Source organism: Sceloporus occidentalis, unplaced genomic scaffold (assembly GCF_023333645.1).
Source record: "Sceloporus occidentalis isolate IW3139 unplaced genomic scaffold, rSceOcc1.0.p SCAF_121, whole genome shotgun sequence".
Classification (NCBI taxonomy): domain Eukaryota; kingdom Metazoa; phylum Chordata; class Lepidosauria; order Squamata; family Phrynosomatidae; genus Sceloporus; species Sceloporus occidentalis.
Genome location: NW_028317101.1, coordinates 995,100 through 1,067,188, shown reverse-complemented (window position 1 = coordinate 1,067,188; position 72,089 = coordinate 995,100). Strand labels below are relative to the sequence as shown.

General features: G+C 39.8%; 2 protein-coding genes across 5 annotated transcripts; both read right to left on the bottom strand.

The window, feature by feature from the left end:
• Positions 1-22,839: 22,839 nt before the first annotated feature.
• LOC149282196 (uncharacterized) lies at positions 22,840-30,035 on the bottom strand. Its single transcript, XM_089498522.1, has 3 exons — positions 29,999-30,035; positions 25,205-26,932; positions 22,840-22,877 (listed from the first exon to the last, which is right to left on the bottom strand). Exons 1-3 carry the CDS (start codon positions 30,033-30,035, stop codon positions 22,840-22,842), a joined length of 1,803 nt encoding a protein of 600 aa, XP_089354648.1.
• Positions 30,036-36,796: 6,761 nt separating this feature from the next.
• On the bottom strand, positions 36,797-68,250 carry ATP13A3 (ATPase 13A3). Of its 4 annotated transcripts, XM_089498471.1 has the most exons (33): positions 68,203-68,250; positions 65,901-66,074; positions 63,978-64,163; positions 60,089-60,159; positions 59,132-59,212; positions 57,981-58,050; positions 57,575-57,709; positions 56,951-57,023; positions 56,473-56,604; positions 55,788-55,967; positions 55,307-55,464; positions 54,204-54,392; positions 53,912-53,973; positions 52,335-52,485; positions 50,504-50,620; positions 49,123-49,140; positions 47,870-48,023; positions 47,229-47,349; positions 46,840-46,964; positions 46,572-46,744; positions 45,762-45,884; positions 45,603-45,682; positions 45,128-45,170; positions 44,819-44,928; positions 43,645-43,741; positions 43,428-43,500; positions 42,654-42,831; positions 41,815-41,987; positions 40,507-40,595; positions 39,687-39,767; positions 37,952-38,055; positions 37,806-37,821; positions 36,797-36,994 (listed from the first exon to the last, which is right to left on the bottom strand). In XM_089498471.1, the coding sequence occupies exons 1-33, from the start codon at positions 68,245-68,247 to the stop codon at positions 36,797-36,799; spliced, it is 3,780 nt and encodes a 1,259-aa protein (XP_089354597.1). In that variant the 5' UTR covers positions 68,248-68,250. The 4 variants fall into 4 exon arrangements, with proteins under 4 accessions (XP_089354597.1, XP_089354598.1, XP_089354600.1 ...); XM_089498472.1 differs by lacking the exon at positions 37,806-37,821 and having other exon boundaries at positions 37,966-38,055; XM_089498474.1 differs by lacking the exons at positions 37,806-37,821; positions 37,952-38,055 and having other exon boundaries at positions 68,203-68,247.
• Positions 68,251-72,089: the final 3,839 nt, after the last annotated feature.

The following is a 72,089-nucleotide window of genomic DNA, read 5'->3' as shown; positions in this document are numbered from 1 at the left end:
CGTTGTAGACTTCTAGAGGCACTTATAACGCATCGAGTGTTTCAGGTTAGCTAATGCCATGGAAATGCTTTATTTGGAAATCCTAAATTCTTAATACTATAAGTCCTTGGCAAAGGCATCTGTACTCCGAAAGCAGAATGAGCTGCATTGTAACAACTCAGGGCTAAGCATTTACAGGGGTATTTGCCCGACTAGCCAGACCATATTAAACATTTTAGACAAGGGTCAAACAAAAACATTGAGAGACATTGGACAACACTTTCCAAAAGTTATATTCTAATTTTGTCTTTGTTGCATGTTCTGTTCACGTTAACATTTGATGGTGAACAAGGGGCGATTAGCCTTTGTCTATAATTCTGGGCAGGCCTGGACTGGCAAACAGAAACACGCGGTGGCCAGTAGGGCTGGATCTTTACCCATACTACCACTGCCGCGGCAGATTGGGAATTATAGTGGCTGGCCATGCTGCCAGGGTTTATAAGCGTAACATGTCACCATATTTAGGTCATTTGCTGGCCACCAACTTTGAAGTACCAGGGCTACTTAGCCATATTGAGTCCAGACCTAATTATGGGTATTTTTGTTTGTATTATTACCGTACAAATCTCAATTACTCATGTGTTCCCTCCTATATAGCACGGATTTGTCCCTTTTCCCAACCAAGATTAGTCTGAGACATTCCAGTATTCTGGCAGGAAAACCACACATTAAAAGGACTGAGACGAAGCAGAATAACTTGTGAACATTTCTTTCCCATTCTAAATAAGAGCTGTACCTAGATTAGCTGCTCCTGCTTGAAAACGTATAAATATCTCCTTATATACAAAGTACATTACGCACACATACAGCGACGTGGGTTGTACGCAGGAAACATGCTATACAAAGACGGCTGTGTTTAACTGTATGTAAATAACGTATAGAAGTGATGACTAGTATCCAACAAGTAAATGATTATGTAAACTCCATAATCTGTATGGAGGAGCAGAAGGTAGATTAGATACTGATGTTAAATATACACAGAAAAAAAGTAAAAGTAATCCAATGAAAAACTATCAGTCATCAAAATGGGCATCCATAGCCATTAAATAGTGTCCTGCACTTTTACTATGTAAATATGTCTACATGTCTATAATTTTTTTTTAAATTGTTTCCGTACAATGCTGTTGCAGTTTGCTCTGCTACTAACTGTAGCAATAGTTCCTATTTATTTACTGCAAATACCTAATCCTAAAATTTTAAAGGGTTAATTTTACTTGTTGAATTGAAAATAGTTGCTGATAATAGTTAATATATAATATAATATATATAGTAATAGCAGGGCCCTCCTCACCTGTTGTTTCTGTAAGTCAGATTGTTATGTTACATACTACTTGGTATGTTCTGTCTACCCATTGTACAACACTACAGAATACGATGGCGCTATTCTGAATAAAACAAGTAATAATAAGGAAATACAAAACAAAAGCTTGGCTGCATTTTAATAAACAAAGCACAATTTTCATGCCCCACCTATGTACAGATGTGATATGTCTTAAGAGTAGCCAAGACTCTACTTGTAGAAGGATTTCCTGCTTTAAACATGTTTCCAACATTGTTCTTTTTTTGTAGTCCTTCCAACAATAACGTCATCCAACAAATGGCCTTTAATTTATCTGAAATCGCTGCACTTACACATACATTTGGCTTATGGAATGTTTTTGGCTTGTAATTGGTGCGCAAACAATCCTTCGGGATGTGTTACATTACAGTGTCACAACTGAATTTATTTTTTTCCCCATTTTAAAGTAATTCAAACAAAATATAACTCGGTCACCAGCAGACGTGATGGGCAAAGATAAAATCAAAAGTCTAGTGCTGCTACACAACAGTATGGGGACACAATAATGGAACTACTGTAGGACTTGCAGGTCAAAGCTCAGTATTAAAGATTTTGTTCCACTTAGACAATTTTACACTCATATATGTTAAGCAAACAAAGCACATCTTTAATTTTTTCCTTTCCTATTTAGGTTTCATAGTGTAAAATTGTGTGCATCACGTGACAATCAAGCATTTCCAGCCAGGATGGGTTAGGAATTAATTTGCTTATACCGCACTTAGTTACAAAAGTTTTATAGGAACAATACATTTAAAGCTAAACTTGGGAGGAAAAACATGTAATCTATTGGGTGCTTATCATTATAGGATAGTTTGGAAACAGCTACATTTACAGCTATGTAACAAATGGTAAAAGAGAGAATATAAGAGGTGATTATGAGAAGATTATGAAAAAAATGATGAATGTAATGTAAGGTAGTATCAAGGGGAGTCAGAGAGAGAGACAGAATGAAATAATTTGAGATGCAGGATGAAGAATGAATGAAAGAAAAAAAAAATACTGAAGTTTCCCAATCTGATCTACTCTAACAATAGAGGACGAATCAATGCCCCAAGAGTCCTCATAGAACAATACAGAAATACAGTCTCAATAGAGTTACACTAAATGGTAAAGGATGGTTGTACAGCTTTCAAAAGTCAAATGTAGTTGTTAGAGAATGAACTCTCTAATAGAAATCAATCACAGTTTCTTATTTTTGTTATTTTATACACACCTTAACTGTACAATTCAGAAGAAATTGTGGGGAATGAAATACAGATGTTACCTACCCTGGTTGTGTTCACAGTCCTGCACAGATGCTGATGTGATCCTGTGTCCAGCTTTCACTAATCTGGGAAGGGATTGCTGCCCTCCCACTTTTTAAACCATGTAGATCAATGAATCAGCAAAGGGGGATGTGTCAATATGTGTAGGTTTCATAGCTTTTCACTGAAGTTCAGCCATTCAGACTGCTGACTTAAGTCTCTGCTGCTGGGGAACACAACTCACATCACTCCTTACTGGTGGTTGCTGTGCTAACCTCTTTACTTAAGTAAAGATGCTGGTGTGAGTCAGCTGAGGAGAAGAAGATAGCAATCTACTAAAAAAAAAAAAAAAAAAAAAAAAAAAAGAAAGAAAAAACTTCTGCTTCTTCCTGCCATCAATCCTGTGAAAACTGTTAATATTTATACAAATGTGTCTCTGACCATAAATGGGGCAGATTAGTTAACAAATCCTAGTTAGGAGGCAGCCTGATTCCTGTATGAGAGTCTGTGCTAGGGTTATGGCAAATAACTATTACTGGACCCACCCTTCTCCTTTGCTGTGGGTAAATATGTAGGGGAGGGGAAGTGGTGATGACTTATAGCCAACCATCTTTAGAGGGTCACAATTAACCCCTTCCTTACTAAGGGTGTTTTGTGCCCAAAAACCTGAGACTTTCTCAGCATTAATACACTGTTTCCTTAATTTTGGGGGACTCACACAAATGATATATTGTATTTTTAAGGATAGATACAGCTTTCTTTTGATACCATTTTTAGATGCATAATTCATCATTATGAATTTAATTATGAATTAAAATAATGTACATTATTTAAAATGACCTAACAAGCTCAATTCCACAAAGTATATAAATGTGAGTGTCTTCAATTTGCATAAGGTTTTTTTTTTTTTTTTTAATGAGTTTTGGAAGTTATAGCGCACAAAATGCAACATGCCTGTTCCCTTTTCCAAACTTGACATTTTCAAATTTAATTCTGTGAAGCCTGTGTCTCAAAATAACCCTTCAAAAGATTTTTGGAGAGAAGACAACCCAGGTTGTTTCACAACTTATCATGCAACCAGTTGGTCACCAATCCCTGGCAAAGGGAGCCGTAATGTTAAATTTCATTGCATTTTTAACCAAACTTTTCATGTTTTTTTGCACACAGGGCACACTACAAGACACGCAACAGCACAGGTAAGCATGGTAAACACACAGAAAATAAAGGGTTAAATGATAATACACTGTGCAAACACAATTCCGGTAACAAAAGGTACATTTTCACAAGTAAGCCAGCTATTTTATGTTTCCTGTGCACACACTTTTATAGGCCACAACTTGGCTTGGCTGAGGGTTATAGGAGTAGTAATCCACAAAAACCTGTGCACAAGAAAAGCAAAAGGCATCTACCGCTGGATAACTTTTCTTATTATTTTATTGTCTGATGCCATCACAATTGGTTTTTGGCCCACTTTTTTTTCATCAAGGCATGGAACACCGTGAAGGTTTTAAGAGTAATATGTCAACAAATAAAATAGTAAGAGCTTACACAGGAGAAAACAATCTAAGCCGGGTGTAAAATATTTACGTCACTGTTGCAGCGCAGGATTACACAAAAAAAAATCTGAATTCAGTAATTTAAAACAGTTTGCATGATACACAACCATTTGTGAAAAGAATGATGTTGGAGACCAATTTAGGTAGAAAATCAAAGGAATGCCCTTGGTAACCACTCAACATTAAGTTATTTGCACCATAATTGCTGTTTGTATACATCTCCCAAATAGCTTGCCCTACGGCAGAGATCCTCTGGCTGATTTCTCATGCAGATTTCCCTTTGTTGCCCAGCTATGCCATTAGGAGTATCTACAAAACCAGTGTCATAGTGGGATAGGGGGAATCTACTTTTCTATTTAAATTGCTATCCTTGGTTATTTTTATTAATCATGAAGTTAAAGGGCTAATTAATTCAGCATTAATTGCGTTACCTTGGGGACATTAAATTGCTGTATAACCTTTATCTGGTTCACATACCACTCTCAGAACTCAATAAATTCTCCCACGTTAGACTAATAACCTCTTGTCGGATCAAGTATACTAATAAGTATTCTAATGTTCTTCTTTCTTCACTTATGTGTACACTATGCCTTTATTTTAATCCTTTGACCATTTCACAAAATGTTTCAACTTTGAAAGTTCGCATCAGAATCAACCCTTCTAGAAAGAAGAAATACTGTGTACTTAGGAACTGTTGAAGAATGTAGTGGTAGAGTGCAACATATGTTTACAAGACTATATATACCGGTATATAATACACTTGTCAAATAGATGTCATATGAAGCAAGAGATTACTAAATATTACTAAATAGGAGGGAACTCACTGTGGAAGAAACTGATAAACATCTTAAGAGGAAATACAGAGAACAGACAGCAATTGCTCTAGAATTGAAAACTGGAGCAGCCAAGCAAAATGAAGGTTACTACAAAAAGAAAATATACGCTAAAGATGTAAGAAATTATAGTGATATCATGATGTATGGACTCGAATAATGTGTGGAATGCGTAAGCGAGATCAGAATTTAAGGATAGAATCCCTCCAAGTTCTTTAGTAAGCAAAAGCATAACTTTTCTTAAAATTTTGAAGGCAGGAGAATACAGGGTATAAAATATCATATAGCGAGTAAAAAATAAGGGAAAAAATAAGGGAGTGAGACAGAATAAGAGGGTATGGAGAATCAATGGAGGGGTGGCACAGGAGCATCAAATGAGGAGCGATGAGATAAGAAAGTTGTCCTTGTAAAGGTGTTTAGAAGTGGTGAATGGGTGGCAGTCAGTAGTTAGTTGCAATAGTCCTGATGGGATATCACAAGGAAATATATTAGTTTTATAGTAGTCTCTTGTGTGAGGGAAAAAAAGAAGTGCAAGTGAAGGTATTTCAGAAAATATTTGGTGAGTATAATATGAGGGGTAAAGGAAAGGTCACTCCATGGCAGCAAATTGAAGATTGTTCAGGAACGGCATTGAAGAGGGGATAACCAGAGGCGCAGTCTTGGAGATGCGGAGCTTCAATTTCATGAAGATGGTGAGACGAGGGAGAGAGGGGATAGCGAACGATAGCAAAGACAACATCAAAAACATCAAGGAGCAGCAGGTAGAGAGACAGGTGCAGATAGGAATAGGGGAACCAGGGTTGGGTTTAATGTCCTCTGAGCATAGGAGGAGGAGGAAGAACAATAAGGGATAGTATTGGGTTTTGAGGAGAATGTGATATGTGCATTGGAGTCATTATGGGGAAAGGGAAAAGCAATATATGTAAGGAGAAACAAACATCGATAGTGAGTGAGATAGTAAATAAGCAGAATATCGGGGGGATACAGAGGGAGATGGTACTGCAATTAACTGTGTTTTCTGTCCGGCTGAATTCCATTGTAACTTGTACCTGTCCACATGTGAGATGAGTTCACCTCTGTGTTCCTGTCATCTATCCTCTTGTGATTAGTGCGACTACATTGCTGTTCTAAGCAAGGCATAAGAAATTATAGGACTGTCTCATAACAGAAAATTAACCCCTTGAATTCAGCAGGTAAGAGAGACAAACAAGATATTAGACATATCAAGCAAAATAATGAAATCAAATAATGAGGGGTTCAATACAAGATGATAGTTGTGATTTTGGACACTTTGATTTTGGATACTTAAAGGAAGACATGGCAGGGGTCAATGTAGGCAGAAGAGAACAAAGATTCCTAGGTTGTTTTTTTTAAATTGATGGAATATGGATATCTAGGGATGGATGACTAAAAATATTACAGTGTAATATATTTGTTACACTATAGCAAAACATAGCATAATACACCTTTCAATACACAACTCATTCTACAACAAATAAAAATGAAGGTTATACAAATGTCATACATAGCTCTTGGTGAAGTACCAAGGGGAGTACTGCTATTTGTAGATGAATGTGAGGAATGTTTTACTTGTTTAATTAATTTATATGGTCTACATTTCCCCACAATGCCAGGAATCTCTTCTTGGACAGTGATCTGTAGAGCAGGATTGAGATAGGGAGGATGATACATGCAAGCTTGTGACCCCTATATAATGCTCCTATATAATGTCACTGTGCTGTGGAAAAGATACGCTACTCATATCTATTCCAACGGGAATGTACTGCAGGGCAATGCATTAATTCATATCTCTGTTACTAAGAGCTAAAGGGAGAAGTCAAAGCATAGAGGACTTTTAGCTGGACAGACATCTTAAATCAATATTTACGCCAATATTTTACCAGATTAATGCATGTAAACATTTTTTTTATATTAAAATATTAAATCATATGATATAGCCTATAATTCTGTTTTCATAGTAATCAGCAAACAATCAATACAAAGTGCCCAAGGCCATGTCGAAAACGGCAAAGCATCAGAAGATAAACATGTATTTTTATGTAAAAGATTAAACATAGCAGATCTCTTAGGAAGTAAATATATTTCATTAGCTTGAATGCAGAACTTTCATTTTGGAAGTGACTTCTCTGTATCACAGTCTGTTTCAGATGGGGAAAAAATACATGATTAATAAAGAGTGATTTGTATCAAAAAGTGTTTCATGTTACAGCCAGTGATTGTCGTCAATGCATCCAAAAATCACCTTATCAGCTTCCAGGAAGTAGTTGTAGTTTGCCGTCTGATGAAGGTGCGAGGAGTAATCTTTAGTCAGTGGAAAAAAACATCACCTTGTGGAGAGATGATTCACTGTTTAGTTCAATGCAACGCATTCTTTGCAAATCACAGTTTTTACTTTTAATTGGAAAACAGAACTTCATATTGAGCGATCATTGAGAAAACCACATGAATAAACAATGTGAAAAGTGAGGGAATAGGGTAAATCAAGCTGGGAGTGCAGAAAACCTACAGAAGAAAATAATGTGACTTTCTGATTGAAAACTAGAAGGAGGGGATACAGTTGTAAGTCTTCCTCTTAAATTGTAATGGGTGGCTGTAAGCATGAATTTTTCTTACAAATCGAAATCCAGAACAGAAAAAGGCTGTGTCTCTCTAGTACGTAATCTGGAACAAATAAGCACACATCTGGATTATTAAAAGTATTATAAATAGCACAAGTAAAAGTGCATACACTGCAAAAGAATGAAAAGCAATAACTACATCCAGGACTCGCTGTACTGTAAAGATCTGGATGAAATTATTGTTCGCCAAACTTTAGAGATTTAACTGCAAATTCAGAAAAAGACAGGGTTCTAAGAGTGACGGAAACTTTGATTCCTATTGTGCAAACAGAACAATTAAGAAAATTAACAGATCATAGCTCTGTCCAATCCATTCCTTTTGTAATGAAGAGTGTGGAGAAAAAAACCACTGACCTTTAACATATTTTAATAATATTTCACACAATTTTAAATAGGGGATAACAATGTACATTCATGTATGGAGCACGAAACGTCTATACGACATACCTACTGTATACATACATGGATATTGTCGAAAACAATATTTTAATCACCTATTGCTTATTAATTCTTTATGAGCATTTCAAGCTTACTGAACTACTTGAAATTCTGTGTCATTGTCATTACTGCCATCACTCAGAGGCATACACAGCAGAAGTTCTTCACCCTGAAACACCTAGCAAGGGGTTAAGCCCCAAGATAAGAGGACAGGGGCTTAGATGATCCCAGCAGTGTGGAAGTTCAGGTAGACGTAGGTATCGTAGGCACTGAGTGTAGGTGGCAAAGAACTGTAGGAATAGCCGGATACTTCTACAGGTAAAAACCCAGGGCAGGTATCATCGGATGCCAAGTAGAACACAGAACGGATAGCCAGCCAAGCTGGATATTTATTTTAATTAAGGAAGGTTTACTTTACTAAGAGAGTGGTGGCTATGTAGAACAGGCCCACAGCAGAAGAAGCTTGAGGTCCACCGAACCCCTGAGATTTGTACTTTCATTTAATGTAATAAAGCATCACTCAATGTAAGGAAGATTTACTTTACTGAGGAGGTGGTTGAAATGTGAAACAGCCTTCCAGCAGAAGCTTATGGTCCACAGAACCCCTGAGATTTGTACTTTTATTTAATGTAATAAAGCATCACTCAATGTAAGGAAGATTTACTTTACAGGGACAGTGGTGGTACATATGTGGAACAACCTCCATCAGAATAAGTTTCAGGTCCTTAGAACTACCGAGATGTGTGCTTTTATTTAATGTAATAAAGATTTACTTTACTGGGGCAGTGGTGGTACCAGGCCCGGACTGGGATAAAAAATAGGCCCGGGCATTTAAGCCCGAGCAGCCCATATTTATTTATTTATTTATTTATTGTTAAAGCCCACCCTTCATGTACCATCTTTGCATTTACTCATTCACACAAATCATTAACATATTCATTAATGCAGTCTCACAAATCATTCAAGCAATTCATCCACACATGAATTCATTAATTGTCATACGCATTCACACAATTCATCCACACATTTATTCATTCATTCTCATACGCATTCACACTACCCACTCTCCCCATCTTATCTGCCCCTTCTCACTATGTTCCCCCTTTTCACTATGTACCCCCTCTCACTATCTATCCCCTCTCCCCATTTCTCACTATCTAACCCCCCCTTTGCCCCTTCTCACTGCACCCCCCTCCCTCACCCTACTTACCTTGTTGCCGGAGCAAGCAGTTACTGCGGCCGGGCCCGCGGCAGGACCGGACTAACTGGGCCTATGCGGCCTCTACGGCCACATTAACGCAGGGCATAAGGGGCACCTGCCCCTTAAGCCTGCCGCAACTGCGACCGGGTCCGCCACTCTAAGGGGACGGGAAGCCCCCACCAGGGCCGGCCTTAGGGGTCTGCGGCCGCACAGGGCTTACATTAAAACACTGGGTTGTTTTTTTTAACTTTATTTAACATCCTCCATGTTAAATAAAGTTAACAAAAACTTTATTTAACATGGAGGATGTTAAATAAAGTAAAAAAAAAAACAAAAAAACCCCCCAATGTTTTAATTTAAACCCTGTGCGGCCGAACACCCGTAAGGCCAGCCCTGGTGGGGGCTTGCCGACCCCTTAGAGTGGCGGACCCGGTCGCAGTTGCGGCGGGCTTAAGGGGCAGGTAGTAGAGGCCGCATAGGCCCAGTCAGTTCGGTCCTGACTGGGCCTATTTTAAGGTAGGGGCCTGGAGCTGCAGCTCCATCAGCCCCTAAGTCAATCCGGCCCGGCCCGGCCCACCAGTCCGGGCCTGGGTGGTACATATGTGGAACAGCTTTCCAGCAGAATAAGAGTGAGGTCCTTAGAACCCTTAAGATTTGTGCTTTTATTTAATGTAATAAAGTCTTACTTAAGGTAAGGAAGATTTACTTTACTGAGGGGGTGGTGGATATGAGGAGCAGCAATGCCTTGCATTTCAGTGGTTAACTATAGTCTTTTTTTTCTTTTGCTGTGTGTAACCTTTTGCGCCTATGCGAATCATAGCTTGTTTAAGCCTGCCTGACCGTCTTCTTTGGGAGACAAAACTTTGGCGGTTGTGCCATTCATTTTTGTTTGTTTCATAGAGTCCCTCCCAGCTATCGAGTTTGTACGAGTCCAAATGCACAAGTCTAATGGACACATCATTTTGCAGTATCTTGGGTTGCCCCCAAGTAAGCCTGAAATATGCTGCCCATCCCCACGGCCAGGATGACAAAAAAAAAATTAGAGCTTTGCTTATCAATGCACAACACTTGTGCAGTGATCTCTGCCTTCCTAGCAGTTTGTGGAGAAGGCAAAAATGGCAGTTCTCCTCTCTGCAAGTAGACTTGACTTCAGGTAGGACCTGTGGTTTTTATTTGGTACCCCTTTTATGTACGGACCTAAAGGTCATCATTGCATGGGTCATGTGATATTTTGGTGACATTCCGCCACAACCCTGTTAATTCTTTGTGGCAATGCTAATGAAGTTCTGTTTATCTAATGAAGTCCTTTCGTCCGTAGACTTTTAATCATCATTGGATCCCTGGGAAGAATTTAGTGTATTTGGTAGACTGTGTGGTGATAACGAACATATAGTAACACATACCTATACCAAGTATGGCATAAACAGTTTATTAAATGCTAATTATGATTGTTTTGGAAGAGCACAAAGTTTTAGGTGATTCTTAAAAAAAAGTAGTATAATAAAAATAGAAACAATGCTTTAGAAAAAGAGTTGGGTATTTTAAGACTCGCCCATGAAAGAGAGACTAGAAAGGGATGTTTTTATTTATATTTTACCAGAATATAATATTACTAAGTCTGTCCATGCCAAGCTTTTATTGGACCGAAATATAGTGTTTAGGTTTATAAATGAAGGGTTTTCAGAGCAGCTGCTTATAGCAGCTAAATAAACAGGAAAGATGGTGTTTATAAGATAGGGCACTACTTGAGACGAAATACAAGGTAAACAAAAACAAGATTAATAATTTGTTTAGAAGTACAATATAGAGAGAGTCATTAAAAAATGTGTGACTCAAACGAAAGCTGATATTTGAGCCGTTTAAACATTTTTTTTTGTTCTCATGAGACTTGAGAAGATTTTTTGTAATATACAATCCCAATAGTGTAAGCAGTTTGGTCGAGAATCTGTTAAACTTTGTGCTCATTGCGAACCGGTCTTTAGCAATGTCTTAGCCTTTGAGAAACATTCATCAATACCAATAGCTTAAAATGCAATTAAGAGACCCGAAGAGAGATTACTTTGATCAAGAAACAGTTTACAAATTACATATTTGGATTCATATGAGGTTCAGCCAGACAAACTGTGGTTCAACCAGATGAAAAATGTAGCCTAGGGCACCTGGAGTTCAGGATGTGGCCTTTACCTGGTTGTGAGGATTCCGTTACTCATTTCCATTAACACGCGGAACACAGTCTAACAGTATTGCGGAAGATTAGTCTTGCAAAACAGTGCTGGGTGTGGAACGCACACGCTGGATGAGTGCTATATTCCCATATATGATGAAGCTGAAAGCAGCCGGCTGATTTAACCTTTAGAATTGAGTAACTTTAAAGTGATTTAGTAGGCCATCTTTATGATGGGGCAACTTGCTAAATGCTGACTGCTCACCATGGAAACAAATGGAATTGCTCTAAATAAAGCTGACCCTGTGTTTGCGCACAAGGTCATATTTAATCAGAAATATCCCTTAATATCCCATATCCTTCCTATGGCTAGATTTACAAAATGCTGCTTTTACATTCCAACTTTAACTTTGTTTATTCCGGTACAGAATTTAAAACTAAAGCCATAACCAAAGAGCAGCTAATGTTTTCATGCATTCTTTTTTAAAATGTAGATATTTATTGTAAAGCCACAAGAATGCTAATGCTGATTTGCCGAATCATAAGTGTCACATGGTTCCTTTTTATTGAAGAATAGTGGAAAAAGCAGGAAAGGTAAAAATAAACACTCAGTCAACCAGAGAAACTGTGTGGTGCTTGTAGAGAGGGCAGTTGCTACAAGATTTGGTACAATTACCCTGGGCCTTGTTTAGTATGTTTTACTTGCAATTCCGTATGTAACCACCAGGGTAACAAGGTATAGTAAGAAGAACTTTAGGCTGCATTTGCCAAGCATTTTCTCTCTCATTAGCATGCATTGAGTGTTTTGTCTGTCTAATGTTTTTTGGTGTGCCATAATATAGGATTGGTATATGATAAATAATGACTTATTATTATATTATTGTTATTTGTACTAATACATAGCATTGTCTCCATTTTAATACTTTTTCAGATGGAAAAACAGCATATACAGTAAAAATTTTAAAAAGACATAGACATGGCATTTTTCTACGACTATTATATTGATATGATATTAAAATATTATATATTGTAAATTCAATATATACTATATAAAAATCTCGTCTGTTAGCTTCACATATTAATATTTTAGAAATCGAACAAGATTTGGAACAATTACCTTACATAATATCAGAAATGTTATATTTGGATTTCAAAATGCTCATCGTCTTTTTTTGCTGATCAAATGCTTAACCCTTATATTATTTTAGAAGGTTCTAATTAATAGATAATTTGCAATGTAATTGCATAACAAATACAATAGAAATCTAAACAAAGTTCATAGAAACAGAAATTCTATAAGCGCCATAATTAGTCTTACCACATTTATAGTAATACTACAATGATAAAATGGAGGCCTCAAATAATGTTCACATAAGGACATTTATATGGTAATCCCTACGTTTATTAAACAAGAACAACATTTGGTTACTCATAAAGCTTCAGATTTTGAGAGATTAACACACAAACATCTGTTTAAACTTGCTACTCTGCCAAACCTTGACATGTGTAATATCAATGTGGTCATGAAATTATATTATAATAAAAACACAGACAGAGGAATGGAGATAAAAGACCATAGTATTCGTTTAACACTGTGACAATTTATTTGAAGGATAACATATGCAGAAATGTCTCAAACGTGTTAGCTTGAACTTGCTAACTGATGAGATCTTAATGACCGGATGGTGTCCCTAAGAGTACTGATATGGGCTCATTCTTCAACATAATGCCCCTTGCATGGTAGACACACTGCTTGCTGCTCAAAAGGACCAAACCCACTTGTGCGAATATCATCCGAGTTAGCTGTGCCACCATACCTGGGAAGGCACCTGGAAGGGAATTGGGCTGGGAGCAGGGGAAAGTCATCGGGAAGAGGTGAATGTGGGTAGAAAAATGCCAACACTCATCTGTCCCCAGATAGAAGAAGCAGGCCCAGAGACTCTAGGTCATACCCAGTGAATTGCCAACAATATGTACCTTAGCTAAGTTCCACCTCAGGGACTTGTGCCAGTGTTGATCATCTAAACCTGAAAGAAGGAAGTAAAAAACGAGAGAAGGACATATTTTCCTTGTAGCAGATTCATTCACCCTTCATTGTATAGCCTTCCTCTGATCCCTGCTTACAAGTCACACAGTCTCTTCAGTAATGCTAAATCATAGGTTGCTATTTCAGCTCCACCTTCATGTAAATTATAGTATTATGGTCGCCTTAGTTTTTGTGTTTTTTTATGTTGCTATCTGCAAATGCATTGCGGAATTCTGAAGTATCCCCCATCATTAGACCCTTCTCTTGCCTCTCAGCTTTTTTTGGGTGCCGGATATGTATTCAGTAGACGTGCAAATAGGCCACAAATGATTTCTTCGGTTCGTTTTGGCCCATTACATTCCCTGCCCATTTCGTTCGGATGAAAATCGGGCCATTTTTAATTTGGGAAAAAATAAGTAACCCGTCACCCACAATCACTCTCACTCACACTCTAATTCGTGTTCACTCTCATACTTTCTAAATGTTTTCCTACCTTCTCTTCCAACCACTTCTGCTTCTTCTTGTTCTTCATCTGCTCTCTATCTTCTATGTCATCTTCTCTCTTTATCTGGCATGAACTTCCTCCAAAATGACTGCACTTCCTGTGATGTCCTCCAGTCCTACTGGAGGATCGTGGGAGAGAAGTCTCCAGCGGCGCAGAATTTTTGCACCAGGTTGTGTCTGCTGAGATATGGATGAAGATAGAAGTTGAAAGATAAAAGATATAAAATAGAAGAGAGAAGATGAAAGAGAGAAGGCAGAAGGTGAGTTTACACATTTCAGTCTGTTGAAGTCAGCCCTAGATCACCTCCTCCCACAAGAAGAGTTGAGATGACCCTGATATTATAACTGAATGCCAGCTAACTGATTTATCCATTATGCAGTCTGAGCTTACCAGGGTAGGTCTTGCATAATGTAAGGCTGCTGAAACGCTTCACCTCGCCTGTTAACATAAGGTTCTGGAAATTAATCCCTTCAGGGGACTATTTTAAGATACTTTAATTCTAACTCTTAGACTGCCTCTTAGGAATAGATTTGGGATGAAAATTGACCGTTGGACGTTAAGGCCAACAGCCAAAAACCGGCTGCGCGCTTAATCACAAGCGAGAATAACGGTTTGTGGGAAGTGCCGTCGTTAAGCATTATCGGGTGTCGGATGGCTGTTTTATAGCTATAACATTTTCTAGCTATTGTTTAGTGTCATTCTAGTATAATTACCAATTAAGTCACTCATTATCTTTAAGGAGCCAAAATTACAGGAAAGATGTTTTCGTTTTAAGAAAGAAATATGCATGCCATTGCATACATCTGTGAAGAAATTGATGGCCCATTTTTGCTCACACCAGGTGCCTTTCTCACACCAAGTATCAGTCACTCAATCTAATATTAAACCCTCAAGGGTACTACTACTCTGTTTTCTAGTAATGACAAACAGCTGCTCTAACACAGGGGCCTTAACAGCGGAGACTTTTGTAATCTCTCTGAGCCAGAATGGTCTGCGAATCCCAAAAAAATGCCAAAAACAAAGGAGTCGCTGGAGACTCGCTATTCTCTAGTTTAATCCTACTTTCCCTACGACATATCGGTTAGTCTTATATAAAATGCTTGTTTTCTTTACAATTGCATACTAGCTATTTGGCCCACTGGGCAAATGCCATGTAGGCAGATGACCAACAGGAGACAATTACCTCAATAAGGTATTAAAGGTGACATTCCACTAAGATATTAAGTTATCTCTAGTATGTTAAGCAAATAAATGTATTTAGATCTGTTTTCTCTTTCCGCTAAAATTGTCACATAACAATTAAGTGTTCTATTAAAACAAATAAGGCAACTTTTCTAGATTAAATGATTTCTAGAAAGAATTTGGATACTCAATAGCACGGTTTCTAATACTGCATATGCTAACAAAAATCTTATATTCAGTAGAGACGAAAGCCTCTTTAAGGGTTGGTAAAGCCCGACACAAACATTAAGAAACAAGTGCAAAATACTTAATTTATAATTGTTGTTGTTCCAAAAATGTGTCTTCTTATACTTAACCATATCTAACACATTGCTTTAATCAAATGAAAGGAGCCACATGGTTACCTTTCTTCCTTAAGCAGCGGGATGTTTATTAAGCTTCAACTCCTTATAGATAACTAGGGAAAGAATGCACTTTCATTTCCCAAACCTTACACACACTGTTTTATATAGATCTCTCTTTAAACAGAAACTATGGCAGGAATTTGCCCTGTTACTGACTTGGTGAAAAAAAAAGAACAACAAAGATTATTGGCACATTTCCAATGACTTCTGGTCAGCCACGGGATAAACAAATTGATACAGGGAACGTGCAAAACCTGTTGAAACTGATATTGTGATGTTGTAGTTAACATGGAAATTAGTAATGAAGGTAATGTCCAGACTGAGTAATCTGATTAACTGAGTAATACTTCCCAATGTTCAGAATTCCACAGACGTAGAATTCCCGACATGGAGGATGTCCCGCTATCTGCATTGATGAAACAAGGCATGATTTTTACACAAAACAGAAAATCTGGCGAAAATCCAGTTAGGTTTTAACTTTAAGTTGAATGACAAACCCCAGCCTAACATTGTTAGGAGAGACATCAACAGCCTAATTCGGCAGACATCGTAAATCCTATGATGAGTGACTCAGATACTGTTTTTGGAATATACGGTATTATCATGTTTGAGCAATTGAGCCTGATCAAAACTGTACTTTTCCCTATATAAGTCTTTTTTATCAAAGAGTGCTTTTTCTTAATGTCTTGCTCTGGGGGTCTGTTCTTGAGACTCACTGATAGGTAAAATGCACTCTTCCTTCTCAGGCAAACACTAAACTAAGGAGGGATAGAAAGACTATTTGAACCTATTACAGTTTGCTTAATATATAAAGTGGTGGATATTTACAAAGAAATAAGCTGTGGCTACGGTAAGAAACGATGTAGTTCCAGTTAGATTGTAACCCTGTCAGATGTCCATAACTGGGAAATTCCTAGAGCCAGTCACATGGAGCTCTCCATAAAGGAGGCATGAAGACAGCTGTCAGGGTCCACTCTCTTCTGCCTGAACCATGGCTGAATTATACTTCAGGCTAATACTTCAGTTACCACTAGTGGCCACCCTCCTCCCTCTGGAGTGATCTGAACCTGATTATCAGGTACAGCTGCGCCTCATGAATTGAGTGAAGCCCTGCCTTTAAAAGACCGGCCCTGCCCTTCAGTCAGGGCCTTGGCATTGTAGTTGTAGGACTGCCTTTGCTCTGAGCCGCTACCTGTACCTGAGCTTGCGCCTGAACCCGTGCCTGAGCCGGTACTCGTGCATGATCAAGTACCCGAGCGTAAGTCCGTACCCGTGCATGAACCTGTACACGTGCCTGGCCCGGTAGTACTCCGTTCCCGTCCGCCCTGCCAGTGGGCCTCCGTTCCCATCCGCCCTGCCAGTGGGCCTCCGTTCCCGTCCGCCCTGCCAGTGGGCCTCCGTTCCCGTCCCCCCTGCCAGTGGGCCTCGCCTGTGCCTGAACCTGTACCTGAACCTGCCTGTGGGCTTACCTGCCAGTGGGCCCGCACCCGAGCCTGTACCTGTACCTGCACCTGCACCCGAGCCTGTACCTGTGCCTGAACCTGCCTGTGGGCCCGCACCCGAGCCTGTACCTGTGCCTGAACCTGCCTGTGGGCCCGCACCCAAGCCTGTACCTGTGCCTGAACCTGCCTGTGGGCTTACCTGCCAGTGGGCCCGCATCCGAGCCTGTGCCTGCACCTGCACCCGAGCCTGTGCCTGCACCTGATCCTGTACCTGCCTCAGCTCCCGTCTCTCTGCACCTGCTCCCGAGCCTGTACTTTCCTCTGCTCCCGTCTCTCTGCCTCAGCTCCCGTCCTTTCCAGTTCTGCTACTCTGTCTGTACCTATCTCTCTGTCACCATGCATAAAGGAGTACAGACAGAGTCCCCCGTATCCCCTGCACATGGACTCCTACCAGACCTGCTCGTCCGGGTCCTGACAGAATGCCAAGGCCATGCCAAGGAGTCCGTGGGGATGACTGCAGTTCTGGAGGTACTGGCGGAGTGTCTTCTGCAGCTGTGCAAATCTGTAAGGTCTGTGTTGGAATGCGATAGCACTAAACAAAAGCCTATGACCAAGACCAAGGGCAAGAAAGCTCCACAGAAGAGCTTTAAGCGTGAGCCTCTCACCAAAGAAGAGAAACAAAAACGGCGAGAGGACAACTTGTGTTATTATTGCGGTGAGACCGGTCATAGGATAACATATTGTCCGTGGAAACCTGCTAAGCCACCCGCAACCCACACTGACCAACCCCGTGCCCAGGAACCAGTATATGACACCAGCAACCTGTCACAGCTGGAGCACACCCCGTCTCCTCAGCCCGGTGAACCAGAGGTTTCTCATGTCACGGCACCAGGTGAACCTACGCCTTCTGAAGCCATGTCAGAGGAACCCCAGACCATGTCTGACGACCCTGACTGGTCTGACATGGACGATGCTTCTTCAGAGGATGATATGGCATACACACCCGAGCTCCAACATACCACGGGTGTTTGTGCGGTTGGAACTACCACTCCCATCACTCCTAGGAACCAGAACAAGGAACCCCAGACCGCTAGACACTCCCTTGGGGCCCCCGGTAACATGCTGGCGTCTGATGGGACAATCGTGCATAGGAAAGACCTCAACCGCTACGAGCAACAGCTGCGTGAGCGGAAGTCTGGTAAGCCTGGCACGTCGGCCCGAACCGGTCCAGTTCCTGCACAGCCCAATCCCGTTCTTCGGAGCCCTATGTACTCGGCACCTTCGTAACCCCGGGTTTTGGGAGTGCCCAGACCCGCACACCCAAGGCCATGTCACCAGAGTGTGTGATGGCGTCTAATGGGACTATTGTACGTCGGGGTGACCTGCACGTTTTTGAAAATGCTCTACGGGCAAGAAGAGCATTCAGCACCATCGGATACTGCCACACCACTGCCGTCCTAGGAACGCCCGGAGGCCGCTCCTTGAGGGGGGGGGTACTGTCAGGGTCCACTCTCTGCTGCCTGAACCATGGCTGAATTATACTTCAGGCTAATACTTCAGTTACCACTAGTGGCCACCCTCCTCCCTCTGGAGTGATCTGAACCTTTAAAAGACCGGCCCTGCCCTTCAGTCAGGGCCTTGGCATTGTAGTTGTAGGACTGCCTTTGCTCTGAGCCACTACCTGAACCCGTGCCTGAGCCTGTACTCGTGCATGATCCAGTACCTGAGCATAAGTCCGTACCCGTGCATGAACCTGTACACGTGCCTGGCCCGGTAGTACTCCGTTCCCGTCCGCCCTGCCAGTGGGCCTCCGTTCCCGTCCGCCCTGCCAGTGGGCCTCCGTTCCCGTCCGCCCTGCCAGTGGGCCTCCGTTCCCGTCCGCCCTGCCAGTGGGCCTCCGTTCCCGTCCGCCCTGCCAGTGGGCCTCGCCTGTGCCTGAACCTGTACCTGTACCTGAACCTGAACCTGCCTGTGGGCTTACCTACCAGTGGGCCCGCACCCGAGCCTGTACCTGTGCCTGTGCCTGAACCTGCCTGTGGGCCCGCACCCGAGCCTGCACCTGAGCCTGTGCCTGCACCCGCACCCGAGCCTGTGCCTGCACCTGTGCCTGCACCCGAGCCTGCACCCGCCTCAGCTCCCATCTCTCTGCACCTGCTCCTGAGCCTGTACCTTCCTCTGCTCCCGTCCTTTCCAGTTCTGCTACTCTGTCTGTACCTATCTCTCCGTCACCATGCATAAAGGAGTACAGACAGAGTCCCCCGTATCCCCTGCACATGGACTCCTACCAGACCTGCTCGCCCGGGTCCTGACAACAGCATTGTCAGGATTATCTATTTTACGGCACTATTTCTCTGCCTGGAGATTTAAGAAACTCACTTGGAGTCCTGGAGTGCCTTACCTAGAAATTCCATGTCAAACCCAGCAAGCCACCAGTTATGGTAATTAAGATTTGGATGATCTCAAGGTAAAATCTATGTATGCTTACGTCTTAAACAGATTCCATGACTGATATTTTTGTTAAGACTACCTGCGTTTTTTTTGTACAAGGCCTCTTGAAACATTTAAGTTCCTCAAATCAATCCAGTGGATTAGTAGTAGTTTGGCATGCTAGTGATGTACATGTACATACCCAAAGCAACATACTCAATCTGCCACCATTACTACTTTAAAACCTTAGTATTACCACAGAGAAGAATATAAAGTTATTAAGTTGAGAACAAGACTGCTCATTAAATGTGGATGCATTATCTGATCACCTTTTCCACCTTGTCAATTGCACCCCAACTAAATGTGGAATGGTTGCTCAGTCACACAAGGATTCAGAAACTACTTGGTTTGTCCAGAAGCTGGATATGAGTAATTGTATCACCCATTAGACAGTCACAAGACTTTAATGAATTACATTTTTTTTATATATATTAGTTACTTGTTATCTGAATTCCACCAATGAGGTCCCTGGCCATATAGGAGATATCAATAGCCTGACATTGGGTTATACCCTGCCTATTAAGGGCACTAGACACACACCAACATTATCAACCCAGGAATCTGAGTTTGCAGATTCTGACAAAACCTTAGGGCAGGGGTTCTCAAACTGCGGCCCTCCAGCTGCTGCAGGACTACATCTCCCATAATGCTCCTTCAGCTAAGGGGCTGGCGGAGGAGTATGGGAGATGTAGTCCTGCAGCAGCTGGAGGGCCGCAGTTTGAGAACCCCTGCCTTAGGGTTATGCAGCCCCACCTGCCACACAGGTGCCTCATTAATGGCATCCAGAAAAGGCTTTCAAATGCACAGCAGTCCCACTATTTATGCTTTAGACAAGTGTTTTTGGGGGGGTTTTTTGGGGAAGAGTGTTCGCTGGGTATGCACTGAATTCTTGCTTTGGTTTTATAGACACCAGGGTTAAGCCAAAAGATAAGGTCATTTTAAACATACTAGCACTGGAAGAGTGATATTTATTTATACAAATATTTCAACTGAGGCTAGAGGTAGAACATACGTGAGGGATCTGTTGACCGAGTTTGGAACTAATCATTTATAGCATAGCACAAAGTAGGAAGCTAGCTTTTTCTAAGGTTTATTAAAGAAAGATGGGATTCTAATGCTGAATTATTGGGAGAATCGTATCAGACAGATATCACACTGTAGAGGACCGTAACTAAAAGGTGTATCAGAAGAGGCCTGTATGGTGGCCATAGTAAAAGGAATGTGCATACTAGAATATAGACTTTAAAAAGGCAAAGCAGTAGCATTATTTGCAACACTGAGAAAAAACTCAATGTTTTGCTTTTAACACTACAGTCCTGATGCTGTCAATTTCCTGTTCAGTTGTTTCCAGTGTTACCACATTCAACCGCCATGCCACATGAGTCACCACTTTACTTCTTATTTACCACAGTAGCACATTAAATATAGCAATGTATCTTTGGATTAGAATTTAAAACAATCAACATTATATAGAAAACAGGATGCACATACAGAGAATGAAGTATTCAATTGACAGGACTGACATATAAAACTCACAAAAGAAAACTAGGAAATAGATCTATTGGATACATTACCAATAAGCCTACAAAGCCAAATAAATATAGTTTATGTTAAACTATGTTTCCAACACTTGCACTGCTGAAAGTTATGGATATTATAGCCCACTCAATTCTACAGGTAGTGGTTTGTTCAGATGGAACTTAAGCCGTGCTGCCATGTTCTTTTTAGAGAGAAGACGCTTTCTCCTGACAACCCTTCCAAGCAAACCATACTTGTTCAGTCTTTTTGTAATGGTACTGTCATGAACTTTAACATGTAACATATTAACTGGCCATTAGAGTCTGAGATATAACTCAGTTTTTTTGCAATTTGTCTGAACACGGAGCTTGGGGTGAATTTGCTGGGACGTCCAGCCCTGGGTAGACTGGAAACTGTCTTGAATGTTTTTCACTTTTCAATAATCTTTCTCACTGTTGCATGATAGACCTTAAATTTTTGGAAATGGCCTTATTACCTTCCCAGATTCATGGGCAGCAACAATTGCTACCCTAAAATCATTGCTGATCACGTTCTCTAAATATCTCCCTACTTTATCTGCCGTCCACTTTTGCATCTTCTTGTTCTTCATCTACCTTCCATCTTTCATCCTCTCTCCTTCTGACAAAATAGTGGCACATCCTCTCATCCGATCGAGAGAGTGAATGTCACCAAAAGCACCGCAATTTTGCCCTAAGGTGAACTCTCACCATAATAACTGTGCTTGTGTTAAAGTCCTTCCACCAATTTAAAATGCCCCCGACGTTAGTCCAAACCAAATAGGCAGAAAATGAATAGGCCAAAAACGAACCGAAATAGTTTTTGGCCCATTTGCACAGGTCTATTAAAAAATTCAGGTCCTTTGTGAAGATGAATGGAGAAGTCCACCACACTGTAGGTTGTAACATTTCCCTTTTAGCAAATGATGATAGGCTTCTATTGGCCCTATTTGAATTTTGAACTAAGCACTCACGGTTTCCAATGTACTACAATTTTAATATCAGGGTTTAAATAGAGCAGATGTGCCCATTCCAGGAATCAACACAGCAAGCAATGTTTACTATGGCCCAGCAGTCATTGAGTACTACCACATTCTCATTGATACACAGTGCTAGTTTCATTAAACTGTGTGTGTATGTATGTATATATGTGTATATATATATATATATATATATATATATATATATATACATACATATACATACATACACACAAATATTGAAATGGTACACCAGTTGAGTGGTTAAACTAGCCTCACAGAGCTGTTTTACAACATTTAATAGCTTAATTTTATCCTGCTTATTCAAAAAAGGATTAATACAGCTTTCGTATGGCTCTATTTGAATAACCTCATTAAGAAAAACATGCTCTTGCCAAGCGAAACAGCTGTTAGACTGCAAAGGGGTATTATCAGTGATCAGCAGTAAACACATTATTAGCGGCTTACTGAAGTATTTCCTGAGACACATTTAAATAAGAAGTTCTTGAGTTTGCATTAAATACTGTGTTTCAATTCTTAGCGTGCCAAAATCTGTGTAGTCATGTATTGTGCTATGAGTTTTACCCTACTTAAAAACTATGTTGTTCATCTAATATATTTTGCTTTATTTTAATTTAAGTGTTATAGTCGGTGTAAATGCCCTATCCCCGTTGTAGCCATTTTTCATGTTTATACTCCATCTGACCACTTGAATTCTATCGCTGTTGACCCACATAGGTATCTGCCAATCATTTTCTGTTTCTAGTTCTCCTTTTCAATTTATTAATTTGTTCCTACTTGCATGCTTTGCATGCATGAATAATTCTACCATATCTGTCGGAATTCGTTTTCCCTGAAATCCGCTGTAGAAAACAAAAGCTGTTTACGTTTTTGTAACAAGAGCCTGCACATTCTTCCAGCAATGACGCTTGCTCTATAGTGCTGTGTTATGAGAATTGTGTAGCTCTTTTTCCATTTCCATTGCAGCCATGCAGACATTTAAGTTGATATTTTGGCATGCAGGCACGTTCGGAGAAAACTTAGTAGAACATTCTACTATCCTGGAAGACGAGTAGATACCTACAATAGACCGGAAGTAGTATGGGTAAACGTAAAGGATTTTAAGAAAGCTTGCGATGTGCATTAATCATACAGATTCATGTATTCAAGTAAAAAAGTACTTAATAGTTTACAATATTAAGAGTTGCAGAAGAAGCACTTACAAAAAATTAGAGGATGTCTTTTATATGACGTACTCCCAGTGTTAACAGCTATTGAATAGTTGGCCTGGAGTAGGGTTGCTAAAATTAAGGACCTTGGATTTACAGCTTTATGTCCCAGGAAATGGGCCATGTGAGTCCACATTCTCTAAAGGGTGGAGGAGGGCACTAAACGGTCTTTGGACAAACATAATCAGCCACTTAGCAGGGCTCTGGAATGTGCATGGAACACATTATTATTATTATTTAGTATTTTATATTCCCCCGTAATATTCTGCAGTGCTGTACAATGAGTAAACAAGACATAAGTAGTATATAACAAAACAATTGGACTTACAGAAACATGTAAGGAGCAGGGCTGGATTAAGACATTGTAGGTCCCTGGCTACAGGTACTGTGAAGTCTTGGGCACAAGACATGCTTGAAGCAGCTCTCAATGTTGTAGACTGTGACACACAGTGGGTGAATTATTGATCTCTTACCTGGTTTGTTATCACATGCAACATTAATGGCATTGTAGCCAGCAGGGGTTCAAGATTGCAGGCAGCACTGACACACACGCTTGCACTTCTGGTGGAGACTGAGCCCGTGCTTCCTTTCTTGGCCGTTGGTGGCACACATGCGCTAATAGGGTAATATATTTGCGTATTTGGCCCGCTTCCCAGAGTCCTGACCCCACTGCAAGAAAATACCGGCTTCTGTATTGCCTATTTGCTGGGATTCATTAGTTCATTACCCTTATACCCTATTTTAAAAAATACACATTAGTGGAATGATAAAACAGTATTTTATCTAATGAACAGGCATACATGACATCCCAACCTGAAACAATTCAATTCAGGGAGGTGATGTTACTAATCACTGCCCAAAACACTCTACCAGCCCCTCCCCGCCACCACCAAACTTGCATTATGGTCTTACAACCCCTGGTACCGGTGCCCTCATCCGCCACTGTGGTAGACGTGCTCTGGAGGCACTGGGAGAGCAACACAGCGTGCGTCCTGGTAGGTTAGCACAAGAGAGAACCATCTGATAGCTCTCTGTTTGCGCTAACTAACCTATCAGGACATACCACAGAAGAGGATCAGGGCACAGGCACTGGAAGCCACAGGAGGATGTGAGCCCAAATATTTTTTGACGAGCGTGAGAAAAAAAAAGTCATAATTGAACGTGCTCACTCTCAAAAACAATCGATTTCCGGGATGTCTCTTGGGTTTGCGGACGTCAGGGAACCACTATGAAAATGCAGGAGACTCTCAGAACTTCTGCGAGAGTTGGGATGTCTGCTTTTGATAGCATATGTTATATACAAACAGAAATGTAGCAATTTTAAGGTCCCCCTCTTAATTCATAATGTACCTTACTTAGATATGCCTCTCTGCCCCCAGACTTACCAATGCAACCCCTAGACTTGCCACCCATGCTTCCAACTCCCTGGTGTCTAGTGGGGGCAGCCAGTGGACGTCTGCGTGGTGCGCTAGACAACCTCTGCTGCTGCCTGCCACTTCCTTTGGGGCTTCTATGACGAGCACCGAAAGGTCATGTCACGCCGGCGCTCTGTCATAGAAGGCCCGGCAGCAGCAGAGGTTGTCTTCGTTTTGATAACATAAAATGTAAACATGCATTTTGTGGGTGTGTGTGTAAATACAAGTTCGCAATGCATTTATTAAAACACTTAACAGTTGATCACATTGAATGAAACTATCATTGACAATGTAAGCTCTGAGTTTGCGATTTGGAACGAAGCGGTATTAAAACTCGTAACAAAATAACAGGTTGTGTAAAACCTTTAAAGTACCTGTAAAGCCTTATCATTTTAAACAATCCAAAACACGTTACAAATATCAGTACAATTTGTAATGCTGCAGTTAAAAGTAAGAAAGTTAAAAAAAATTTGCCCAGTGGAATATTAAAGTTCAAAAATGGTCCACCATAAGGAAAGACTGAATGGTTAGTGTGGATTATCGTACTAAGTGTGGTGGTTCTCATAGATGACATCCCGGCAACTGTGGTCTTTATCTGGTCCTTCTTATCCCAGTAAGAGGAACGGGTGATGTAGTGGTATGTGGTTGAGCTTGTCTCTTCATGGTCTTTTTCTTTGGGGGCAGTAAAAAGCGCAGATGTTATCAACGGAGTAGTGGTAGGGATCTGCTCTTCAGTAGTAGCAGGTGCTGTTTTTTTGGAATGCCTGGGACGCTTGGTGACACTGCTTAAACTGCTCCATTGGTATGAAGTTGGTGTTGCTGTTGTTAAATCAGAATACATTCCCATTGCTGTTGTATGTAGACAGGACAATTCTTTTGCATCCAAAATAGGCGTAGTCATCATTTTTAAAGGACTTTCACAAAGGAGTGACCTTGCATTTTCTACGGTCTTACTATTTTTGGTAAGCCATGCTATGAAATCAACAAGCTTGCAATCACAAGCCCAATGGTTACCATCTAGACGGAGCAGCTTTAGATTGGGCAAACCATGGAAGAGTTCACCAGGAACGGTCTGTAAACGACTGTTATTTAGGTAAATAAATTGAAGGCTTTTCAGAGAGTTAAAGAGATTACCTGGAAGAACTTTGAAATTGTTATTATACAATGAGAGGCTTTCCAGGTTTTTCAACTCCTCAAACAGACCCTTCTCAAGGGAAGTCAGATTGTTTGTATGCAATGACAGTTCTGAAAGTGTAGTCAGACCTTTGAATGCATCATTAGGAAGACTATGTAGCTTTGGATTCCTGGTCAAGACAAGTAACTGCAAGTTGGTTAAGTTACTGAACACAAAATCCGGCACAGTAGTAAGTTCTGTATGATAAAGCCATAAGGACTGTAGATTGTCCATTTTACCAAATAACATTGGTGGGAGTTTTGTCAAAGGGTTTTCATAGAGCGCCAAGGTTGATAGCTCTGGCAAATGTAAAAACAATCCATCAGGTAACGTTTGCAGTTGGTTTTTGGAAAGCTTCAATATGTTCATCTTAGGGGAGTGATTAAAGGCATCCTCTGCAATGGTTTGGATTTCATTTGAATACAGAGTGAGCTCTGTCAGCTCTCCAAGGTTTTGAAATGTCCAAGAAGAAATTTCTTTCAGCTTATTATCATAGAGATGTAACGTTTCCAGGTTAGTCAGTGAACTAAATAGCTTTGTAGACAACTCTGTTATTTGGTTTCTGGAGAGATTCAGTATTTTAAGTTTTTTGAGCCCACTTAGTAAACCATCTGGTAATTTTGTTAGACGATTCCTGTTCAAGAAAAGCTCCTCCAGATTTGCCAATTTGGAGAACAAATTTGTATCTAGTTCTACCAAATAGTTTTTATCGAGCATTAATTGGTCCAAATCCGTTAGTGTGTCAAAAACCCCAGATGGTAGATTCTGTATTTTGTTGTTTGATAGTTTGAGAGATTTCAGTAAAGAGAAACCTTTAAATGCTCCAACACTTATAGTCGAAAACTGGTTGGATTCTAAAAGAAGACGCAGGGTTACTGGCATTTGCTGGAAGGTCTTATCTGTTAGTTCAGTGGCAAGAGTGTCTTTTATGAGGATGTAGGTGAAATTAGAAGGTATTGACAATGTTGAAATGTCTGTAATGGAGCTGCCGGCACACTTAACGGCATCTTTTATTATACAGGTGCATTGAGCTGGGCAAAATGCATCAACAATGGTTGGCACAGTTAGCAGTAAAATGAAAAGCATTTTTCCAGAACAGCCTAAAACAAGAAGTAAACAAATATCATGCAAGAGAGATCAATAATGTGCAGTAGGAATTATATTAAGCATGCAGATAAAGTAGTTACTTCCATTGGTAGCATCACACAGCACTCATATGTTATACCTATTTAGATAAAATATTGCAGAGTGAAAGATTAAAGAATTCAAAACTCTAATAAATAGCAAATAAAACTTAAATAGAATTTGTGAAATTTATTATTTTACTACAATAAAACAATATTTGAGATAATCCTTTGCCTTTAGTATGATGCAAACTTGAAGCAAGCAAATAATCACATTTATCAGAAATGTACCAGTCATCAGTTGTTCTAATCTAATACCGCAGATTCCATAAACCTGGTTTGAACTGCTTACGTGACGCTACACAGAATTTAACGGGAACATTCTACACAGTAACGGTTTTAGTTTTTACTGTGTCTACCTGCCAGATAAGGCACGGCATTAAAGACTCATGCTGTTGTAAAAAAAAGTATAGCATTCGGACCTTTTGATCAGTTTCCAGTTGTTAGTCATGCAATGTCTATGCAAAGTATAAAATTGGTCTTCACATTTTGGATTTTCTATAAAAAGTTTAAGGAAAGAAAAAAAAACCAAAAAACTTAAGATTGTAAAACATTCCAATAATCCTTACCCGAATCTAGTGTTCAGTCCTTGGAAGTCTTTAATTGATGCAGTAACTTACAGTGCCACAGAAAAGTAAAGTTAAACCCGAGGTACAGGATATGTGGTATATGGTGCATCCTACTGATGACCGACACAGAGGCAAGAAGACTGAGTACAAGAAATAGGCTAACCCACATTATGCTAATTTAGAAGTAGGTTGTGTCCGTTATACAGATGTAAACTAAAAGCATGGTTTAAACATTTTCTGTTTACCTTTCCTTCTCAACCTATGGAATATGCTGTCCTTAGAATTAGTCCTCTAAGTACATGATAAGAATATTTTTAGATTGTATGTTTTATTGTTATTGTAGTTCTGATGGGCATCTAGAGTGCTTCGCAAGTGTGGCCATCAGCCTTGTCATGTGGACCATAAAGAATGAGGCCATGAATACACAGAATAAAGCACTGTGCATGCATCAGTAGGAGCAGTTTCATTTCCATTTCCAGATAAGGTTATTAAAGTCTGTAGTGTCCAGTGACTATTCTATCAATATTAGACAGTTCTTCAGTGGGGTGGGAAGCCCCCAATCAATGGGAGTACTCAGTGACGCCAAGATCAAACATTGTGTATTTTTAGAGAAAAATTACACAAGTGAAACAGTAAAGCAGTCTTTTATCTAATGAACAGGAATACATGTATTTTATCATCGTTGGTATCTATTATGCAGTTAGTCTGCATAGGTTATATACAAACAGAAATTTGGAAACCCAATAGCCATTGTAAGGTCCCCCCCTTAATTCATAATGCACCTTACTTATAGATATGCCCCTCTGCCCCCAGATATGCTTTATAAACCCTGATATGTCACTCTGCCCCCCCAGATATGTCACTCTGCCCCCCAGATATGCCACTCTGCCCCTAGTATGCTTTATAACCCCTGATATGCCGCTCTGCCCCCCCTCCCCCAGACTTACCAATGCATCCCCAGACAGACTCCATGGTGTCTAGCGGGGGCAGCCGGTGGACATCTGTGCGATGCGCATAGACAACCTCTGCTGCTTCTAGCCACTGCCGGGGCTTCTATGCCAACGTCCAGTCAAAGAAGCCCAGGCGGAAGCGCGGGCAGCAATGAAGGTTATCTGGGAGTATCTTACAGGCGTTGAGAGGAGGAGCCAGGTCCCCTGCAGCGCTGCGGGGGGATCTGGATCCTAACCCTGCTGCTTAGCCGCAGGAGGGGTAAATGATAAAGACAACACAAAAGAACACCTGCCCGGTGCCCAGAACTGCATGTCCCGGGCGATACGAATTGCGCATCCCTGTGCTAAACCCCAATTATACGCCGCACCTCCATAAGTGCCTATAATCGGGCAAATACGGTACATCACATGCAAAAAGATGCATTCAGCAGAACAAATTCCCTGTGTGGCAGGGAAAATGTAAAGGGGCCACACAGGTATCATTTGCATTAGAGTAACCCTTTATATGTTAACTTTAAATGCAATACTGTGTTATACACCGTAAGTGTAGAGATTGCTTAATGATGTTAAAAAAGGTGAACAATATTTTTAATTGTAAGTCTTATTACATTCACAAAGCAGATGTATACACCATTGTCAAAATAGTTTGCGCTATACTGTAAAATGCTAAACACTATAAAACAAAGTCACTGAGAAGTTTCTTTTTATTTAAAAGGGCTTTAATCAGAAAATGGATTTACAGGAATATACATATGTTATATACACATTTCAGATTTTTACATTTTTTATTTTATTTTTTTTACAGTAGAGTACCTTAAAAAGCAGCACTTTTTTTAATTTGGTGATGCAGCATACTTTTCGTTTTAGGCAGAGTCAATGACATGGCAAAAAGCAGGGAATGAGGAGATGCATGGCACACAGCGTCACACTGTATGAATCCCTACCCCAAGGATGGAATGTACAAGCTTTTCCTACAAACCGCTTAACTCGCTGTATAACATGCAGTGCGGGCGATGGCACATGAATGTGTTATGAGCAAATCCCAGGGTCATCTGCATAGTGAGGGCGCATCTATCCATAGAGCACTAATCGGAGACTTATCATTTCAGTCATTCAAAAAGGTTACGTGATTACATACAAGAGGGGATAAGCCCAAGAGTGAACATTCCCAGTGTTTACTCATAATAATTCATTTGGATGAAAAGATTGCATATATTGCCAAAACGAAAAAAAATGAAAAATTGTTCTGATGCTAACCTTCAATACGTATTGAAATAATGTAATGTTTTCTTTCCCATAAGATAATCTAGTCATATATTAGTCAGATTCAGAAACATAATATCTGAAAATAAGCACTTAAAATGTAATTCTGTAGGCTGCCATTGCAAAAATATGTAAAAGAAAGGAGATTTTTTCATTATTCAATGGAAGGAATAGGACCCTCAATTATCATCCACATTTACCAGCAGGTGTCTGTCCGCCTCCTGATGGGATGCCCATTATGTTTGTTCTTTTAGAGCTAAGCAAATAAAAGAAGGGAATGCCCCTAATTAATTTACCATAATCAATTCCACGGAAGATAAATATTCAACAAGTTCAACATAACGTACAGATAATTTGTATCTGTCACTTAATAATGTAAAGAGCTTTGCTTTATTACTGCTACAAGACAGCTACTACTCCCTCTGTTCAATCCTCCTTTTTGTTTCAATTACCCATTCTACTCCCTTAGATTGTAAGCGGCACGAGCGGGGCCCTCAAAATCCCACCGTTCCTGTGTAAAAGTACCATAAGGCTAGATGGCAAAATTACAGGCAGAGGTCTCAACTCCTGATGTATCTGTATGTATTAACGTATATTAGTTCTGTGTGTTGACGGCCCCATTTAAATTATACAGCGCTGCGTATTTAGTTGGCGCTTAATAAATAAAAGATAATATGATAATTGGGGACAGGATCAGTTGAAAGAATAAATACTATCCTTTTACCTAGTTTTCACATCATACAGTGTTTTCTAACAGCTGTATTTTAGTCACATACGGATGCTTCAGCTCTGTTATTTTATCCCAATCCACTAGAAAAAAAATACTGACTCCTTATCATGCTGCCTTGTGGTGAATAGAAAGACTTGGTCTTAATCACACACATCTGACTCATGGAAGTCTATGGAGGACTAGATAAACAGCACTTCATTGGAGAATTAACTCACTCTTGCGCAGCCAAAGCCATCCAAAGTATTAAACAACTGCCCACAATGGCAGCCTCAGAGTCTACAGATCAAGGAAGTTTGTTGGAACAACAGGAAATAACATTCACTTTTCCTTAACGCTAAAATGACCATATATGGCACTGAAGTTAATGACCAAAGAAAATTATCTTTCCGTGAGACTTCCCATTTAACTGTGGCCTGGGAATATACATCGGGTAGGATAGTCCGACCATAAAAAGGCCAGTCACACGTTTGGTAATAATTACCATGTTGGTCTGTGCTTTTTTTTTTTTTAAACAAAACAAAAAACAATTAAAAATATACTGTGTTACACAATGTGCGATGCAACTTCAATATGCCAAAGAGATCTGTGCTTTATCTAACGTGTCCCTCTCCAGCCCAGTGCAAGAGAAAAGAAGTTAAATTCCACCAGCCAAATTAGAGGTCTGCTCCTTTACAGAAAGGATACTGCATTACTATATCAGACGCATTATAAAAAAATACATAATTTATACATAAAAATGTATCAAGATTACATAATTGTATGTATGAACAAAAGCCAAATAAATAAAAATAAATTAATGAAACAATTACAAGGAAAAAAGAAAATCACAAAATAAATACCTTTGCATCTGGATGGATCATTGAAGGGGTTTAAGAAATTAGGTTACAGGAAACCTTCTTGAAAGTAACACATTTTAGATGTTACAGGTAAGATATACTTAGTTCTACAAGCAGAATTTTTTTTTTTTTTAAGCGCTCAATATGCAGCAGTGCCGTTTAATTGGTATGAGATATATATATATATATATATATATATATATATATATATATATATATCATACACATTAAACGGCACTGCTGCATATTGAGCTCTTAAAAAAAAAAATTGCTGCTTGTAGAACTAAGTATATCTTATCTGTAACATTTAAAATGTGTTACTTTTATATATATATATAATATATATATATAAGTTCTGAGTCTTGTGCCAAGTTGCCATGAAACAGTATATTAAAGCAACAATAAAGCATTAGCAGATTGGTTATCACATACCACCGAATGGAGTTATCAGACCCTCAAGTCACTCAAAGGGTTAAAGGACATTTTATAACAATATGGCTGCTTTCATAACTACAGTACTAGGAATCTCTAATCTTTTAGCGCACAAGTTTGTTTAACAATTCCTTGTGAATGTAAAGTCGTGTATATATATATATATATATATAAAAAATACTGTGCAATAAAGATGGCTACAGCAATTTTTCTCTAAGATAATTTTTTTCTGCATAGGGATCTACCTTACAATACATACAGAGTTTAAAAAGAAGAGTTTGTGCTGCCAAGATCAATATTATTATAAGTGAGAACTTTAAGAACATTTCCAACATTATTGTCAGGGAAGAGACACAATCTTGTTCTCAGGACATCAACTCTTTAAAAAAAAAATGGCAGAGGTCTCCTATCACGGCACAACATAGAAAAGCTCGGAAATGGTTGGCGCTTTAGTAACCCAGGAGTCTGATACCAAAAGGCAAGGATTAGTCAACTAATAGCACGCATGGAAAATGTCATTTTAAAGCAACAAAAATATCTGAACTCTTGCCTAGTTTAAGAAAAAAAAAATTATTGTAACTTTAGTAAATATCTCTTAACAGGCATTGCTTGATGTATGTATAATTATCGGTTTTGTTGATAATTGACTGTGCAAAGGGCAATTATGCGCCCAACTGACGGCAGGGATGTTCCTGTACGTTTGAAAGATTTGATAAATGTATAAAAAAAAAAATTTCCCAAAGTTCCTACTTTAAAGGTAGACGCAACAAAATAGATCTACCCGCCCAAAGATCAAAGTTTTATGTATGTTTTAAGTACACGGACTTAGCCATCATGTACCCCCACCCCCTTGACACTAAACACTAATGCATTTTCCACTGGACTCAGAAAAGTATACGAGATGGTATGTAGTTCATTTGCCTGCTTGAGTCTTATAGTTATGGTTGGCAATACTCAGAGGGAATATGTGGGGTGTTCCTCAAGTTAGACATGAAAGGTGTTTGCGTTGGGTGCCCATTATAAAGAGCGGCCCAACACAGGTGGGAGTTAACCCTGTCCATGCCAAGCTTCAGAGCCACGTATACCAAGTTCTGCCTACAAAGCCACAAGCATAAGGAATTACACCATAGTCCTGTGTTTAGTAAATAAACTGTGTAATATACAAAAAAGAAAAACATCAAAACTGCAACATCACCCCATACCGCGTCTGGATCAGAAGCAACCCCCAGTGTCCCAGTCAAGCATCAACACGCCAAAACATACAGGATCTAGGTTGATCCTCTTAACGAAGGAAACGCACAGAAAAAACTCATTTTCTTTATTGATCCATCCTTTGATTAGTGCAACATAGCAGATATCCAGCAGAAGAGGAGAGGACCCAACGTAGGAGGGTGAACGGCCTTAGCGGCGATTAATCATTCACTAATCAAATAATCTTTTCTGTAGACATGAATTTTCTCGGTGTGTTTCCTTAGGTAAGAAGATAGTTTTCCCTCCTGTAAGTTTTTGCATGTTTAGTAAATGAACCCTGTAAACTATGTCAGGTAGTAACGAGGGGAAACTCAAAGTCAGAAAAACAACAACATGGACAGTCCTCCGAAAACGCATATCTACAAACCAGGGCCAAGAATTAATGGACTTATTTAAAATATATACTAGCAAAATACTTGGTGTACAACTTAACCCGTCCTGTAAAAAGTAAACAAAAATATTACTAAAAATCCCACTGCACTCTAGATAGAATTAGCTCTCTGGGAGAGGGATAAAAAAAAAACCATGAGGGATGCTTTAATTTGAATTTTATACATTAGAAATATTTATTTTTTCCATATATTAAATAAATTGGTTTCTTGCAAAAGCTAGTAATTTTAGATTTGTACATTTGTTTTTAACCAGCAATATATACAACTTAATGGATTAAAAATACAAGAGAATCTCATTCAAATTGTAAATTAGTATACAATTTGTGTGCATACATAATATATACAATATATATATATAGAGAGAGAGAAAGTGTAATTATGGTTTATAACCAAGATTAGCCAGTTAAAAAATATATACAAAGCTCACTTTAAATTGAACAGTGCATCCTAATCCTGCAACCAATAAAAGGGTTAAAGGTCATTAGAGAAAGCCCTTTTTTTTTTTTTTAAACAGAAAAAAATATTTTCTGTGCAAAACCCCGGCCCCTTTTTATATGCCACACTGCTGCCAATAGGGAATAATGATATATATTATATGAAAGGATGTCTATTAGATTAATGTTGGTTATGAATTTAGAATATTTTATTTGCAAAGCATCTGGTGAACTAGTGACCCTCACGCTCTGTGCATATAAATGCATGTATGTGGAAACAAATAAATATATCATATACACACATACCTCATTAGGTATACACAAATGTGCATGTTAAATTACATATCAAAAAATAGAGACTTTCCCCCCCCCTATATATACACACAATATGTATAGACATACACTAATTTATATGAACAGAATCTCACATAGAAATCATTGTAGCAGAGATTACAATTTAAAGACTGATGTCTCTAATGGCATTATGATGCAAGGCTTTGTCACGGGCAACTTGCTAATAAGGTATCAAGGCTTGGACTACATGTCAGAGATAGAGACAGAGTTCCTGGTACTATTCACTAAATTCGTAGCCGAGACAGCATCTTTTAAATTGTCGCCAGCGGGATGAGGTTCCGCTCCTGGTAGAGAATACAACAGAAGTCTGTTTAAATGTAGAATGAAAACACACGGGGATCTAAACAACTTCGGGAGCATTTTGAAATCTGATGTATTCTAAACCGTGGACATCATCCCTCTTCTATACCTTCTCACTACACATATGAAGGGACACCACGCACACGTTTGTAGGGTTTTTTCCCCAGCACACTCAGTTATTCCATCTTGTTAGCAGTTGCTGTTGTGCTGATGGCAATGAAGAGCATCAAAGAAAGCGTAAGTTCAGTTTGAGAAAGTCTCCCACTAACCAAATTACCTTTCCGATGATACATCCTCAACTGAAATCACGGACACGTGTGTGATCAAGGTCCTGTGCACCCTGTAGGAAACTACTCTGGATATTCGAGAATACCCCGGCTGTGGATGGAGCTCCAAGTTGACTCAAAATGGGTCTTACGATGTAAAATGTAAATCACAGGGCAGTCATCGTTATGCTTTGTTTGGAAGCTCCTGCCAGGGGTACTTGCTATTGTAGAATTATTATTTTTTTTCTGAGTGCCTCATCAGCCACTGTCTTAGGCACAGCCTTTAACCCATTAGTGCCTGCAGGGGGGGGGGGGGGGTAAAGTTATTTTCTTGGTGACCAACAAGATAACTGAACACAGCATTATGTCAATAAAAAAAAAATAATTCACAGCTCTGGGTCTGAAATGCATAGATAGAGCAAGAAAGAAAAATTAAAAATCAATACGATTTCAGGTAAAATACTTTACAAGGAAATTTACAAACACCTATTAAATATTTACTATTGGTTTAGGAATAAAGTCGGCGAGTTCAGAATTTACTTGATGTGCACTCCCTGAATGGTGTTTGGGAAAAAAGTTAGCTTCTCAAGTGATATGAAGGTAAGTAGTTGGATCCTACAGTTGAATGAAGACAGAAGCAAACAATGCAGGGGTAGGTTGGATTTCATTAAAAAGGTTTCAGCTGTAATAATCAGCATTCTGATATTGGCTAATATAATGAAACTCCAAGTGTCTGTGTCCATACGTGGCATTATTAAAACGAAAACACAGCACCAAGCACAAAAAAAGTATTCCTTTTTTAAAGCTTATCTTGGAGGCGGTTTGAGACGTCCAAGTGAAGTGACATCACATTTCCTCCGTCCTTATCAGCTCCAGGACACAGATGCACACGGAATTGCTCACACGCTGTTTCTTAGAGATTCCTCTTAAAGACATATCTGAGAAACCATGTGTATCAAAATAAAAACAACCAGGGGCAAGAGGTTATTTCACAGCAATTTAAAAAAAGCTGCTTAATGAGCGGCCAACCAGAGAGGAGGTGATCAGATGCATCATATTCTCAGCATAGGACATGTGCATTGAAATGCTTTCATACAATTATTTTGTATGCATTACAAATGTTAACACGACCTAGCACTTTTCAGGCTTTTGTGATAATTTACTATAAAGTGGCACAGCCATTGTGAGCCATAGTAGCCTCTTCCTTTTGGCTAGAGCACTCTTAGTTGTATAAATGATAGCAGTCTTTGTATGAACAGGTTTATAACTACATGATGTGGCTATGCAAATAAAGATATTGCATTCTCGGTCTAGAAGAGTAACGTACTTGATTGATTTGATTTATACGTGGGCAGCACCTCGCAAGGCAGTATCATCATAGAACTGTAGGATCAGAAACCGAACTGAGGTAGCAAGAACACTCTACTCACTGGTTTAGAAGCAGGATAACCAATCCATGTCAATTACTGATATGCAACATTAAGCTAAAAATGTTAACAGTAACAATCGTGGATTAGTTTGGGGTCGTTGCGTCATGGATACTCTTGGCACTGTATTACCTTTAACATGGCAGCTTAAACAAGTGCAGCTCAGTGGCCATTCTGGGAGACAACGAGCAGAGCAGGTATTTAAGATGTTTTTTTAAATCATACATTGGAGGGTATTGCACTACATGTAGAAACAAGGCTGGAAGTTGGAAGGTAACTTTTTTCCCACAAACACAATGTGTGGCTGATACTCGGGGGGGGGGGGGGGGCAGTTGGGTTGATTTGGTTTGTTTTTTCCCAAATGCTTTCGTTTTGGAAACTCCCTCTCTGCGCAGTGTTGGTTGACTTGCCCAACATTTGACATAAAAAAATAGACCAGTGAAGTTGGATTCAATTTCCTTATCATTTAGGCCGCCAGCTGCAAGAAGAACTGACAACGTACTTTCGGCCCATTTGCCAGCTGCTGATAAAGCAAAGCAAACAATCATAAAATAAAGCCAAATTTGGTATTAACTGCTACGTAATGGTGATAATTTGGTAGCTGCCGTTGTCTTGCACAGGTGCTTTCGCTTCTGTAGTCGTTCTTGGCTTGGGAGGCCAGTCTGGATCCACCAAAAGCTCTTGTGCCAAATGCATGTACTTGGCTTTTGGAGTCTTCTTTTTGCAGAAACACAGCCACGACAAGAATCTTGATGCAAAATGATCATTGGCCTCCTATGGACAGAGATGAATAATTTGAGTGGAATGGAATACTATATAGACTGACACGCTTGCAGAGTATATATATTAATACATTACTGAAAGTAGACTTCCGAGCAATTATTATTCCTAAATTAGGAGATCAGCGAGTTCAGTCGCTAGGAACTTATCATGAAGCAAGGTCATGACAAACTAAAGCCCTATGACATAGCCGTACATGGATCTTGCCATGAGGCATAAAATATCTAGACAACCAATAAAAGCACATCACAAATCTACGCTTTTTTTTTTTTTTTTAACCACTAGAATACAGTACTAGAACCTTCATACTAAGGAATTGCTAATTAACATCAGCTATCATACCGTTCAGTAAATCTCCCCCATAGTTAAAACGGGTAAATGCAGTCTGATATACTTTCCTACTAGCTGCTTTCTGGCATTTATACAAAGTAGTTTTACAGAGCTTGCCTACTCTTTTTGCATTAAACATCCGTCCTGTTTCCTACTCCTGATTAAGTGATATTGTAGTCAATTCAAGAAATGGCTTTTAGATAACATTCAGTTAACATATCTACCTGCTGTGTTTCTATTTATCTGACAAATATATTTTCCCTGTACATTTCAAAATGAAGCAATATAGTTTTTGCCGTATGCACCTCCCAAGATGCTCAGCCAGCCTTGTGTATTTTTAACATGAGCTCCGGGAACCATATGGGCCCACATACTCGATCTGCCCTGGTATGGCCAACGTTCTTGAGACCGCAGCATTTATACAAGGACAGTCATTCTTGCCACAAAGGAAAAACAGGAACCTGGCACCAAGCACTTGAAGCGGCTGAGCACTGCAATAGTTTTTTGCACAGATGTTTGCAAGAGCATGCATACAAGGATGATAAAGCGCATGACACGGCATATCCGCCAACGCAAAAGATAAGGAGATCACAGGATATAAGCGGCCCAATGCATACGAACAGTGAGATTCCAACCTGTGGAGTGTGGGTGACCATGTGCTGGGACTCTCCTTGCTTGTCTCTGTTGAACACAAGCTTCCAAAGTATCATATCAAGGACGAAATTCTGCGAGACATTGTGGGTGGGTAAAATTAAAAGGACCGGTTCATCATTAGAGACATGCAAATTACGTCAATTCATTAAATCAGCTAAATAACTTGCAGAACACAATCAAGGTACTAGTATTCAAATCAAACATACCCGATACACATTTTTATCAGGACATGTGCTTAGTTGGAGATTTTAAAATTCATAATGTGGGTGTTTGCTTTTGGCATGAAACCTGGCCAGTGAAGCAGTTACATGATGATGTCATTTTACTTTTAATGGGTTTTTTTCCCCATTTAAAGGGAAGTGAAGCACACCATGAACCAAGTGGTGATCTTTTCGAGTCACCGGCACATACGCTGGAAAGGGCAGTGGGTGGGCACGGTTTATTAGCATATGGAGAATAACATAATAATATTCATGGGTGTCCCTTTAAATGCCACATAGTTTAGAAGGTGGACTGTTCAAAGTATGGTAGATTTAATTGTGCGTCACTTCATTTAGTAATAAATAGAGAATTTCAGCTTGGTGACCATTGCCCAACAACGATACAAAAATATGCAGGGGTATAATCTGGAAATATCGAAAGTTAACATTTTTAAAATCTCCAATGAGCATAGAAATTTAAGTACAAACAAAAGAGTAGAACATTTGTGATTTCATTTTTTTTTTTTTTTTTTTTTTTTTTTTAAGAAATATCTGTTGAATAAGATAATTGATAAATGTTTATATTCGTATTCACGTAATCTGCAATCTGCTGAAGAAATTGCTGATGAAATTGAACATTTAATTAATGTGTGCCCCCTTTTTACCTTAAATATTAAGGAATAGATTGAAACAAAATGTGTAATTGCAGAATTAGATATAAAAGGTTTCCTAACTCTAAGAAGTCTGAAGGAGCTAAACGCAGGTAAAAAAAAAGGCCATTAATCATTGTGATGATTCTAAAGAACAGGCCTTCTATACCAGTAAAGGGACGATGATGATGATGACAATGGGGATCACAGTTTGTTTACCGTGGTATGTACATAAACAATCATGAGACACAGGACACACGGCATGCTACATTCCGACATATTGTTCAGAAGTTAAAAGCAGCAGTATATCATTGCAGGGAATAAAAAACAAAATGCTACAGTGCATGAAGGCAAAGCGATGAGCAGCCATCCTGCCATACGATTCACACGTCTTGCTTTGCAATATGCTGCATGCCTTCTCTTCAGCAGTAAATGCAACACTTAATTCGCTAAATGATTTGTTATGAACCAGAGGCATCACAGCTACAGTGCAAAGGTGGCTGTCAAGCCAGTTCTGAAACCTAAAAAAGATGTATTCCTCCGAACACAACACTTTTTTTACAAGCATGCGTGATAATAAACACCTATTTCTAAACAAAATTCAGCAACTGTAAGTCTACAGACAAGGCTTTCCTCGGTTACACGAAGCAGAGAATAACGTTGGACCGATCAAAGAAAAAAAGATTGAGTTTCATTGAAATCTGCAAACTACGGTATCTCAACCTTTTTAAATTTGTAAATCTGTCATTCATAAAATAAAACAAGAGCATTAAATTCCACAGTCTACATATAACATTAGATGCCTACAGTACTGTTAAGAAAAAAAAACAAAAACACCTCTTAATTTCTTACCTCTACCAAGACAGACACAAGAGTGTTTGCAGCAATAACGATAAGCATGGAAATCCGCCACTGGTAAGGAACGCAGACCAACTACAAATAAGAAAGGAGTAAGAAAAGAGGTTAAGCATGAATCTCACAAGTCGTTCATATAAGACGCAAGAAACAATTGCTGCCGTTTTAATACAAATATTACATTATATATATATATATATATATATATATATATATATATATATATATATATATATATATATATATATATATATATATATATATATATATATGAGACCTCTTCATAAGGCTTCAGAACGCTGAAGAATAGCTGCCCTGGAGCACATTATGCATATGTGATTGTGGCCAACATCCTTCTGGAATGGCATTTGCCCATTTAGGACTCCCTCTGGCCCTTAGTACACCGATATGTCACTAGCTGACATCAGGATCATAACATGCAGTTTGCTTAATTAACAAGGAGTCGTGGAAGCAATACCTTTAGTATTGTTGTAATCTCTCGTCATTCTTTATTCTGTGCCTCTTAACTGTATAATGTTTACTGTCTGGGCTGTTGTCTTTTGTTATAGGAAGACAGCATTTGATTTAAACTAAACAATGACTGACAATGTGGGCTGACAATAGTATATTTAATATACTATTGTTCACCTATGTCCCATTTTAACTCTGGGCACTACAGAATCATCTAAATCCCCTGCTTTTAAAAAAATATTTCTTTCAGAGGTTGAAAAGATGCATTAGTGGTAAATATGGAAACGACTAACCAAATCGAAAAGAAAAAGCTTTGCAACCAAAAAATGAGACTACGTGCACTCACCTCAAAGAAGTTGTTAATGGAATCAATGGGATATAGCATGAAGAACAATATTAAGGCATACAGAGCCAACACTGATGTGACAAACAGATCTAAAAGAGAAATAGAAAGCGGAAACAAATTATTGGTGTATATGAGCAACATCACACCACTGACTACAATCAATTCATTCTCACCCAAGCAGTCTTGTCCCCAATCTCATCCCCACAAACCAGCGGTCATCACATGTTTTTTTGCTACTAGTATCAGATTAAAAATATGTTTTTCTGCTGCATATTAGTCATTTGTATGCAGGGCCGGCCCAAGACATAATGCCGCCTGGGGCGAAGTTTAAAATGACGCCAGCCCCCCCCCCCGGTCATTATCTACCCTTCCTCTCCCTCCCTCTTATCTACCCTACCCCCCCCTTCTTACTTCACTTACCTTCCAGCAGTCCTGCGGCGAGTCTCCCTGCTCTGCCACAGTGCGTGCTGCTTTACTGCTGAGCGCCGGAAATTACATCATATTCCGGTGCTCAGCATTACAAGCCGGCACCGAGCTAGAGGGCTCGCAGAGGAGAGAGAGGGGCGCCGAGCGGGTACTGACAACTTTGTAAGTGAAAACCACTCGGCGCCCCTCTCTCTCCTCCGATTTAAAAAAAGAAAAAAAAAAAAAAACGCTTCAAAAGTGCCGCGCTTCAGAAGTGCCGCCACTCTGTTCCATGGTAGGGCCGGCCCTGTTTGTATGTATGTTATCTTAGCCCAATCTACTACACATGCACCCCGACTCCTAATCATACTTCCGGTGGTTAACAATAGAATGGCTCACTGTTAATAACTCAGACTCTGACTAAAGTCTATGTTCAAATGGGCTTCATTAGCATAACACAATGCAGACCATAATTACAAAAAATTCTAAAATATTAATAAATCATTATTGTCAATCTTGTGAACTCCCAGTGTTAATGCCATTCTTATTTTTCACTGTGCCTCTAATGTGCTATGGATTTTGTACCTATAAATAAGCAATGCAATATAATACATGTGATGACAGACCCACATAATGTACGTTCCATTAAATTTTATTTTTATACTTGATATTAGTAAGCATTTTTTACTGAAATTAAAAGATTTGCACAATTGTTATCTCAAAACAAGTTTAAATGCATTGGGAAGGTTAAGTTCCCCTTTCACCCAAAGATACCAATTGCGTAAATCCTGCCTTTAATGTAAGGTTTGCGTTTTAAAAAAAATTAAAAATAAACTTCACTGGAACTCTATCTGTGCTGAGACCCATGGGAAAAACGTATTCAAAAAGTATTCCAAAACTCACAGTTCTTGTAGCTTGGCTGTCGAAATGGCTTTCCCTTAGAGAACACAACTGCCACAATGAGGTACTGGAACGAAGACACAAAGAACAGTGTGGTGTTCTCAAAGTTTTTGATGTTGTGTTCGTCGTGTTCGGTAGTGTTGCCAATATGAATATCAGAGGAGATGTTACAAACACTAAAGGGGGAAACATAAGTGGATGTAAGTCCTGGTGGTGTACTTACTTTCCCAAAGTATTCCACAGATAAGATGTTTTGCTAATTTAGTTGGTAACCAATCAATGATGTTTCATTTTTAACTTAATTGCCATCCAAGGTAAAAAGAAATACATAACAAAAATAGAGAAGCATACGAAATTGAATGGGAATAGCCAATTGCATTTTAACGTAACCGAGAGAAGATGGCAGGATAGGTTGAAGGAGAGCTTTGAGTACAACCTCCGATTTATTTCTTTGCAATAAGTGAGAGGGCTCAGGAAACTTCACTGAATTAAATCCAAGCTTTTCTTTGAGCAGGACGCTCAACTTGTGCTGACCTTTATAATGCAATCAATAAGAAAACTGCAACTCCCTCCCAACCACCCCTTGATACTAGACGTAGCTGAATCCAGATAGCTGATCCTCTCCGCCAGACTAGGTTCACTAAATGATGGTTTCACGCAGGAAAAATGTGTGCCATGTCATTCGGATTAGAACAGCGGTAAGATATTACATGTCGGTATTTACGTAAGGGCCTACACTTAAACCAGCTTCCATGCTGCTTACGGTTTTGACACTTTACCGATCTACATATGTCCTACCCATTTGTCCCACATATACAGAGCTATATGAAATGGTCACTTACTTGGTGCTGGGCGTCCAGACTTCGTACCATGGCTGCACTTTCACCCACATGAAAGCAACTGTCTGGAAAGCGACGCAGATGAGGATTTGAGAGAGGACAGAAAAGAGCAGTGGTCCTGAGATGAGCCCGGAGGGCGGCCTCTGTGCTACCAAATCTTTCCAGGCAGGGTTCAAGCTCACTGTGAGGGAAACGATTGTTTAGCATGGACGTCACGTGTCCATTGTTGAGACCATTACCTTTGAGGTTCTTTTTTTCTTACGATTTTGTTTTGTCTTATTTGGTCATTAATTATAAAAGCGATAAAAGAAGATATAGCACTGACTCATAAACCTTAAGCTTACAAATGATCTAATGATTGTTTACTGAGAGATATATAGGTAGCCAACAAAGCAAGAATACATAATAAGTACTAAATAAGCCAGCAGCTACTAAACATGCAGGCTGAAAGATCCAACTGGCTCATACCATCGTTTCCAGGCCTTTCCCACATTTAGCTAAAAACAGAAGAATGTGGAGTTCAGGCTGAAGGAGGAAGTAGATCGGGCCGCCAACGTGTTTGTTTTCTCAGACGCACATCAGACTGCTGAACTTAATTACGGGATGAAACACTAAGTTTTCCAAGCACACACACAGACACTTCCAAAAAGTGATTCAGAGCAAGTGAGCTTTAGGAATCACAAGGAACAGCAGGCCGTGTCAGAATAAACCCAATAATTGGGAACGATGCCGCATGCAAGTTTCTTTGGTTAATAAAGTAATTAAAAAGATACTCACTTGTAAACACTACTATTAAAATGATCGCCAGGTCAATAAACAGAAACTGGAAGTCCCCTAAATTGCTGAGGATCTGCAAGACGGAAACAAAAACAGATTTCTGAATGCAGTGAGCGCAAACACAATATCACACATTATTTCATTAAAATTAGTGAAGGGGACACGCAATTAGCTGAGCAGTTAACAAGCTGACTGCTAGCATATATATCATACTCACCGAATACAGGAGGGTAACTGTGAAGTATTGTATAATACTGTACAGAGCCATGAACTTGAACACACAGAACGAAGTGATCAAAGCAGCTCGTCCTTCCCTACAACAGGAGAACCCGAATGATAAACCACGCTGCCACTTTTACATATATATACTTTACACAATAAAAAGGTTGTTTGAAGAAGTTGATACCCTACAATGATTTATGACAAAGGAACAAGGTGATGGACAGGGGATGAAAAGCGCTGTTCCACTTATTGACATTGTCTAGTATAGTAAACAAACCAAGCCTAAATGTCCCATTTTATTCTTTCCTTTACCGATTTAATGGCTTAAAATTAACTGCTGAATGCCCAAACACTGTAAAGATTTCCCACATTCGTAATTGTTGCTGGGAACGCTTCATTTGTGAAGCAATAGCAGGCTGGTTGTTAGTTATAAATGTAATAAATTCAGCCGAGCAGGTGGAACAGCAACTTTAAAATGCTGCCAACATTTCAGCTGATGGAGAGCAACTTCAGAGTCCTAATTCTCAGCCAGCGTAACCTCAATCCAGCAGGCATAAGAGTAATCTGGGAGCCGCGCCGCCAACACCAGGGTTCCTAATAAAGGACTTGGTTGGAAGTTCACAGACTCCAGAGTCTCTTCATTAGATTAGCAGTAAACAACTCTGTTGCTTTCAGGCAATACAGCATTGAAATACACAGGCATCTTATGGGACATCTGTGTCGCATTAAAAGGCTGGAGATGAATGCAGATTTCTAGATATGAAGCTTTATACCACACTTTTAGTAATTTTAATATTATTCTTTTGGTCATCATTTGATGTTATTTTTACTCATTTTAATAGCCCTCAAGGCATAACTTTTAATTTAGCATAAAGTGGAAGGCTTGGCAGACGGCTCTCTGCTATCGGCTCTGATTATTTCAGGCAGACATTATAAATCTGTAACAAAATCAACTGAATAACAGAAAAGAGGCCCAGACTGACACGAGTTCAACCGATTTATGAGTGTAAGAAGCAGCCTGTAGCTGTTTAAAGCTATTAAACATTAGAAGCATGGTTACTAAAACATATTTCCCTTCAAAGAGAACTGCCCCACTCTGCAGATTCCAGATTTAGGAACATGTCATTGTTGTCCCTGTTCAATACGAAAGCGATGGAAGTATACAGTACCGGATAAGGTTGGGGACGCAAGAAATGCTGGGAGTCCTGGAGGTGAAAGGAGAGGCAACAGATGCTTCCAGTTCAGACAGTGATATCCCTCCATGGGCTCTCTTCAGTGCCTACCAAGAGATACATTATCAAATGAATAACACCGATGCCCTCCTAACATTCGGACACCGCCGAACTTGGACGCAAACACAGAAAAAGAGAAAAACACTCAATGAATGCATACACAAAACATATGCTTTACTAGTTCAAAATGGCAAAAGCTTCAAAAATCTGGCTACTTTACTAAATAGGCAAAAGAAACAAACTTACTCCACAATCGTTTGCTCCATCGCCACACATGCCAACATAATAGCTGTAAAACAGAATAAGAGGCTAGTGAGGCTGTGTAGTGACCAACAGTTAAAATAATATGAAAATACACAATATTTAACATTCTCCTGCATCTGCATTTTAAGATTCCGTATCTAAGTATAATATCACATAATGATATAAAGGGATGGATATGGATCTTTCACATCAGTACAATCCGGTATCCACCTTTGAAAACAAAAAGATTTTTTTTTTTTTTTTTATACAAAAATACTAAACACAGAGAAAGGCCCTAAAAATGTTGGCACTCTAATCATCACAAGTAATAAGAGGTGATACAAAAGCACATTGGAGAGATGTGTGTGCATGTGTGTTTTATTTAAAGGGTCATTCTTATCGGTTGAACTTAAAAATATAATGAAAAGGTACAAAATGCTTTAATTTGTTAATGACTGAATCACTGAATCCTACTCACTCTACATTCTGCAATTCTTCCACCAGCTGCGTCTTTTGATCAGGAGCCATGCGCGCAAATACCGTGCCGTGTAACACCAGCTATAAGAAGAGTATAAAGGTTTACAATATTTCAGAGAGCAACTTAAGAAAAAAAATGTACGGTGAAGGGACACATTACCTTTGGAACAAGATCCTGGAAATGCTCCAGAATAACTGCAAATGATTTGCCATTCATTGCAAAGTGATAATCGATCATCTGATTATCTTCCAGACTGTCATTTACCACCTTAACTGGGATACCCTGGGAAGAAAAAACAAGAAAGATATTCATATCAAACATTCGCCATGGACCTGGGGGGCACAAAGCAAGCTCCTAAGCCCATGCCAAAAAGTCGGGACGTCCAACTAAAGACCACCAGCTACTGATTGACTAAAGCATTATACTGGAGAGACGACTCAGGAATTTGCAATTAGCATTAGTGCAAGAAGAATTGTTCCCCTTTGGTTATGAATCCCCCCCCGTGTCAAAATGCAGGACCCATCAATGTATGATGTAGTTTACAGCAAACAACTGAATGAGCACGAGGCAAATCTGTACATATAGGAACGAATTGAATTGTTTAATATGACTGAATAATCAATAACTTATACTATTAACTATAACTTAGAATAACTAAACTACTGAAATATTTGATACATGCAACTCTAAAGGTGTACATAACAATTAAGTGACTAATGGCTTCAGTGTACACGTTTGAAGACAGCTACTCAATCCGTCTGATCTGTCTATGATCTGAAGAATCAGTAAGAAAAACAAATAAAACTCTAAGCCTTGAGGACACATCTACGAAACGGTGAAAGAAACTTATATCATAGAAATTGAAAGCAGGCATAAAAGTATTTCTATCGTTTGGATTAACTACTGACACAAGGCAGTAGATTAAGGATTTCGGTTCTGCTTGATGTATGCCTCTGCACTTCGTCTTACCTCTGAATTGATGGCATTCAAGTTGCTTCTTGGCATGCTGTCTGCATACAGCCAGGTGATCTTAGCCGTCTGGCCATCCTTGGGAGGTAGTGCTTCGGCTACAATGACTTTATCTTGAGGTAGAATCATCCCACAGTCTCGGGCAACAGAAATCGCGGTTAGCATGTTGTCTCCTGTAGCACGACACACACAACAAACAAATATGGAAGCTACTGCTGAGGTCGCACTGGTTTAAAAAATAAAAGCAATAAAAATGTAGTTTTCTTACCAGTGACCATGACCATTCGTATGTTGGCTTTGCGCAGGTCTTCTAGAACGGCCGGTGTTTCTTGTTTCAACTTGTTTTGCATAATAATTAAACCCAGGAACGTCATGTTATTTTCAATGGCGTCCCTGAAATAAAAAAATACAAAAATACATCAAACTTTAAACCAAGCTTACCACTAGTGATATGATGACTAGTGATATATTTGGTAGATTGCACAGACATGACTTTACTTTGGGCTTGTTATAAGCACTACCATTCTTGCAATTGTCACTTAATGCCTAGCCCATGCATGTTTAGATCCCCTCACTGTTTTAGCATGTACCCCATTTATCTAGCGCCCCCTAAAGGGCTTCTCAGGACCAACATCGGTATGAAAGCACTCTTCATACCTACTAATGTTTTGGACTTTATGCCATGCAATTTTGGACTCCAGCCTCCGGTGTGCAAGTGCAATGACGCGATATCCCTGCTTTGTGTACTCTTCTAGAACGCTGGCAAAATCAGACGGAACTGCAACGGAAAGGAGTGCCTTAAGTTAAAACATGTAAAGACTTTTTTTGTCTCCCTTAAGACAAAATGCACAGAAACACACATACATATATATATATATATATATATATATATATATATACATACACACACACACACACACACATATACATACATATATATACACACATATATATACATACATATATACATACACACACACATATATATATATATATATATATATATATGTGTGTGTATGTATATATGTATGTATATATATGTGTGTGTATATATGTGTATATATATATATATATGTATGTGTGTATATATATGTATGTGTGTGTGTGTGTGTGTATATATATATATATATATATATATGATAGACACCCATATTTTTCCCACGTGTACAATAAAGGAGATGTACCGCCTCTGATCAGTACTTCCTACCATATCAGTGAAAGGGCTGGCTGTGTATATGGTTTATTTATCTGGACATTTTACATTTCATTCCATGAAATAAAGAAGCCTCGCTCCTCACCTGTATCTTTTTTACAGAGACTAGCCACCACTTCCGGGGCCCCTTTCACATACGCATCCATCCGCTTTTCCCCCAGGACTCTAGCAACCACAGCCATGCGCTGTAGCGCTGAAGAAAATGGAAACTGACGCACAATTCCGATTTCATAAGTAGTCTGCAGAATTCAGAAAAAAGAAATCAAAGCAACGCCTTATATATGGACAGCCTGTAAACGTATACTGAGATCAGAATGTATTGTTGGTTAATCACAAAGTTTGGGGTTTACGTAGCGATTCATACATAAAAACGTATACGTATTAAGCGGTTGTTTCTTGTACTGCAATGAAGAGCGCCAAACAAGAAGGGACTATTCTTCAAACATCATGACATGCAGCATCCTTAAATAAACCGTGTGATTAGCTCACTCTCAGAAAATGCACAAGATGTCACTGGCCCATGAATTCAACGATGTGGTTTGGGAATTATACAGTGTGGGCTACCGCCGGAACAGGGAAAGGCAGAAGACGTCGCTGCTTCCAAAGACGAATGCTTTTACCATTAGATCACCACTGTTTCCCACCAAACCACACAATCCGCTTTCTGAACGCTGAAGTTTCTCTGTAATAGCACTAAAGTAAGGCCGGGACTGGTCGAGAGCCCAAAAATCATTGTAAGCAACACTTGCGATCACTACAACGCAACACCTTGGTGTACCGGAGCAGCGATGTAACGGCCCAGCACACGGATGCGGCCTACGCTGGATGCAGATGTTATGATGGGATGATCCATTGGGATTTATGCTGCAGCTTTATCAGTTATTTTAGGTCTGGGCAGCCTCATGGACGGAACAGCTGCAGCCTTTCACACACGCCAACAGCAAAACAATCATTCGGACCCAGGACAGAAATACAACACGAGCAACACCACAAGACATCTGCTGGCCAGAGTAGGCATTTCATCCGTAGACACACAATGTAGAATGGAAAATACCTTTTTTACAAAAGATCAGGATGAGAGACTATTTTAAGGGAGGGAAACGTGGAAAATGTGGCCTCGGCAACCATGTTACTGAATGGACAATTCTACTTCCTACAGCTATGAGGTCACTTTCTTACACAAATCCTCCATTGTGTTTTCAATCAACACACAGCTTTTAGTGGCAACGTTCTAAACGGCGGCTTCTTCCAGGGAGTAATAATTTAGTAATATTAAAAATATCAGACACACCATGGGCCCAGATAACAGACAACAGAAATCTTTCGAGTGATACTTACCGGAATCTCAAATAGTTCCTGCGGAATGGAAAAAAGCATATAATGAGCATAATCATCACACAAACTATGGGTAACACTTAATGTGTATTGTAGAACATGAATTACCGTTCTATACATATGTAGAAACAGTTCCCAAGTGTCGCACAAACCACTGAAGCCCCTCATCCGAGGATGTGAGAAAGGGTCAAAGATTTAAAGCAGCTTTTGTTGTAAATATTTGATTTAAAAGTGAATTTACTTAAGCAATTTAGTGGCAAAAACAAGTTACAGCTCCCGCACCAAACTCATTTCTATCAAAAGCTAGGGAATACGTTAATGGCAAGGACTAAATTAACGGGGAGAAATAATAATGCAAACCCTGACAACAGGAAGTAAAGCTCTGATGAAGCAAATATAATGCCAGATTAAATCCATAAAGTCAAAAATATGAAATTTGGCAAATTAATAGATCTACACTCCAAGATGCAGGCATAATATGTACTATAGGGCTATAAATACAAACACAGCATGCAGAGGCAATTATGTTTTACTAAGGCAATGTCCAAAGTGTTCCTTGAATGCCATTTTTGATAGTTAAGCAGGGAAACAAGACAGTGGCGATAACAAATTATTTTATTTGAGTAATAAAATCATGTAGCAAAGCTTCAGCAGAGCTGTCCTCAGCTGACACTATATTAATGTAACAGTTTACACAAGCCAAAAAAAAAAAAAAGTGAGGTTACAGAATACATCTGAAAAAAGTCAGTAGTTTGCAGATGCACATTTATGAACTATTTACAAATAGAAATACATAAACACTGTGTCTACATTTTAAATCATTTTTGTATAAAGCCTTCTGCAAATGTGTGACGGGCGCACGTGTTCCTCAACGACGCGACGCATTCACTAGACCCGGCAGCACAGGGAAAGCAAGGTACGTGTGTTAACTATCCGGCACAAAACGTGCACATAGGAGTTTCACTCAACTAAGTTAAAAGAGGGAAGGGGGGCTACAGGTTATGGAAACAAACAGACAAAAAAATATCAGGGCTTATGTACTTTAAATGGGCATTTATGTGTTAACACAGTCATATGCATGGGATAGACATAAAGCTATTCGGAATCTAAGAGATGATCAAGGCCTGAAACGTTTGAGTCTTTATATCAGGAAAACGGGCAGATTAGACGGACCACATGGTTCTATGTTTTTATGTTTCTGGGTAAACTCTGGGATGTGAAGACCTTGGGTTAATCGTTACTACTCGTTACCCCATGAGCAACTTGTTGACTTTACACTGTCGAAACATTTGTGAAGTTTGATTATTTTATCCTCTGCTAATAGCTATGGGCGCATATTCTTGTATACACATTTTACATAAACCGTGTGAATTAAAAGACGTACCATTTCCTGACTGTCCGCAGGCTTGTGCTCCGTTGGAGGTTGTTTGGGGGGTTGGACAACGGTTGGCATTATCCTGTTGTGAAGTGCAGTCTCCTCTTCAGTGGCCTCATCAAGAATCTACACAGAAGAATGTAGAAAGAAGACACTTCTTATAATCATATTTCGGAACTGGCACATCTCATTCCGTACTAATGCCCAGATAGGGGCTGTAAGTGGCATATGAATGTGTCGGTGCAATGGCTTCAATGCAAGAGATTTTACATGTTCAAACTAGTTATTTAATATAGCAGGATCATATTCCAGAGCGCTGGAAAATGTGTGATGGCAGTCCCAGCAGAGTTTTGGGTGGTTGGCTAATGCTCAGAAGCAATATACACAGATCAGCCATAACATTATGACCACTGACAGGTGAAGTGAATCACACTGATAATCTTGCTATAAGGGCACCTGTCAGTGGGTGGGATATATTAGGCAGCAAGTGATCATTTCGTCCTCAAAGTTGACAAGCACCAAATCGTGATGGCTAGATGACTGGGTCAGAGCATCTCCAAAACGGCAGTTCTTGTGGGGTGCTCCCTGTCTGCAGTGGCCAGTACCTATCAAAAGTGGTTCAAGGAAGGAAAAGCGGTGAACTGGTGACTGAGTCATAGACGGCCAAGGCTCAGTGATGCATGTGGGGGCAAAGACTGGCCCGTGTGGTCAAATCCAACAGACTAGCTACTGCAGCTCAAATTGCTGAAAAAGGTTAATGCTGGTTTTGATAGAAAGGTGTCAGAACACACCATGCATCACAGTTTGTTGCCTATGGGGCTGCGTAGCCACAGACCAGTCAGGTTGCCCATGCTGACCCATGTCCACTGCAGACAGCGCCAAACAATGGGCACGTGAGTGTAAGAACTGGATAACGGAGCAATTGAAGAAGGTGGCCTGGTCTGATGAATCACGTTTTCTTTTATATCACATGGATGGCCGGGTGTGTGCGCCGCTAACCTAGAGAACACACGGCACCAGGATGCATCCAATGGAGGCCTCACCTCACAACTTACAAGACTTACAAGATCTGCTGCTAATGTTTTGGTGCCAGATACCACAGCACACCTTCAGAGGTCTAGTGGAGTCAATGCCTTGACAGGTCAAGTTTTGGTAGAAAAAAGGGGACCTACATAATATTAGGCAGGTGGTCATAATGTTATGGCTGATAAGTGTGTATCTACTCTAACAGCGATCACCCTCTGCTGGACAGAAATGAGGTTACAGATCACAAGCAATGTTCAAGCAGAGCAAAGACCCGACTGAAGAATAGGCTATGTGTAGAAATTAGGAACAATCCCCCCCCCCCCCCAAAAAAAAAATCTTAAGGGTACATCCACTGATTTTAACATGAGAGTAGAGTAGGTAGGAATGAGCCATGGGATGTATCCAGACCGGGCTGAGAGGTTGATGCATTAATACAGTAAGTAATCTGGCTAATGAAGTGAAAACATTTTTGGAGAGAGAGACAGAGAAAAGATGGGTTCCCCTCAGCACCTGCGAATATAAGTGCGTGGTATAATTAACACTTTAACTGAACACTCAAATCCTACCTACAAATCACTCTGAAACATTGCCTCATTCATTTGGCTGAAACATATGTCATGTGATAAGTGGTTAAAAGAAAGCTTCTTAACCGTTATTGGGTACTGTACTGTTTTTTTGTGATGAAACCTTTAGAAGAAACAAACTTACTGATCTCATAAGGCTTATTTGCTAGAGAGGACAATTAGTTTTTTCTACATACATACATTTCCAAAAAATAGTAATTTAAAAGTCATAAGAAAATGGTGCCACTTACCCATCCTATGGCTTCAAACATTTTAAGATCAAGAGGGTCACCTGAAAGAACTCCATCAATTTTTGTTAGTGAATGGCACGTTGCCATACAAGCAACAAACTGAGACTTGACCAAGGCCTCGCTGCAAGCTTTATCTTCTGGCAAAAGGAACCTAAGACAGGATGTCAAACATTGGTGATGAGGTATAAAAAACAGATGCAATTATACTTCATAATGTTTGCGATTCCCATGCACCAACATGCAACCTCTTGACAATAATTTTCAGTATCAGTCAAGATCCAACAAGCAAACGCCTTGTGCATTCCAATGTGCGACTGCAAACAGTGGTATCATACACTCGGATTATTTTTATTAGAATGAAAAGTAATTCGAGCTAAGCTTTTGAACGCAAACTTGCAGGGACCTCTTTTACCGGCCCACAAAAGCACTTTACGAATTTTGGAACAAAAACGGCAAATATTTGGCCATTTGGCATATAAAGGCAACGTGAGAGATACAGACGAGACCCAAGCCTATATACAACAGCCTCGATAGTAGATCACTTTAGGGAATTCTAGTTCCCTTTACAATTTGGGGGTGCGGCAGTCGGTGGGGATGGAGGTAAGAATTAGAGATTGCCATCAATTCCTCTACAGGTCCCTTTTCAATTTGGGGGTGCAGAGGTCAGTGGGGGCAGAGGGCACAAGATCAAGAGGTAAGAGTGCTTATCTTGAATGCTTTGTACGCTGTGGCCAATCTTGGTGAACAGACTCAGATCTTTGTTCCAGGCCATGTGGCCAAAGACAACAACATGACAGAACTTCTCAATATTATTCAAAGGGCAAGACAGACCACACAGCAGACGGTCCTCCTCTCCACTTTTTCGTCAGACTTGTTGGTTAGGCTTTATGGGGAGGACCCAGAGAGGTGGAAACCGGGTGGAGGTTGGCTACAAACCGGTCCCTGATTTGACCAATGCTCACTGTGTGCATATATTTCTCTGCTCACTATCTCCTTCTCCCTCATCCTCTTGCTTTTTTGCCCCCTTGCTAAGTACTTTATAGGAGACTGAATTTGCGGTTTACGCTACAAGTACCTCACTTTTGATGTTTTTTGGTTTTGTTACTAGGTTTTTATGCCTTAACATGTGATGCCCTGTATCTCTAACACATGGTGTTTTGCTGTTCTGACATCCGTGCCTGTTTTGGGTTCCACTTAGGGCCTTGGATTTGATGTATCTTACATTTTGGTTTACGTTGAGTTGTATAATCTTGGATCAATATTGTATTAAAATAAAAAGATTTGAAGAAAAAAAAATGGAAACGGTATAGGGCCGTAAATATACTGAGGTTTATGTATTTGGTTGGCACGGTGTACAGCCCAAACCGGCTGCTTCTGAAGTCTGTTCCTGTTATTTTTATATGAACGCAGCATTTTAAATATCATCAGTTGAGTCTAATCTAAAGTTTTAAATGAGAGTATGGAAGATAAAGCCCAAATGATTGGGAAAAGTTAGAATAACTAAGAAGTTTTAATTTAAGCATGTTGGTCAGGGAAAACCATTCCCTAATATTATATTTAATATAAAGTTTACTTACTGAGAATTCTCTGCTCTTTGAATTCCCCAGAGGTCTAGTCCATCTTCAGTGAGAGTACCTGTCTGATGAAGGGAAAGAACAAGCACAGAGTATTACTCACTTGACTTGCTAGCACGTCGCTTGTGACATTTCAAAACAGACTACTGGATTTCGGCAGTGCAACTCTGTCTGAGCATTGTATTACTCTAGTCCATGTCTTTTAAGTCAGCCACTCAAATGAGGAAAGAAAAAAATATTATACATATATCCACAAAGACATACTCACACATAAAATTGTCATCTATAAATGTACCTTGTCAAAGCAGATGAGGTTCAGTTGTCCACAGATATTTATCCTCTGGGGACTGATACAGAAGATGCCGAGTTTCCTTAACCGCCTCTGTGCATACACAATCCCAGCAGTCATGGCAGCAGGAAGGGCAGGAGGTACCGTGATGGTTATGATGTCAAGTGATTCAATAACAATAATGCCAGCTGGGACCTGGAGGCACAGAATATTACAAAAAACAAAGAATATTATACTGTCAGATCCTAAGGCATAGCACAAAGCACAATGGGAGTTATATGTCCTGATGCAGACTGATAAAAGTGAATCACATTTTAGGCCATCAATGTTGAGTAAAATAAATAATGTCAACGCATTACAAAGAGCCTAAAAATAACTGAACCCCACATTATTATATGTAAATACACTAAACAGAAACATACTTAATGTATGACAAGATTTATTGTAATGGACTATAAAAAAAAAACGGCAATTCTAATAATAGTCGGTCCTTTTCTACTCAAGAGAAAATCATTGATTTAGATTGGTTTCCAACATGTAGGTTTCATCGCACAAATAACTCATAACTGATGTGCGTGCCAATTTTTTTTTTCTGTGGCACTGAAGCAGATATGTGAAAATGTCATTTTCTATTGCATATTGGAGCCCATTTCTCAGACTCCAATGCATTTTACTGCATGCATTCTTTAGTTATTGGAGTTATTTAACGCCTCCCTCGGCTGCCTCTACCAAAACAAAGAATCATTAACGGTGTACACTTTTTTTGCATATGCTCAGTAGCACTACCATTGAAGTCACAGAAGCAGCAACCAATCACATTTCTCTGGGCAGCGCACATCTGTCTGCTGTTTCTCCCATTGGCTAGAATGAGTTATACTAAGGTATTCTTCCAGTTTTTGGAAGAGAGGCAGAAAATGCACATCATTATGCATTCAACATGAATTTCAAATTTAAAGCATTAAGTAATTGATGGATCAACTTTAGAAATGATTAATATTTGTTTAGTCGAAAACATGAGCGTTATGATGTATTATGTGCAAATTGTGTAATCCAGCTTTAAAGCAAAGGTTTACAGTAATGAGTAGCAAATAAATACAAGAAACACAAACCTTGTTTAAAATGCTGTTTACAACGGTGTAAAGGAAGCCAATTCCAGCCACAGCTACAAGACATAGCAGAAACAGGTAGGCATCTCTGTAAAGTTTGAAGTCAGTTGGTTTTGGATACAGTATTGAACGTATAAGCTGTCCTTTAGAAGTGCTGAATCCTAAAGAAGTAACAAAAAAATAAATAAAACCTCCACAATTACACTGTAAGCTTTTCATGGTGGAGACCTCCTATATATTGGATGTAAAACCTTGTATTTGTACAAAACAAACCTTGGGACGTCTACTGCACTTAAAGATAAAGTTTAAGGCGGATATATTTATTATTCCAATATGAAGTCTCATTTGGACTGTCGCGTCCAAGGTTATTTTTGCAGGGTACCATGAAATTTATAGTACTGTGGTGAATCTGTCATTGGTTAACATTCTAACAGGCATTAATACAATCCGGATAGCTATCTGAATGGATTAATAGGTACTTTACCTGTCCGAACAATTATGGCTTTGACAGGTTCTCCAGCATAGAATCTGGTCTGGATGACATTGGTCCCACAAAATAAAGTGTGGCGCTTGTGCGTTTCTGTGCTGTAGATCTCATTATCTGGCCCTCTGGAATCCGTTGAAGGATCTGGCAAATTTGTCTTTGTTACTGGAACACTTTCACCTTCAAAAATAAAAATGCACTTTTGTGTTATGTAAAACAAAAAATAAAAGCATGCTGTCCGAGGATACCACCTAACTGCGCACTATGATCTATGAATTAACATCAGGCATGTTTGTATGCTTAAGTATATAGGTTAAATATGAATATATCTCACTGATCGCTCACATACTAACAAAGGTATTTAGAATTCAAAGATTAGAGCTAAATGCATGAGGCTCCTACAAGGTTAGTGTGGACATATTCATAAATACAGGCTGTATTTTTATTTTACTGTTAGATACATGTGCTTATAACATAAGCAGATGATTGCTCACACAAAACATGCCCAAAACACAGTCTGCAACTTAGCTGAAGATGCAGCCTGAGTAATACACAGGAACGAGTAGCATATCAGAGCTTTTATAGCAACGTATAGGTGTCAAATTCTCTATTTTCTATGCAGCATAGACTAAATGCTTGTAATGGGAGAAGCGTTCCTCTAAATGTTGTGCGGAGTTCACATTACCTGTTAACATGCTCTCATTTACAATGCAGGTTCCACTGATCAATACAGCATCACATGGCATGATGGTCCCATTGGGTGGTATAACCATGATGTCTCCAGGCACCAGGTCAGTAGATAATATTTCCTCTGGTTCTGAATGAGAAAGCGTGCACAAACCTTATCAGCAAAATAAGAGTCGAGCATTTACAAACAGATATCTAAGATATATCTAAGGCCTTGTCCCTTCCGCATTGTCTTTGTGGCATCCCCACAGAACTCTCAATATTCAAAATCAAAGTGACAGATATTGTCTTTGCAATTAATTATATTTAATAATAAAACACTGCTAGAAATGAAGTAGTATATTTTCCCAGTGGTTCTAGACAGTAGTGGGACTCAAGCCACCACCCCTCCCTCCATGGTTTAAGCAACTGCGTTAAATGACGGACATCATAAACAATCTGGAAACTGGCATTAAAGCAAGAAAGGCATTGTTTACCTTCACTTCCTCGGCACACAGAAACTCTGACAATACTGTGAGCTGCAACCATGTCATGTAACATTATATATTGCTGAAAAGACAAAGGCGAGAAGCCGTGACACAGCAGAACATCACTTTTGTCATGTTATTTTAATAAATGCCTGACTCTTTCCAAGGGGATTGTAGTCAAGAATCAAAACAAGCAGGCAAATATAAATGTTTAAACATACGTATTGACGGAGCTTAAAACCTGGCCATAGATATCTTTCAGATCTCATCTTAGGGACCGTTGTGTATTTTGGAGAAGGACGAGCTCTATATGATTAGACAATAAGGACTACCAGTAACATGCATACTATGCCACATTTACATTCAACAATTTAATAATATATTAAGCTCTTCTATGATGATATAGAATCCTGCAGGGCTGCACCAACTAAACATGCCACCAGCAGACACAATTTGCGCACAAAAAAGTCCACAATGCGTTAAAATTTCACATGAAAGTATTATTTATATAAATATGCCGTGACAAACCGGAAAATTTTTTTTTAGAAAATGCAAACTTGGAGTATTACACAAAATCTAAAGGACTTGCGCTGGAGAAACAGACAGAGAAAGAGGTAAGTTTACCATACTTGCCTTTTTAATAGTGTACAGAGAACTAATAATGGATATAACGGACATTAACACAATCGCTGATGCATAGTAGTAATATTCATCTGTGCTCCACAAGATAACGCTGAACAGTTGAAAAATGTAAAAAGGATTGAGAACCTATAAAAAAAAATAAAAAAAAATACATGAAATATCACGACTTGATCAAGGCACAATCTTTTACTTTATCCTTTTTAAACAAAATCAAAAGTTGCAGTTAATAACATTATCTCCATGTAATTCACAGACTGCTTATGTTTCTGGTTATTAACCCATCTGACCTCGTGCCACCTTCTGCTGTACTTATCCACAGCCCAACACACACACACGAAGCACACCATATGTAGCCAGACCAAACAGACGTTCTAGTAAAGCCCCATGTTGTACTTACCTCTTTAACCAGAAGCTTCATAACAGAAGGCACTTTAACAGTAATGTCATTTATTCCATAAAACAGTTTCCTAAAAGAGAAAAAAAAAGCAATCTTAATTCTTAAAGTAGAGGTAATTTTCTATCAGAGTTCCACCTCCCTACACCATATGCAGCACATTAGGTTTTCAGTAGGGTACCAAGCAACGTGTAGATTAACCTGATGTCAGAAGCGGCGTACACGAAATAACAGTATCATCACAAATACACACGTTTTTTCTTTGTTTTTGCAACAATACGTGGTTGGCATAAGGTCATTTGCTGACAATTTGCAAAATGCAAAACAAGTGTGATGCAGGTAGCGCCATGTTCTGATCTCCAAGAGGCTTCCAGGTCACAAGCTTCTCAAATAACAGAGTATCACGGACAGGTGAGTATCCACGTGAAGAATAGAAATACATTATATTGTTGGAAACATCAATTTAAAAAGACATACAAGTGTGGTGGAAGTTACCCTTTAAGGTTAAACTGTTTTATGGAAACTTTAGGAGCCGTTCTAACTGATTAATCTGTATTGTGTTAAAACAAACCTGCCTACACAACTTTGAGCAAGGGAACATATTATCAGAGCTTGTTTTGATTATAGAGCATTTGTAAGCAGATCTGTATAATAACAGCGGCGAGAATGCATCAGGCCTCGGAGGCCTATCGGTGGTGATCACACAGAAATACGTTCTAAATGATGTCAATCAATGGAATTTACAATAGCCGTTTCACTATTATTTCACTAATACTCTTAACTGTCCCACATTAACAGCTAATCACATTTTCATTTCTCATAAACAGACCTTCCTGGTAGCATCTAGAGAGCGCCTACCGGCTGACGAGTACACATTGTGTACAACAAAACGTCAATAAAAATACAACAAACTAACAATAGCCCCTTAGTGAGGTTTTAATATAAGTCCGACATCCTCATTCTTTCTGTTAGGTTCAGCTTTCATGGGAATGAAAAAAAACATGACCTTGTAACTTGAACAAGAATAAACCTACCGATAACTGCAGAATTCCTCAGTTGGCAAGATAAGATTACCTCCGTTTTGCATCAGTTAATCTAAAAACTCATGACAATAAAAAAAAAAAAAAAAAAGGCATCGGGTCAATATAACATACCTATAATCGTGGACCTCTTTATTTAACCCCTTGCTGTGTTCGTTGTGAATTTCAGAGCATGGAATGCCCTCATCCAGACCCCTGAAATCAGAATTAAAATGAATGGATTTAAAGCTGTTTTGAGAGGGCAGAAAAGATTTTGAAACCAGAATTATCTACATCTGTGATGGAAACAGTTTGTCAAAGTCATTTGAGACAAGACACCGAAGTGTAAACAAATTTATTCCAAGGCTAGCTTTCCAACGGCTGTTGAACTACCACAGCGTACAGGTGGAGAGCCACCCATTATTCATATGTCAATAAAAATGGAGCAGAAGATTTGTTTCACAGTGTTATTTGTTAATCCATAACCTGACCAGTAATATAAATGCCACATGGAAGGGCTAAACACTGTTTGTTTGTGCCACTGATGCCTTTCATCCAGAGAGACAAGCAGATGTTTGTTCAAAACAACTTTACTGGTCAGTTCTTTCTATCTTCTGCAGGTGGGTCCAATGCAGGTGCTATTCATTCCAGACGTTTTCTACTACACCGTATCATAACATAGAAACATAGAAGAGCAGGCAACAACCATTCAGCCCAAGAAGTCTGCCCATTTAACAAAAACGATCATAAACATGTATATATGTTTAGTATATTTACACATAGATGAAACCTTTTTTACATTGCAGTCTACGCAACATGATGAGCTTATTCTGCAAGGCTTTCGACGATCCTACATACTCCTTCCTTTTCACATCCTTTTGCTTGCTATGTCACCTTTATTTATAAGCAGGTGACAAGCAGACGTAGATAGGTTGTTTTAACTACCACCAGCCTTGGATTTAATGAGAAGAGTGGGAGTTGTAGTTCAACAGTTGGTTTATAGCAAATTTAAAGTGATGTAACATGTTGATGTAATAAGCATTTTGCCATAAGTTAGTCTGTGAAACAAGAACTAATACTTAACTTAATTACCTTAAGAAACTGAATGTTTGCTGCAGGTCATTCCAGTAGTAGGTTACACTGTGATGCACAAAATAATGAACCTGTGAAACAAGAGAAGTTGAGTCTAGACTTGGAAGCTGAGAATTCTACAGAATATGAGTGGTGTGTTATAAAACAGTTTGCACGAGAATTTAAAATATTATCTCTCTGACTGCACACTAATGATTGTCCAACTTCTGAGCTTAACCTGCAAGAAGGCCTGAGAGGACTCTGCATAATCCACAGTTACATTCACTGGGGTTAGCCATTCATGATGCAAATTGGTGTCAGGGGGCTAAAATGTGCAACTCTTCATTTGAATATATCCCTCAGTCACTAGAAAGCATAAATACAGATGGGCTACTCTGCTTTGTCATGCAATGCTTGCTCCCTTTTTTTTTCCAGTTGTAGCACTAGGTAGCTCTCCAGTGAAGGCCAGTTGGCTTCTATTACAACCATATGCAAATGGATCATGTTACAATCGTGAAAAATAAAGTGCACCCTCTTTGAATTCTATGCCTTTAACTACCAGGGCATAACAACAATCATCTGTTCCTTAGCAGGTCTAAAAAATTAGGTAAATACAACCTCACAACATATTACACTGTCATGATTTATTCAGCAAAAATAAAGCCAAAATGTTGAAGCAGTGTAAGAGAAAGTAAGTGCATCCTTACTGCTTCCATAGGAATCAAGATGCTTAATTCCTATGGAAGGTGCAGCTAATCAAATGCTCTTGATTAATTGATCATCAGCAAGTGTGACCACCTCTATAAGGCTAGGTTTCCACTTGGGTTTTTGTCCTGCGTTTTTTTTCTTGATGAAAAACGCCAAGAAAACTGCCACTGCATTTTTCTGCGTTTTGGCGTTTTTTTCTGGAGTTTTTTCTGGCGTTTTAGCCTTTCTGTGGAAATTGCTTTTTTTGACCTTAGGCAGTTTTTCCAGCCTTTACAAGTTAGAAGTTTCACCCAGCTAAAAGGGATTCGGATAAATGGCAAGTATCTGCCCCCTGATGTCATTTACTTGGTAGAGTTCTACTTAAACGCCCCGGCGGACCCTTTTGTCACTTTTCTGTGGTTTGTAAGGCATGCTTTATTCCGAATGTCTGCTCCTCTAGGAAGATTGGCCCCAAATGATGGTGCAAATTGTTTGCTGTTGCTTTTGGCACGCAGGATCCAGTTGATGTGTCACGTATGTTTGTTTGTAATGGCATGTTTGTTCCAAATGGTGTAGAATTCAATATGAACTTTGTTTTGTGTGAAACTGTTTGTTTCCAGCCTATTTCTCGTAGGACACACAGATACTGGGTCCATCCTCTGCATTGTAACTGTGGAAAAAACGCCATAAAAAACGCCAAGGCAATAAACCCACATGGCTTTTTCATGGCGTTTTTTCTCTCCCATAGACTTCTATTGGAGAAAAACGCCAAGATTTCCTTGCAAAAAACGCCAGAGTGTCAACATGCTGCGATTTTGAAAAACTGCCACAGAGCCCAAAAAAGCAGAAAAACGCCAAAGAGGACTGAAAAAACGCCAAACAAAAAAACGCCAAGTGGATATGGCATTCTGCGATTTCCTATTGAAGAACAGCTAACATCTGGCTGCTGCGTTTTTTCACTAAAAAAACGCCAGGTGGCGCTATTGGCGTTTTTATGGGCGTTTTTAGCTAAAAAAACCCAAGTGGAAACCTAGCCTAAAAGCCAGTTTTTGCAGTTTGCTGGTATGGAGCATTCAGGTATGTTAACACAATGCCAAGGAGGAAACCATAACAGCAATTGTTGCTGCCCATCAATCTGGGAAGGGTCACAAGGCCATTCCCAAACAATTTAAAGTCTGTCATTCTACAGTGAGAAAACGATTTTTCAAAAGTGGAAAACATTCAACATTTGTGGAACATCTTAACAGGAGTGGACATCCCAGCAAATTCACTCAGAGAAATTGCAAAAAAGGCCCAATGGTTACATCTCAGACTCTACAGGACTCAGCATGTTAAATGTTGAAGTTCATGACAGTACAAAGAAAAAGACCAAACAAGTATGGTTTGTTTGGAAGTGTTGCCAGGAGAAACCCGCTGCTCTCCAAAAAGAGCATGGCAACACAGCTTAAGCTTGCAAAGTTGAACAAACCAAGACTTCCGGAACAATGGCCTTTCGAGAGATGAGACCAAAGTGGAGAGGTTTGGCCATAATGCAGAGTGCCACGTTTGGCAAAAACCCAACACAGAATATCAGCACAAACACCTCATACCAACTGTCAAGCAGGGTGGTGGAGGGGTGATGATTTGGGCTTGTTTTGAAGCCAGAGGACCTGGAAACCTTGGAACCATGTTCAACCATGAACTCATGATGTGAGGCCATCTGTCTGACAGCTAAAGCTTGGCCAAAATTGGGTCATGCAACAGGACAATGATCCCAAGCACACCAGCAAATCTGCAGTCAAAGTCCAGACCTCAACCCGATGTAATATGTGAGGTCGTATTTACCTAATTTACCTAATTTGGAGACCTGCTAAGGAACAGATGATTGTTATGTCCTGATATTGAGCGAATTGGTCAAAACAACTTCAGATGGCAGTCTATTCCGCAATTTAACCAGACTAACAGAAAAAAACCTTCTCTGTGTTTAATACCAAAACAATCAATTTAACCTAAGACTTTTCACTTTTTTGTTGCAGATGATGAAACACACCATTTACATTTTTTTGGCATGCACAAGGGACACTATCATGCAAAGAGCCACTATTTTCAACATAAAACTAGTATTTGCATTTAAGTAAAAGAGGACACATGTAGGCAAACTCAATGTGGGTAATTGCACTAAAAGTTGGCATTGGCTGTTCAGATGGGCAAGGGAAAAATGCTGGTAGATGATAAAAGGCTCCTGGCTGACTGAAATAGAAGGGCTATGGCTGGTGATAAAGTGGGCTTCATGCTGTCTAGGAGATCAAGGGAAATCAATCTGCTACCCCTAAAGAACCTTAAATGATATATAAAACTATCTTAACAGCATAATAGGACACATTGTTCTCACAGTTACAATCTAGAACAGCATTGAACAGGTGATTGTATACTCTGTTCTGAATACATATATCCTAACACAAAAGGTGAATTGTTTACCTCCCAGTAACGATGGCACTGGGAAAGCTGTGATCTCATTTCTTGGAAACTCAGCCTTAAATAGGTGCATTGTGTTGGGTGCATGCTGCATATGAAACCAAAAGCTCTGACCAAATGTCTCAAATGATTTCTGTTCACTACCCCACCCAGCACTAAACATCTGCCTCTGGGAATTATGACCAACTCCTCTGCGTTGTTTGCATCTATCCACTTACTGCAACTTTCTAAACCTATTGTTTCACACTGAGGATCTCAGCCCACACTTCTACACGCCTCAATCCTAAAACTGACAAAGGGGGGCATTTATATAACAAAATATAAAAAAGAACTGTTCCAAATCTACACAAACCTTTCATTGCAATCATTTACCAACACATTAATCTGCTCAGACACAATACAATGTATGACTTTTTACCTCCTTCAGCCATACAATCAACCATCACAACCCATATACTTATATATGTATTCTCATATGTTTCCTCTTTGTTGACCTCTTCAGTAAGCACCCAAGTGGTAGCTAACTTCTTCCATCAGAAAAACCACTTATACCGTGTGCTGCTCATCACTCACATGGCTCATCTTGTACTTGCGGCCTCGGGGCTCACACATTCGCTTCCATTACAAGTTACAACCTCAACCAAGCAGCAATAAATCGCATTATTAATGCAACCTTAGCTCATAAACCCCTTGTCAAAAAAAACATCATAGAATGAATCTGTAGTATGATATCCCAACAAACTACACTGTAACTGGGCTGATGTTGTACCTCTTGTAAAGGGATTCTGGTATTGTTCATCGGATGGTCTTCACTGTGCTCGGAGGGACTTTCGGGAAGGTGCCCTGCATGACCATTGGTTACTTTGCTTGTCAAAGACCCCGGTCTCTGAAAAGGGTCTGTTCCCGGAGACAAAAGGACGCGGACCTTAGCACAAAACCATTGCCTGAATTCATCCTGTCAAACGAGATAAACGCAATAATAATAAAGTTAAGTCAGTGATAGATCTATAGGCTGCAACCCACAGGTTAACTCAGAGGCTTGATCCTAAATTGCTCACAATGTATAATACAGAAATAACTAAAATGAAGCTAAACAAGCATTTAAGCGGTTATATACAGTTGACATAACCACATACTGGAACAGTCTGTGAGCGTAGAGGTATATGCATTAGGGATAATTAAAGTAAACTGGATGGCCATAAGGCCCTATTCTGGATATAACCCAAGGCAGCAAATCATGAGTGGGCAGAGTGTATTGACGAAACGGAACAATACCTTCCAAACGCTATGGGTTAATGCATTCAAGGCAATTCTGTAGTAAATGTGGTATGGTTACCATGGCAGCCAATGGACTGCCCCTGCTGCTTAATTTTTACCATTTTACACCAGAACCGCACATTATAAATACCGGTAACCCCGAGTGTAGAACAGGATGACAAGCCATTTGTATTACACACAATCACTTTTGGTTTCAGAACATCTTAGGATCAATAAACCAACCTGAGTCATCACACAAACACATGGAAAAGAGGAGTATTCCATAAAAAATAAAAAGAACCTAAAGTCATTTTTTAATAGTAGTTGCAGCAGTATTGAAGTATTGGAATAAAGTAAAGATCTTCCGGTTTAGTTATAGAAGCACTATGATATAATATGGGCTCATCTATTATTCACATGCTTCCTGCTTTTAATGGACATGTGCTATAAACAGAAGGCATGTTGAGAGGACACTTAGGATTCCCTTTCTGGGTTCTGACTGTCAGGTTGTCAATGATTAGGACCTTCCATGTGGTATGCAAGTGTGTGCTCTAGAAATTAGTCATGCAAGGGCTTTACCGAACTGAACATTTACACGTAAGAACCAATGGTGTATACAACAAAATATCCCAATTCAAAAAGGTAGACATTTACTGAAGGCTGAATGTCAGCGGAATACAGACTTTTCAACACTTCCAACTATTAACCCCCTGATGACAACAACAAGGAAGTATTAAATGAGTTTTTATTCCACTACAGCTTTTACCATAACAAAATTAATTTATAGCTATAACACCTATCGCTTGGGATTTGCATTTCTCAAACAATATAATTATTTTAGAGATATTGCGCATAAATAAAGCATATTTGTACCCAAAAGACATTGAAATGCGGGGAAAGCTGTCCAGATTCACATATCAGTTACTTTCTTGTCTTGAAATTTGCCACACATTCTCTACCCAAACTCTTACAAAAGCAGCCGGGACAAATGATCTGTCATCAACAAAAGTCGGTAATGGCGATAACAGCAGAGATATAATGGGGAGAAATAATCATACAAATCCTAAAAACATAAAACAAAAAGTGACTGCTCCCAGTATCACGTCCTTAAGCTCTACAGTGTGGTTAAGAAGAAACAACATTTCTGCTTTTTTTTAGTTTTCTAATGCATGAGAGAAAATACACCTCTCTCTACCCCACATAGGGGTATACCAGCTTACTGTGTGCATATATTATTGATACAAACATCAGACAGTATCTTTTGTGTAGTGTATAGATTAGGTTGTATACCAAGCTCTGTAGTTACACCAAGAAGATAAATGGCACATTATGCATTCCTACAAAACTGAGCAGATTTTCTCGGTTCACAGATCGCAGAGCACGGCTTTAGTACACATGTCTCGCCATGGAGGCATCTGCCTTTACACAGACTTACAGTTGTTCTCAGAAGCACAACGTCACAGTCCTTCAGCGGCGCTCGTGTGCATGTAGCCTTTACACGCCACTTAGGCATCCAGTAGAGGAGGAGGAGGAGGAAGCCCCCCGTACACAGCACCCCGACAGCTACCAGAGCCAGCTTCCATCGGCACAGATTGTAACCGTAAATCTCCTGCACAGCAAAAAAGGCACATGTTAAGAAATCTTAATTAGCTTTAATTCTCAAAAATCAAGAATACAAAAGTAATAAATGAATAAATGACTGCATTTCCCTGAGACAATATATATATATACACACATACACACACACACACACACACACACACACACACACACACACACACACACCGTATTGGCCCGAATATAGGCCGCACTTTTTCCCCCCCACTTTAAAGACTTAAAGTGCGGGTGCAGGCAGCAGGGTTAGGATACAGATCCCCCGCAGACAGCCTCCTCTGCCGGCATTTTCCACGGGGGGAGTGCCGGCACGGGAGATTGTCTAAGCGCATCGCGCAGACGTTCACTGGCTGCAGCGATGCGAGCGTAAACAACCTCCGCTGCCGGCACGTCTGCACGATGTGCTTAAACAATCTCCCTTGACGGGAATTCCACGGGAGTGGCAGCATATCTTGGGGGGGGGGGAACAGAGTGGCAGCATATCCCGGGGGGGGGGGCAGAGTGGCAGCATTTCCCGGGGGGGGGGGGGGGCAGAGTGGCAGCATATCTATTACAAAACTTTTTCTTTAAAAAAAGCTACACGTTTGCTTTGATTTGGTGATCAGAAGGCTTACTTAAATGATTTTATTGGAGACACAGGACCTTTAAAAGGACAGAACACTGCTCATTTCTAATCACTTCTTAGGCACAGGATATCCTTTTCATTAGCGTGTTTGGGATTTATTGATGTGAAGGAGAAATCATAAGCCACGTCCTTTTTGAAGTACTCCTATCTAGCCAGTTTTGTTTGTAAAACCTGATTACAAACACACTAATTTTATCCCAAAGATATATACACATTATAAAGCTAGAAAGAATAGCAACCGAGAATGAGTGTTGTCTAACACGTACAGAGTGGAGTTGCGCCAATACAAAAGTTGTACCAGGAAAGGGTCAGCAAAGTCGCTTATTTGGGCCCTGCTGACTTGAGCCCCTGCCTTTCGGCACCCTACAGCATCCAACAGGCCCTCTCCATACCTTAGACACTATTCTTTTTTAGATTAAATCTGTCCATATGTGGTCTTAAGAATGCCTTTAACTAAATTAACACAACCAGCTTCAAAAAGCTAACAGGACACTTGCTACCCCTTGAGCACATCATACGTCCAACACAATCATATCTAGACCTGGGGCCAAGGATGATCTGCTACCTAGACTTAGGCAAACAAAATCCATTTGACTTGGCAGTTTACGGCTTCTTGTGCAGCGAATGCTATCCTATAGTCTAGTCTGAATCCGCAAACATTTCTATTTCTTTGAAACCTACTGTATATGCCTTCCTTTAAAAGACTACAACGCTAGACCTACTTTTTTTGTAAGTGGGTTGCTAAAGATTACATTCGGAGATGCTGTTAATATTTAATATTCTGAATTAGTCAAATATTTTCACCATGTATGATCGCATTAACCCATGAGCCTCAAGTGTTGCAGTAAAGCATAAGACATAAAGAAGCAGTGTCTTAAGCGGTTAGGACCCACATCAGCCATAATGCTGAAAGGGAAGGTAACTTTTTAATCTACCATTGTTGCAGTCTATTGCTAACATACCGTATTTGCTCGATTATAAGACGACCTCCCAAGAGAGCGCGGGGAACTGATCTCTGACAGCCGGGGAAGGTCTGCGCGATGGACGCAGACAACCCCCGCTACTAGCCACACCTCCTTCCGGCTGCAGCGTAAGTTGCCCCGGCTACACACCGGGGACTCAGAAGCACCGGTAAGTGGGGTGGGGTGGGGGGGTTGGACAGGAGGATCCAGGTCCCCTGCAGCTGCGGGGGATCTGGATCTTAGTCGTCTCATAGTCAAACCTATTTGAGGTCTGATTATAGGACGAGGGGTATTTTTCAGAGCATTTGCTCTGGAAAAAACCTCGTCTTATAATCGAGCAAATACGGTAATACTTCAGGACAAGAACACAGAGCCCAGTAACTCATTAGAATGGTCAGGGATCTTGGATTTGCACAGCTTGAAGCTTGAAAATATTAGATGAAGAATTATTGGACTGATAAATAAGTACATTAAAAACATTAAGAAGGTGTTTGCTATATTTTATAAAAATAATAAATATTAAATATATTTTTTACCATCTCATCCTCTGCCCCCTTGTTGATCTTCTCTGTCGTCTCCATGTTCACAGTGCTGTGCAAACGTCCCACCAAGCTTTAAGAGACCGGACTATGCTGTAACACAACAGGAAAGAATAATGACGTCTCAAGTTACTATAGGCAAACATTTAAAATACAGTTTACAGGACACATACTTTAAAGTGAAACCATCACAAACGCCACCGTTTACTCATTCAGAAATAAAAGCTATGCCGCACACAGGAACGTGCACACCAAGAGGTAAGGCATGCAGCTCTTGGGGGAAAGGTTCTCATAGATGTCTCCACAACGAGTGCCTAATGGATCGATCAGTATCTGTTATTCCACACGGTTCACAAGTGCTAACCCGCGCAAGTTCATTCCGCACCTCTAACAAGATGCAGCAACGAGAATCCGTGGCTTGCTAGTGCAGACAAAAGTTCTGCCCTGCAGTATGGGGAACGTATAACTGACTAATTAGTTCCTTTCCATAAGTCAGGGGCGTCCAACCTGCGGCCCGTGGGCCCCCGGGAGATTTCTAGGTGGGCTGGCCTCAGCTCTTTGTCCCGCCCCCTTTTAAGATGTGACATTCAAAGGGGCGGGCTCACAGAAGAGTTCCTCCTGACAGGGAGAGGATCGTCACGTCGGAAGACAGTAGGGTGTGTTTGTTTGGGGGTCGGTGTGGCACTGCTTTTTTCATAATTGCCAAATAATCCTGCATTAAATATGCATTATAAAGCTAAAAGGCCATATTTTCTCTCAGTGAAAGATGAGAGTGGCCCACGCACACATACATTTCTGATGAAGTGGCCCACTGCAGAAAAAACTTGGACGCCCCTGCCATAAGTCTATACATCCTGATCCTACATACTGCAGGGCATTTCATCTGGGCTAGCTGCCAATACGTAAAAATGATGTGTGTCCTGGAAAACATGGCCGATGTGGTCACTAACTACAAACCCATTCATCACCTGCAACCCAATGGCTTGGCTAACTGAGAAGAGAGGAAGGGAAATAAAGACGTTAAACGGATACTCTAGCCATCCAATGAATGTTAATGCATAAGATAGCTGCGTGCCCCCTTTACTGTACTGCGCATGTGCACTATACTCACGTCCAGCAAGAGAACTTCCAGGGGCTCTAATAAGACCACCAGGTTGCTTGTTTGGAGAGCCGTCAAAAGTGGCCCAAAACTCACACTGAGGGGCTGTGCTGAACAGTAAGAAGTACTTTGATTCTTTATCTGTTGTAGCTGCATGACACGGTGAGCTGCCCCTTAAAAGGAGCCACTCAAAGTTCTTTTAATTCTATTAGAAGCAGAACGCTGCCACACTCCCAGCGCATGCGTCTCAAACACCAAGGGAAAAATTAGTCTATTTAGCGGGTATAACAGATTAAACCTGTAGGAATCTCCAAGCATTTAGGCAATGGTTTCTTGTCTGTGTTATTTCAAACCGTGTTTATAATCCCTACTTAACATTTATAATTAACTCTGTATTCAGTAAACTTCACAGCTAGAGATAACTAAACTTGTTTTATGAAGAGTACGTTGTGCAAATATATCTAGATTATAGGTAAGCATAAACAGGATGGTACTCGACAAATCTGAAATCGTGATAAAAATATACAAGATCACACAGAGTTTGTTAAAGGGACTCTCCAGATGTGCAGCTCAACACAACCTCCAAGGTCCCGTTTTAGTGAATCAGTGGTATGAAAGCAATGAGAGACACCTGCCTGCCACCTCCATCCTCTGAAAGCCTCGGTAAGGCAGTGACCGTATCACGTGGGTACAGGCAGCAGGAGATGTGTTTGGCCAACTCCTGCCAACTAATCGTGGCTCCATGCTTTTGCAAGGGTGACCGCACAAATATTTCAAGAGACCAATCAGCTTTGCATTGGATGGCTGGAGTGTCCCTTTAAGCACAGAAATAACTTTACTGATGATTCAGAGGGTGTTCATCATGTGTGTAATCATCCCTCAAGAATGAAATCGAATATCACCGTCTAAAATAAACATGAATTCTTATTTCAGCCCAAATTAGGAGGGCTTGGAAAGGAAACTCCCCAACCCTACACATAAAACTAAAGATCTGGGACCCCTTATCCCACATAAAAATCTTTGCGTACTGAGTAGCCTGATTCACCATTGTGGTGTGGCAAACGCCAAGTCAAGGCGACTCAATGTTTATGGCAAACACTTGTCTTCACAGCAACAACAGACATCTACTTCTACAATTTTGTCTGCAGGAGAACGCATTGTGCGGTCATCATAAACAGCGTGCCAGCCAGATGTCTGAAACCCTAGCAATTTGACATCACTAAGACGAATTTAAACATACCAAATAAAAAAAAAAAAAGTCATAACATAAAATTACATATAGTAGCTAAGGAAATAAAAAGAACCACACACATATACACAAGCAGCCCTGGATTTACAGAAGTGTGCCATGAAAATAAACACATCGTATAGGTACACCATGGCGCTCTCTATGATGGTCAACGTTAACTTGATCTTGGAAACAACAAAAATGAAGATAGCAGGGTGACTTGGATGCCACAAAAACACATCTTAAGTAATTTCCAAGAGTCAGATTTGCCTCAACGAAGACAGAATACGTAGCAGCAAATCTTATCTAATACTAAAGGGAGTTGGTAGGAGAGAGCTGGTTTTAACACAAAAATGGCCAACACAGTCAAGGTCCTCCAGCAAGATGGGCTGAGTTAGTTTTGTATAATGTATACTTCAAAGGGCGAGTAGATTTAACCACATATTGTACTTGGCCAGCCAACTAAGGTAGTTAATCACTAGGGTAGAATAGTGAAATCAAAGTGATTTAGAATACAACTCTCCTGCAAACACCGTCAACTTTCCCTTTGGTCAATGGACAACCTGAATCAAATTAAAAATGCTCCTTCAGACAGGAGCATGCTAGACATATGCCCGTTTATGCAATAATTCACACATCCTGGTACATGTATGTACACAAAAGGTTGGAGTCATTTCCTTCTATAAGATCCAACAATGGCTTTCAGCTATTTCAAGGCTTATTCAAGAGGTGTGGTTTGTGATGTTATAACCTACATTCCCACACAAATCATCTTTGGTCCTCTACATAGTATCCAGCTCTCTAAATCTCCAGTGACTACACAGCATCACAATCACCAAACAATCCTGAATTCACCAATACCTTCGACCTTCAGTTTCTATTAAAAAAAATGATTCAATTATCTAAGGTTTTTTTTGGATGGAGAGCAGAGGAGGCCGTTACTTGTTGGGGTTTTACAGTACTGACCAACAGCAAGGGTCATATTATTTTCACAATGATCCTAAAAGACAGTAATTTGAATGCTGTGGAGGGGTAGCTGCATCAACTGCTACATTCAGATATTTTGCTTATTCCTAACCATTATAGCCATGCATCTCCCAGGGTGGTTAACCAATGGCACACATGAAATATGTTTCATGATATTTAAACCCATTATTGATACTCCAACGATCTCAACTGGAATTGAGAGCCTACCAACTATGAGATTAAAAGCCCATTCACCGTGTGCTCTTAGCATGCAGCATGGATGCCTCCAGACAAAATCAGAGAATGACTACGGAAAGGGCGACCTCCGACGTGTGTCATTTAATACACCATAGAAATGCCAGTAATGGGGGTCCTCGTTCTGCAGTTAAGGCTGCATTAAAGCATTTAGCAGAACACTACCTGGTAACATTCGAGAATTCACTGGATCTGCAAACAAATTTAATACCAGAACCAACTAGTTTTTGTAGACTGGTGGGACTGAAGATCACAAAATTGGATAAAATCTGCTCTGTGGCCATCACCCACAATCAATCACTTTTTAAAATATTGTCTCCAAAGCTCACAGGACAT

Bases quoted from the DNA above. Each gene is read 5' to 3' on its own strand.
- ATP13A3 (XM_089498471.1), bottom strand. From the start codon at position 68,247: ATGGAGACGACAGAGAAGATCAACAAGGGGGCAGAGGATGAGATG. The intron at 57,710-57,980 runs GTAAGTACAACA...TTTTTTTTATAG, and splicing joins TGAAGCTTCTGGTTAAAGAG to GTTCTCAATCCTTTTTACAT. The intron at 45,171-45,602 runs GTGAGTAGGATT...TCTGTTTTACAG, and splicing joins GAAGAATTGCAGAATGTAGA to CTATTATGTTGGCATGTGTG.
- LOC149282196 (XM_089498522.1), bottom strand. From the start codon at position 30,035: ATGGGCATCCCATCAGGAGGCGGACAGACACCTGCTG. The intron at 26,933-29,998 runs GTAAATGTGGAT...TTCTTGTTTTAG, and splicing joins AGGCGGACAGACACCTGCTG to GCTGTTCTGGAAAAATGCTT. The intron at 22,878-25,204 runs GTACGATAATCC...TGTTTTCTACAG, and splicing joins TATGAGAACCACCACACTTA to CGGATTTCAGGGAAAACGAA.